General features: G+C 34.4%; 2 protein-coding genes and 1 long non-coding RNA gene across 4 annotated transcripts; 1 reads left to right on the forward strand and 2 right to left on the reverse strand.

Annotated features, from left to right (window-relative positions):
* Positions 1-30,328: 30,328 nt before the first annotated feature.
* CRD1 (dicarboxylate diiron protein, putative (Crd1)) lies at positions 30,329-32,783 on the reverse strand. Its single transcript, XM_018122210.2, has 5 exons — positions 32,284-32,783; positions 31,891-31,955; positions 31,474-31,801; positions 31,131-31,229; positions 30,329-30,725 (listed from the first exon to the last, which is right to left on the reverse strand). Exons 1-5 carry the CDS (start codon positions 32,731-32,733, stop codon positions 30,462-30,464), a joined length of 1,206 nt encoding a protein of 401 aa, XP_017977699.2. The 5' UTR covers positions 32,734-32,783; the 3' UTR covers positions 30,329-30,461.
* A 7,650-nt stretch (positions 32,784-40,433) lies between these two features.
* Positions 40,434-42,045, forward strand: LOC108662096 (uncharacterized). Its single transcript, XR_001927876.2, has 2 exons — positions 40,434-40,706; positions 41,820-42,045. It is a non-coding gene; the product is annotated as an uncharacterized LOC108662096 (long non-coding RNA).
* Positions 42,046-49,257: 7,212 nt separating this feature from the next.
* LOC108660410 (Protein kinase superfamily protein) lies at positions 49,258-55,888 on the reverse strand. Of its 2 annotated transcripts, XR_016026360.1 has the most exons (3): positions 55,727-55,888; positions 49,466-52,088; positions 49,258-49,384 (listed from the first exon to the last, which is right to left on the reverse strand). XR_016026360.1 is itself a non-coding variant. In XM_018122030.2 (2 exons), the coding sequence occupies exons 1-2, from the start codon at positions 55,731-55,733 to the stop codon at positions 49,999-50,001; spliced, it is 2,097 nt and encodes a 698-aa protein (XP_017977519.2). In that variant the 5' UTR covers positions 55,734-55,888; the 3' UTR covers positions 49,414-49,998. The 2 variants fall into 2 exon arrangements, 1 of the variants encoding a protein (XP_017977519.2); XM_018122030.2 differs by lacking the exon at positions 49,258-49,384 and having other exon boundaries at positions 49,414-52,088.
* Positions 55,889-72,089: the final 16,201 nt, after the last annotated feature.

Genomic DNA, 72,089 nt, shown 5'->3' on the forward strand with positions numbered 1-72,089 from the left:
CATGAAAATGAGAAAAAAATGCATGGGTAGTGAAAATCACAAGGAAAATCAATGAAATTTACCTTTTTAATGCTTGATTTCTTGATTTCTCTTGATTTTCCCCAAATTTTTTCAGCTAGGGTTCTTATTTCTTTTCCCCCTTTTTCTCTCCTGGTTTGGACAGCTGAAGAAGATGAGAATTCTGGAATTTTGACATTTTTAAAGGCTAAAATAATATAATATTATTTTATTCATTTTTTTTGTTTTATTAATTCCTTAAATTCTAGCCATCCATTTATTTTCAAATTTTCACCATACACTTGTCCCATATATCCATAGCTTAGATAAAATTCTCAGACTTATCCAAAGTCTTGGTGGAGTCATTTTTGAAATTTGTACTTTTACCCCCGTAAAAGTCAAAAATTACAGTTTTGCCTCAAAAACTGAAAAATTGCCCATAGACATATTTTTCATCCCTTATACTCATACCATTCTCCAATTTGTCAAATTTGATCTAAATTCTCTCAAAATCTCAAATTTTATCTGTGGGTGGAAAAATTACGATTTTGCCCCTACACTCCAGAAATCACTAGAATTAAACTTTTTCACTGCCAAACCCTCAAATTAAACTCCAATAAGTTTAATATAATCAATCTTAATCAAACGGGATTAAAAATTTCCATATTCGTCCTCAGGTGGTAAATTATCATTTTGCCCCTAGAATACTTAAAGTTCGGATTAACTCCATATCGGACCTCAAACTCTGAATCCTCATTTTAAATCAACCCATGGGTTTTAGTTTTCTCAAATTCATCCTCGATTCTCTGTTTAAACTAGTTCAGGACTTATTTGATTGAACCGCACCATTAGGGGCAATATAGTCATTTAACTTGTTTTTCGGGGCAATTCAATATACAAACATGCTATCCAAAGCATGTGAATGATATATCACAGATAATTTAGGGTCGGGTGTTACAGCACTACCCCCCTTAAAATAAAAATTTTGACCTCAAAATTTTATTTATCAATCTCAAAGAACTAATGGGGGTATTATCTTTTCATCATATCTTAAGTTTAAATCTTGAACCACCAAGAACCATTTTTCACTTGAACTGATCATAATATCAGTCCCTACACATGTGTATATGCCTCATAATCTCATTGGTGCTTCAAAAATTTATCTTGACTTGATCATTACATCATATGCAATACCACAATTTCTTAGAGTCATCATTTTGTCCTTAATCATCTTTCATGCCTCTATATTACCTTGTATCTTTCTTGCATTACGATATTGATTTCTCACTTAAGACTCAAACTCATTTGACTCATGTATACCTCAAGCATTTTCGAATTCCAATTTCCATAATGTATATGAAAAATTTCATTATCTAACTTCATTTTCAAGGTTAACTTCTATCATCCTTTGTTCTACTCTTTCATATAAATATAACATCATTCTTCCCTAACCAATTTACAAATTGTACCTAAAATTGTAAAACTTGAAATTAGATTCTCCTCAAGTATTTTTCAATATTAATATGAATATCACTTTCAGCTTACAACTTCCTTGTTATAATCACATAACTTAGTGCTTGCTTTAACGAGATCCAGAGCAAAACTTCTCTTATCAGTATCTCATACATTCATCTAACCTTTCGCTCGCTTCCTCATTAGTCTTTAATAAGACTTAATCTCTTATTTTCCTTATTTCTTAAGATTTGACTTCAGTCATCATATTATTCATCCTAACACTCCCCATGTTAATTTAGTTTTATGTAACCATCTCAAAAACTCTCTAACTTTTCTTTCTCTTACATGCCAATATACAAGGCAATAAAGAAACTTTACAATTTCACTCATCATCTTTATCTTAATACCTCCCCAATGCACTTAAGATTCCAAACAACAAAGTTTAGCATGAAAACCAATGACCATTCCTCAACTCGTAAGTTTCATCTTCATGCCACTCTCGATTTGCTCATGTTTGCTAGCCATTAGGGGTTCTTAACGCGACAGCGTTTGATAGTCAATACTGTGGTGTTGCAACTATTTGAATTTACTTTATCCCAGCAATTCTTCTACCTTTAAAGCTACTACCTCAATTATTCACAATCGTGTGGTTTCCCTCTGAGTCTATACCACAATTAGCAATAATAACTTTCTATCACAAGTACGAGATCAGAACATTGATTTAATGTCTTTATTTTTGCCACTAACATTCGTATATCTTTACCATAACATTTAGTACGAGTTTGCTTAAGCAAAGATCTCCAAATTTATTCATAGCTACATGTATCTCAGATTGCACATCACTTATCATCAGTCAATAAATCCCACTTTAGAATACTCTTTCCATATTATATAGTAACTTCACCATATAGTATCACGACACTCTGTTCCTCCATTCTACTATCATGTATACTCCACAAAATTTAATTAGAAGATTCACGTACCTTAACTAATGCTAATTCCATTTAATCATATCTTAAATACTCGAAACTTGTAAATTACAACTCCAAGTGTATATCCATATATTGATAATCCTTATATATTTCATGAAAACTACAACTTACAAACTAGCTTTCTATCATATGCACACTATTAGAAGATTAACTTCAACATGTTTAATTCTCCTTTGGTGATATGTTAAGATCATTCCTGGATACATTTTCATATTAACATTGATATGCCTTTACCATAGCATTTAGTGCAAATTTGATAAAGAAATTGTCTCCAAATAACCTTTAAATACATAATTATCAAATTGTATACCACTAAACATCAAGATCTTGACTTTATTCATCAATAATCAATCACATTTATTAAGTGAATAATTTACTTAGTTATTACACCTTGCCTTTGCAATCATAAGATCAAAGTTGTCCTAAGCTTAGGATGTAGAAGTTCTCTCTCTTAGAGTATATCCAAACATCAACATTTTCTAAATTCCTTGCTCTAGGGAGATCACCTTTAAGATTGATCATTCGTATTATAGGCCACACTTTGAACCGAATAAACTTTTAAATTGATCTTTCAAGTAATTCGTATATCAATCTCAATTATAGAACTTCATATGACACTTAGACTAGATTATACATTTTCAAGTCATTTAACCTCTAGCTACCAATTCCACATCTAGTCCTTTAATCCTTTGGCTCCTCCTTACTATGCATAACAAAGTTCAAGCTCATCCTTAGAGCAGATTTGTTTACTAACTTTTTACTTCATGACCACACATTAATTATAGTAATCATTAATATTCACTCTCGAATTAGTTCGCGTCCTTATATCCATGAACTATAATAGATCCAATCAATTTTTGAAATCTCACAATCGTTTAATTGAAATCAACACCACTTTTATATGGGCATAACACGCTCAATTAACATAGTGTTCTTATTTTCATGCACTCCACCAAATGAATTTACTCTTACCTCAATGCTTAATTTGTACACTCCACCAAATGAATAAATTATCACGGCCTATTTGTCCAATTCCAAATTTCTCCATCCATTATCGAAGGGATATATCATTTCATTAATCTTTCATTAGGAGCATTCGTTTTAAGATCTCTCCAACACTGGCTCATGGCACGGGTGGCATCTTAAACCCGAACAATGGCCCTACTTATGGCCTTTGCATGACATTAACAAAGAAGTGGATTACTAGGAACAGGAGTTCCTATAGCTCCCATAAGATCTATAAGAAAAACCAAAACAAGTCTAAACAACTCCAAATTCTATATGCAGATGCACATATTCTATTCTACCTAACCTGACTTAACTTAACTAACTTAACTTAACTTAACTTGGGCCACGCAATGTCAGTGTGGATTTCTTAAAACAACTTTAAAATCAAAAACTTTAAAATCCAAAGCTTTAAAATCAAAATCTCTGATCTTTAAACCATGCTCTGATACCATTTTGATTGTCACGACCCGGAACTCCCATCGGACCCGTGACAACTGCTGCGACGTCCCGATAGGCACTAATTACCCCGAATGCCGATTGAAACCCCGCAAGGCTTAGCATCAGCTTTCGCATCTCCCGGTGAGCGACAGTTATTAAATCTTGCGTTTCAAGAAATCATAAGTTGTTTCCAAATCAAAATAATAAAATATTATTTTCTAGCTCACAAGGGCATTTTCATCATTTTTCTTCAAAAATACTGAAACCCACCAAAAACATGGTATAAAAGCTAAATATGTTCATACATATTTTAAATCAAATAACTAAAGTATAAAATTACTTTTACAATGACACGTGGGCCCCCAACTAACCAATAAGATGCGAGTCTGTGAACCTATAATTTTGACAATGCAAGGCTAACTGAAGTCCTTGATGCAATCGGCTATCTACCGGCTATCCCGAACCTGAAATGTGGAGAATTGAGGGTGGTGAGATTATAAAATCCCAGTGAGTAAACAGACACCATCTAAACTATTTAAAGGCGAGTAAATAGAGACAATTAAAAATAATTAACTTTAGCAAATTTTTCACATCACGAATATTCATTTCAACCAAATAATCAATATGGCTCGTGAATTACTCAAAACCTGGCTCATGCCAAATCTTATACTCGGGGACACTTGGACCAGGGGTATCCGACCGAGTCTGCCAAGGCTGTTAAAAATTCATATTTCGCATAAATCATATTTTTATTTTGAAATATAGCCGTTCCTTGGCGTTGGCTGAGTCTCACTCTCACGCGGTGGTCCACGTGAAGTGCACTCAAAAAGCCCACCGTAGGAGATACCCTACGCGCCTCTACGACCGAGGTGAGAATATAAAGGAGTTTATCGTGCCCCTCTAATAGGCTGGCCCATGGAACCCCCCACCACTGCAGTAGCTAATCTTTTATCTACCACTTGATTTATAAAATCTTTTTCTGCATGACATGGCAATTTATAGCAACCTAGCCTCTCAAGGCCAAATACACAGTACAAATAATTCTAACACCAAAATCAGTTTAGCCATTCATGCTCATTTATTGTCATAAGCCATTCAATTTAAAACCATAAATTTGCAACACAAGCAAGCAATCTCCAATTACTCTATTTTCAAAACCAGTATTCGATTTTTCAGAAAATTTATAAAATTATTTTATAAAATCACAATTTCTTTTAAAACATAGCGATTTACCATTTAAACCTATTTTCCATAAAATCACACAATTGTATGAAACTACTCTAGATAATTAAGATGATAATAAGTTTACTCACAGTTTCTGAAAACTAAATTCGGGTATTCCAACTATTACTCATCGAGTGCGATTTCTTTGCCCTTGCTAGAGGATTCGCCACCTTGACAAATTGTACAATTAAGAGGTTTACTATTTTGGTACTAAACCAAAATAAACTAATTTATACTACTAATGCATGATATGAAGTGCAAAATGTCCAAATTTTGCCTAAACGAGATGTTAGCCTATTTCGATCTTTTACCCAATAAATCGATATACACGTCCGTTTAAACTCCAAATTAATTTTTTTCAATTTCTATACCTCAATTGCACCCAAATTGACTTAATGTTCCTCAGTGTGGTGCAAATTATCAGTCTCGATAGCAAATTGCGAAAATACCCCTAGTGGGTAAAAATTCATATTTTTGCTCCGAAAATTCCCATTATTTTTCTAGGCTCATAATTCATCATTATTCATCATAATTCCTCAAATAAACATCAAGATCAGCAACCAATATTCCCCTAGAAAATTCGGCATAATGGGTTTCAATGGGAGAAAATTATTTCTCTAGCTTATTTTTGCTATATTTCAATATAACCTAACTAAAATCACTTAATTCAATTAAAATCAACCAAAACTCAAGTTCAAAACTCATCCATGGAGGTTTGGCCAGCATGGGTGTCTATACCCACTTTCTAATTTTGCATGGAAATGAGAAAAAAATGCATGGGTAGTGAAAATCACAAGGAAAATCAATGAAATTTACCTTTTTAATGCTTGATTTCTTGATTTCTCTTGATTTTCCTCAAATTTTTTCAGCTAGGGTTCTTATTTCTTTTCCCCCTTTTTCTCTCTTGGTTTGGACAGCTAAAGAAGATGAGAATTCTGGAATTTTGACATTTTTAAAGGCTAAAATAATATAATATTATTTTATTCATTTTTTTTGTTTTATTAATTCCTTAAATTCTAGCCATCCATTTGTTTTCAAATTTTCACCATACACTTGTCCCACATATCCATAGCTTAGATAAAATTCTCAGACTTATCCAAAGTCTTGGTGGAGTAATTTTTAAAATTTACACTTTTACCCTCGTAAAAGTCAAAAATTACATTTTTGCCTCAGAAACTGAAAAATTGCCCATAGACATATTTTTTATCCCTTATGCTCATACCATTCTCCAATTTGTCAAATTTGATCTAAATTCTCTCAAAATCTCAAATTTTGTCTGTTGATGAAATAATTACGATTTTACCCCTACACTCCAGAAATCACAGGAATTAAACTTTTTCACTGCCAAACCTTCAAATTAAACTCCAATAAGTTTAATATAATCAATCTTAATCAAACGGGATTAAAAATTTCCATATTCGTCCTCAGGTGGCAAATTACCATTTTGCCCCTGGAATACTTAAAGTCTGGATTAACTCCATATCGGACCTCAAACTCTGAATCCTCATTTTAAATCAACCCATGGGTTTTAGTTTTCTCAAATTCATCCTCGATTCTCTGTTTAAACTAGTTCAAGACTTATTTGACTAAATCGTACCATTAGGGGCAATATAGTCATTTAACTTGTTTTCTAGGGCAATTCCATATACAAACATGTTATTCAAAGCATGTGAATGATATATCACAGATAATTTAGGATCGGGTGTTACAGTTTTAGATATCTAAACTTATTTTTGATTATGAAATATGTGTTTTCCACTCGCATACTATATTTTTAGCTGGTTTCGAGATTTTTAAGAAAAAATGATCAAAATGCCCCTGTGAGAAAAAAATTATTTTTCTATTGTTTTGATTTGAAAATAGTTTATAATCTCTCAAAACATGATACTTAACAATTGTTGCTCACAGGGGAGGTGCGAAAACTGATATTAAAGCTTTGTGAGGTTTCAGTTGGCATTCCGGGCAATGAATGTATATCGGGACGTCGAGGCGATTGTCACGGACTAGAGGGGAGTATCGGGTCATGGCAACGTAACAAGTAACTCCACTCGATTTTTGACTGGATCCGTTTCCCCGAGAAACTACTGTTTAAGAGCTTGAGGAGTCTCGCATGACTAATGCGTAATGAGATCGATTTGAGGAAAAAAGAACGCAAACATGATAGGAAAAAGGACTATAAGTAATTATCGTTCTAGGAAGGTATCTGTATCCGTTGTCCGACACTTCCCTCCTAGTTGTAGGAGAGGTGCTGCACTTGTTAGTAAGGAGGAATTTGAGAGGTAGCAACAAGCTCTGATTAAGGATAAAATGAGAAAATCCCAAGAGATGGAAGAGGACCCGAAAGAGGATCCATCGATATGCCCAAATCAAGGCGATGAGGATCCTAAAGACACTTAATATTTTCATTAAAGTTCGTATCACTTTAAGTATAAGCAAATGCGGTGTAAAGGAAATAGTAGTAGTTACCTATACAAAGGAGTTAAGAGTCAGCTTTTATTTTGTATAACTCAAATGGATTATGAAATAACTGCTTTAATGACTTGATGCGTATTGGAATCTTTCGATATGATAGAGATAGATTAGTGATATAATGATGGAGGAAGGATATTTACCCTAGTGGTGTGGTTGGTCGCTTTAGACAACCTTTAAAGGTTGATGTAGAAGGTTATCAATGGTACAAGCAACTACAAGAACTGATAATAAACATCATTTGCAGTACTATGAAATGGTTACCAATTAACATGATGGTCATTTGAGTGGTAACCCTAGTTTTTGACAAGGTATAAAATGCCATTTGAATTGATACTGTTTACCAGGAATTATTTTTTATTATGGTATGTGGGTTTGTCATGATTTCGAATACGAAAATAAGTAAGTAACTAAATAAAGCCATAGCTTATGGGGCAAGTTGAATCAAAGAAGTTGATTTTTGAGTAAACACATTGAACTAGGGGACTATGTTGTAATAAGCAGGTTCAATGTGTTGAAATTGCATAGGATATCATGAGATAGCGTGGTAAGGTCAACAATCAATCGTGGAAACATGAAATTGGGAATCTAAATTGTAGTTACAATTTGGAAGAATATGGAAGAAATCAATGAGATTACAGGTGACACTTTGAATGTTTAACGTGATTAAGTCAAGGATTGTAAACTTAAGCATGGAGAGAATTATAAAATGATGCCATAAAATTATAAAGTGATAATTTGGCACAAATATAGACTAAGGGAGGCAAATTATGGAACTTAGGAGAAGGTGAATCCTGGATTTAATAAAGATTGTGAATGTAAAATGTGGAGAAAGATGAACTATTTTCATAGTTATTTGTACTGAAAGTCCACAAAACTATTTGAGTTACAAGACAAGAAAGACAAATAATTATGAATGTTAAGGAATTGTGGAATGTCATAAATGATAAATAATCTTGTGTGTGGTATTATATGTTGAGAATTTGTTGCATAATATGGTAAGATTGTCCTGAGGTGGGACTTATTGGTTAAAGATAAATGTTAAGGGATAAAATGAGTTGGAAAATATTGACTTGGCTTAGTGCATATGATGATAAAAAAGGAAGATACATCTGGTCATGAAAATTGTGGGATAGGCCTGGAAGAGAGCCAAATGGATGAGCATGATCCCTATAGTAACTTTAAAGATGGAAGAACTTATTCGTGAAAGAAATTTCCAACAACCATAGTACTGCAACAGTAACTCTTTAGAGTTGTAGTGTTGAAACTGTCACATGTCCAGCAGCTGCAACACTATAGCACTAATTGTCCAACAGCCGTGATGCTGCAGCACTTATTGTCTAGCATCGCAGCGCTAGGGACACCTTATGTCTATGATGCATGAGCAAAATGGGAATGGCACGATAATGAGCTTACCAGTTGAATTATGGTCATTGGTCATTGAGCTTTGTTATTTAGGAGTTTTAAATGTTCCGAAGAATGTTTACATAAATGAATTGAAAGGTTTCTTTATTGCTTTATGTATTGGCATGTAAGTAAAAGAGAAGTTAGAGAGTTCTTGAGATGGCTACCTTGAGATAAATTACCGTGTGAAGTATTGAGATGAATAATAGGTTGATTAAAGCCAAATCCTATGAAATAAAGAAGACAAGAGATTAAGCCTAGTTAAAGGCTAAGGAAAAAGTGAGTGAAAAGTTAGATAAATGTATGAGACGTTGGTAAAGGATGTCAATACCAAGTGATAAAAGTGTGAATGAAAGATTATAAGCATGGCATAGAAAATGAGTTAATATAAAGTATTATTATGCGGATTTACAAATCTTGCCTTGACTTAGTTGAATGAAAAGGAGTAACAACACAAGGCCTATTACGTGGCATGCTAGAAACCCTTGAAGATAAATTGAAATAGGAATAGATGAGTATGCATTTACATATCTTGGAGAATAAGTGTACGTTCTTGGAATGATATGCTCGGGATGTTAAAGAGCAAATAAGTGATTAAGTGTTTTCAGAATGCATAAACATCCTTGAAAAGGAATTACCAATCATACATGGTAAGTATAAAATGCGGGATTTTTAAAACTTGCTGAGGAGCCTAATGGCTAAGTCACCGAGTTAAGTAATCACATGTAGTGAGACATGAGTTTAAGATAGGTATTCCCAAGGAAATACTTAAGAGGAGTTCTGCTATGGATCTTATGAAGATAAGCATTAAGTTATGTGGTTATAAAGAGGAGGCTGTAAGCTGCAAGTGATATTCGTATTGACATTGAAAAGTACTTGAGGAAGACCTTGTTTGAAGTCTTGTAGTTTCAAGTACCAACTGCAAATTGGTCCAGGGAGAATACTGTCACGTTAGTATGGAAGAACAGAACAAAGGATGGTTGAAGATAATCTAGATAATAAAGCCCGATAATGAAAACTTTCTAATGTAGTATGAAATTAAGAATTCGAAAATACTTGAGGCATGCACGATTCGAATCAGCCTAAGTTTTAAGTGACTTATTAAAGTCGAAATGCAACAAAGATATAATATATATATATATATATATATATATATATATATATGTTAGAGGTATGAAGAATAATTGAGATATAAGGATGACGTTTAGGAATTGTGGTATGGCATAAGATGTAATGATCAAGTAAAGATGAATCTTTGAAGGATTAATGAAATTATAAAGCATATACATATACTAAATTGCAATTTAATGAAAATGACAGTTGGCAAGTGAGATGTGACTAATGACATTATGATGCAAGGATATATAGTATAATGATACTTAAGCATATAATTGGAAAGGATAAGAAATGAGTATAGGCATGTACATGATGTGAAGTTATGCATAGGCATAATGAGAATTCGTATGGATTATGTAAGAGGTAACTTGTGGTAAGACGCAAGTGGAATGGTGATTTAAACATATAAAAAGGGTAATCTGAAATGGATTATACCCCAATGTTTATAGATTAAATATGAGAATTATTATAGCGAATTTTGGTTATGGATGGGAAACAAAAAAAGGGAAACTTAGTCCGAAGGCACTTGAACACAAAGATCCTTACACATAATAAGGAATGTTGACATTTAGAAGTGTGTGTACCTACGTATGTGTGGAATTGATGACGTGACCAACTAAAATGAAGAACTATTTTTAGATATTCGAGATTTGAACTTGATGTGTTTGATGAGTTGTATGGATAATATAGTGATAAGAAATTCCATCATAAGTGGAGCTATGTTGATATAAGAAATTTTGGAGGAATATCCAAGGAAATGATATCAATGACATGTAATCTATAGCGTGATTAAGCCATACAAGATGGACTAATATGATTAAGAAGATTTAAGTTGCATAAATATGAGAAAAACATGAAGTATGAGGGAATGGTTGAAAGATTCAACTCCCCAGAATGTTGGAAATAAGTATAGGAATGAATGGGGCATGTTTATGATGCCATAAGTTATGTAATGGTGTATAGGGATAAGGTGAATGAGTGTCAAGAACTTTGTCAAGGAATGGAGTAATAAGATTGTGATTAGGTATACATAAGTAAGTATAATATGTGATTGAAATCAGTATGATTGAGATGGATATTATGGTTCAAATTTAATGATAGTGATAGAGGCATGCTTAGAGTCTCAATATAAGAGATCATGATTGTGAAGACTACTGCTGATCTGATTCTAAAGGATAATGATAGACATAAGTGAAGTACTCAAGTTGAATTGGAGATAAACGAGGTGAATAGATCGAAATTCCCCATAAAAGGAGAAATGGAATAAGATCATGGAATGAGATTGATAACTCGACATCGACGTGAATTCGAGGACGAATTCTATTTAAGTGGGGGAGATTATAATACCCCGTACTTTGATATGGTGACTAATAAAGCTTATTAGATGCCAATTTAGGGTAATTATAATGTTTAGAAATGATGAAGGATGAAAGGAATAGTTTGGGATAAAATAATCTATACACGAGGAAATAATAATAAAACAATAATATTTTTATCGAAGAAGAATTTGAGAGATAAAAAGTAATTCGGAAGTCAATTGAAGCATAATAAGGTATTTTGGGTACCAAGGGGACAAGAGAAAATTTTTGAAATAAAATAATATTAAAATATTAATATTTTATTCAGTGTCAAAATTTTTCATGAAGAATGAGTATATGGTCAATCTAAGTAGGGGAGAAGAAGAATGAGAGAATTTTGGAGAAAAATGACATTAATGGGGGCCGCGTGTCTTTATTTAGTAAAGATAGCGCGATCAAATAAATATTTTAAATATTATGGGGACACCGAATTGGAGTACAAACTTCATACTTTGTTTGTACATGTGTAAAAGAAGGTAATAGAAGGAAATTAAAGTTAAATGAGTGTTAGGAGGACTAAATTAAAATGGAAGGAAACAAAAATGGTAAAATGGTCATTTTGCACCCCGAGTCAAAATTTTAAGTTTTCGTAAACTCGGGTAGTTTAGATCATTGTGGACCTTTTCCTAGTGTCAAAAGAATAAAAAGATTTCACAAAAGATTGGAGAAGAACAAGTTAACTTGCTAAAAGGCATTTTCGTAATTTCTAAGAGAATTGGATAAGTTTGAGCTATAAATATCTTCTCCTTCCAGCAGCTTTTTCAATTTCCAGCAGCTTCTTCTTCTTCCTTCTTCCATCTCATGTTTGTTTCCCCCTCCACGGAAGCATGGTATGAAAACTTCATAACTTTCTCTCTCTAGCTCCAATTTTCATGCCTTTGTGCACATTTTCATGGAATCCTTGTGCTCTTTCACTCTTTTACTTCAAAACCCTTGAAAAAATTCCACTTTCATACTTTCTCTCACTAGTTAGGTGTCTAGAGAGAGAAAGAGAAAGAAAGCTCCCATAATAGCTTGGAAAATTTATTGGAAAGAATTTCAAAGTTACAAGTTACCAAGGTGAGTAATGAATTATAATTTATTTTTGTGTTGGGAATGATTAGTAAGTAGACTTGTGAATGTTGTAGTTGAGGTTATCCACTTATTTTAGAGTGATTAGGGTATTGAAAATAGATAGCCATTTAAATGGCAATTGAAAGCTAGCTAAGAGAAAACTTTAGACTTTATAAGTATGTGAATTGACAAATTGGAGATGCTAATGTGATAATAGGTTCCAACGAAGCCCCATCATCCCATTTGGACAATTAGGGAAGTTAGGATCGGCTAAAGGCTTAAATAATACCGATAAGTGAACTTGCATTAAAATGTTTTGGGATATACACGTTTATGTTTGATTGAATCCTCTAAAACGTTTTATTGGTTTTTCTTCAAAAACTTGCACGGGAACAAGCCTTTATGAAATGTTTTTATATTATGAAATGGATAGTGTGATGAATTCATATGTTTTTGTATAATGTTGATATATATATATACTATGTCATAAATGGTACCATTGTGTGACAAATGCAACCGTGCATGTGCAGGGTGAGGTGCACTTACCGGTGATGACGGTGGTGAGGGAGATGGATGGTGATATTACCCGTGTGCGCGATGTGGGGGGATGTACACGATGGCATTATTTTGTGCACGATGTGGGGGGATGCACATGAGCTGGGTGAGATGAGATGTCCGGTTATGTGCACGATGTGGGGGGATGCACATGAGCTGGGTGAGATGGGGTGTCCGACTATGTGCACGATGTGGGGGGATGCACACGAGCTGGATCCGATGTGGTCGTATGCTAATTGATATATGCTTAAGCATATGTATATGCAATAGAAAGATCATAATTTTATTATGTGATTTTATGGCATGATGAATCTGGAAAATTTCCCATTTACTTGTAAATTGATTTTATTGTAGCGAGAAACATGCTGTTTATACTGCCTTTCTTGGATGATTGTTGGAAATTTCCTCTCTTCCCGATTTCATGCTAAATACGGTTCCTTTATTACGAAATGATTTAATAACCATGGGTTTGATGGAGGGATTTTAATAAGAACGCGGACTAAGTTGCATTGTTTTCAAAGATGTGGATCATGATTTCCAAACCTTCCTTAACGTTGCTTGTTCCCTTCCTTTGTTCACTCACTGAGTTTGTACTCACATTTTTACAATTCATGTTTTAGGTTTTTCTGAGTCAAAGGTCATTGGATCCTAGGACGAAGTGTTCCTCCCTATCCATTCTTTGGTAGGTTACCCTGGCATTAGATGTTAGCAACTGTGCCCAGAGTCACTCCGCTGACGGTCAAGGTCTAATTATGTGTATATGAATACTTGATGTGAATGTTAAGATTCATTTGTTAATATATATGTATATATAACGGTTGATGATGCTATTATGAATGCATGATTGGGTTTTATGAATTGTTTTCAAATGAACGGTAATTGAATATATCGAAATTTCAGATTCTAAAGGAATAGGGTTTAATGTATAAGATCAATTAAGTATGCTTGCTTGGGCTTAGTGGGCTGAGCCCATTGGGCCCTTACGCGGGTCATGGCCCTAAAATTGGGCTATGACACATGGCACCAAAATGGAGTCCACCTTATGCCATGGCATCCCCCACGATGGACTTTCACCTTTCACATAATCAAGCAGATGTTTAGGTAGAACCACCTTCATCAACTTTAATTTCTTATCAGATAGTGAAGGGCTTAGGTCATGGCTCAAGGCAAGTAAAATCAACTATCAATTAAGTTACGCTTCATCGTTAGATGTTATGAACTAGAACGTTTAACATATATTTTTATAATTAAAACTGTTTATAATATACTTACATAAAAGCTCGTGTCAAGAATGCATATGTTTTACTTGTACAATTGGGAATGGTACTCACGTATGCGTTTACACATGACGCTGATGCATATGTCAATGTGTTAGCTTTCCATCCACACAGTTGGCTTCTCCAAAATGTAAAAAAAATTCAGGGCCCTCCTGCTCTTCAATGTTCAAAATGTTAACCTTGGACATATAAAATACTGGCATCAAAAGGTCACTAGATTAAATAATTTCAAACCGTAAAGCCTAATATTGTGTAATGTTCTCATTTTACCTAGCTTGCTCATTTTTCATGAAAACCTCGTATTTGTCTTTCAACGCATCCTTCGTTTTGTGCAAAACTAATAATGGGTTAACATATGGGCTCCGAAAGTATTTACTAGTCATGCTCAACCATGCATCTTCAATCGAAGGTGGAGGTGGAGTCTTAGGAGAAGGTGTGCTTCAAGCATGATGGGGGGCTCAAGTGGAGTTGGACTACGAGTAAGTAAGGGGCCCTCAGGTGATGTTGGGCTAGAAGTAAGCTGAGGCCTTCGGGTGGAGTTAGGCTACGAGCAGGATGTGGGGCTGCTGTTGAAGTTAAGCTTTTAAGAGGAGTTGTGTACGAGGCAACAGGAAGTGAGCTTTGAGCCGAAACAATTGGGTAATTAATACTAGTTGGCTCATCAAGATTAACCCCAATACTAATGCCCTTTTCGTTATGTGTACCAATTTATTGACCGGTGGACCCACTCTACAAAGTGACAAAAATTAAACACATTAAAACATAAGATAATTCCTAAATGCTATAAGTTATGCAATGAAAAAAGAGAAAAAGTCATACCTCATAATGGTCGAGTAGCTGACGAACAATTCGATCCTCTAGCCTTTACATTTCTTGCTAGATCTACAGCTGCATCTTCCATTAGATTTCCAGTTGCATTGACTATATCTGCATCTGCAACTTCATTTGCATTGATTGCATCTTGATCTACATCTCCAACTGTAATGATAGAAGGTCTTTCTTCCACTATGTCCTCATCCGTTTCATTTCATGCTTTAAGCCTATATGCATTTGAGGACACAACAATGGGTTACGTGCCTAATCATCATCCCATGATTGAGTAGCAAGAGCCTCAGCAGCAATAGAAGCCTCAGGAGCAGCAAAATGGGCATTGACTTCCTCGTCCATGGTGTACCTCTGCTTAACGCCTTTTCTTACCACCCTTGTCTCCTTGCGTTCCATGGTCTTCCTCCTTTGCTTAGGACCGAATTTTGTTTGACCATCCAACTGTCATAATGGAATGTATTGCTACCCATCGAATGGATGGACATCAATGTCGGCCCAATATGCTTTCAATATCTCTTCCGCAGTCAGTTCCACGGTCTCTAATACGTGCAACTGCACCAAAACATACATTTCCATTAGGTTGAAAGCTAGTTAACATATGACAAAAAAATTTTAAATAAATTAAAAACAATATGGTTTTGTTCCTCACCCTGCCATCTCTCTCCAAAGCTGTAATCCTATTAGGGAAGCTTATGGGCATCTCATCACAATACCATTTCATCATTCTTGGATAAACATCTCCAAGTTGGCGTTGCGATCCAAACTAGCTTTGGATCTCAGGTATTGCCTCCAACACCCAAAATTGCATGTTAATTGTAAAACATTTTCATCACTTAATAAAATCTTATGCGAAAGGGAAATGGAAAACCTTATGGCACACTACTGGAAAGGCTTATACAAATCCGTATAGGTGGTAACATTTCTCTTCTTCTACTCCCACTGCTTGAGGTTGGAAGCCCTTCAACATGTAATCCACGATCAGACTTTATACATAGGTGCCCTATGGGAACGCATTCCACTAATCGATGTTCTCAACCAACGACAACAGCCACAGAATCACTACTCATCTGTAGTCTTGATCGAATAAAATATTGTTCGTGATCAATGTAGACACTAAAAAATAAATAAAATATATAAAATATATATAAATAAAAAAAAAGGAGTACTGGCAGGGCGTGAACGCCCCTGCCAATACCCGTACTACCACCACTACAGTGCCAGACGCGAAAAACTCACGTCTGGCAGGGTAGTGGAGCGTGCCCCTTCTAAAGGCCAAGAATCGGATATAAAGGAGAGGGGGCACTGTAGCAAGGACGCCACAATCTGGAACGAAAAACCAACAACTTGCAAAAATTCCTAAGTTTCTTAGCAGCCGAAAAACCACAACCAAAAAAAAAAAAAAAAGAGACCAAAAAATCATCAAATATATACACAAAAAGGGGTAGAGAGCCTTGGGGTTTTCTTTATCCCGTCGATTTTAGGGGAAAGATTTGGGGTTTTCAGGTTGTTGGTGAAAGGAAGGAGAGGGAGAAAAGAAGCTCCCAGGCCGCCAGTAGGTGAGGTTGGGGAGAAAGAGTGAAGCGGTAGAGGGAGATCTAGCACGGGGTTGGCTGATGCCGGTGAAGGAAGAGAAAGACAGAGGGAGATTCAACGTGGGGTTGGCTGACGCCGGTGAAGGGAGAGTCCTATTTGGGCATAGAAGAGGGCTGTTTAAGGGAGATCTGAACGGTCGTCGATCTTAGGAAAAGAAAGAGAGCCGACCGATCGATAATTAAAAGAGATCTGGAGATCAGACCGAGCGGCCTTAAAGGGGGAAAGAGAGAGAGATGACCTGCAGTTTGGAGGGATCCAGAGCTTTTAGTGGTCGGCGGTAGGAGGAAGAGAACTGTTTGGGAGAGAGCCGACCATTAACCAACGACACCGACGCAAGGAAGAGAAGGAGTTACCGGTGCAGGAAAGAGAGGAGAGAGAGTGGCCGACGGCTTGGGTAGAGAGAAAAGAGAGAGATTCGACGGGTAGAGAGAGAAAGTAAGAGGGGAAAATGAAAAGGGAGAAAAGAAAAGAAGTTTAAATAGCGAGGGTTGAAGCACTAAACGGCGTCGTTTTGGGCAGCAGGAGGCTGCTGGGCAGGAGACTAACATGATGCGTTTTGGGGAGCAGGATCCGCGGGCTTCTAGTAGTGGGTTGGCCATTTGGGCCGCTTTTAGCCCACCAAGGTAAATTCTTAACCTTTTTGTGGATTTATTTTTTGGCCCATTTTGTATGATTTCCATTTTAAAGAATATTAGGTAGAATTAATCCTAAATTATTATAATATAAAATTTTAATCTTTTTTATGATATTTTAAGACTTAGGAGATTAATGCAAATGGAAGAATATAAAAACAATGAAGCATAAAAAAAATAATAATTATAAAAAATATTTTTAGAGAATGTTTAGTTATACAAATAATTGAAGCTTAGGAAAATATTTACTAATAATAAATAAAACAATAATAATAAAAATAAATAAAATAAATAATACAAAAATACCATGATATTAACCACAAGCATAATCTACCGATGATGGGATGATCAGTCGGAATGCGAGAAGTCACAATCCCAGGCTCATGTTCCCTAGGTTCGAAATCCGAATCAAGGCTCCACCAGTACGATGGGAGGGCCTCGATTTCAAGATCCCGAAATATTTAGTAAATCAAGAATTTGATTATACAAAGTTATTCAATAAAAATAATAAATAAATAACAATAGATAAAAAAAGGATAAAATAATAAATAAAAATAATTCAAATATATAATAAAATAATAAACTTATAAAAATATAATATAAATAACAATTAAATAATAAAAAATGATAAAAAAGTAGATAATAATAAAAAATCTAAAACAACAACTATTTAAAACTAAGCATTAAATATCAAGTGGCACAAGCTATGAATTAATAAATATTATAAAAAAAATAAAGAAAAAGGTAAGAAAGAAAAAAGAATTAAATATAGATATATAAAATAAGATTTTAGGCTTTAGGTTTGGATAAAAGATTGTTTACGAAAAAATATAATAATAATAAAAATATAGAAATATAAAAAAAAATACAAAAATATAAAAATATATATAAAATTTTTATCACTAAAGTAACATGGAATCATAAACAATTTATCTAATCATAAAAGGAAAATAGAAGAGTAACTTAAAATAAAAAATGTAAAGTATAAAAATAATAATTAGTAATAAAAAAGGACAATTGCATTAGCATAGTATGTACATATATATTGCATCATGCATATCATTACATATAAATATTTTTGTTTTCGAATTTAAGCCCCGATGATGGGATCTTCCGAGGATCTTACGAAGGCGGGTATTTCTCGAAAAGTTTTCTAGGAGAAAATATGTCCTCGGGTCCCACCAGTATGATGGGAGATCTCGAGAAGCATCTTTAATAAAAGATTTTTACCCGAATTAGGTTCATTATGCACGAAAATGCTATTTTAGAAGAAAACGTACGATGACTCTGATGATGGGATGTATTCGTTGAATTTACGAAGGCGAGTTTCTCGGATAATTTCCTAGGTAAGAGAACACACCGGATCCCACCAGTATGATGGGCGGATTCGAGAAAACGTCTTCGATAAAAGGTCATTCGTCTGACATTTTTATCTCACGCCATGCATCTCATCTTTCTTCACATTTCCATTCCATTTTAGGTTAAATAGGAGATAAAATAAGAGAATAATGACTAAGGAAAAATAGTGAACTTAAAAAAATTAAAGCCTAATAAGATAATCTAAAAATGATACTGTTTATGGAACGGGCGTTTCAGGGATGCTAATCCTTCCCCGAGCGTAAGCATACTCCCGAGCCTAGATCTAGAAAATCGTAGACCAATTTAAGGTTCTTTTCGATGGGCTTAAAAGTAATTTAAGGCTTCATCGATTAGAATCGAGTCAATAGGTGGCCAATCGCACTTAGTAAAAACAGATTGGTGGTGACTCCTAATTTTTCCTAGCCTTTAGAGTTTTCACTCCCGTCTAGCGGTCGGGTTCCCAAATCCGCACGTTACGACAGTTGGTGACTCCACTGGGGACTTCCAAGAGTCGAACCATTAAATAATAATAGGTTGTCCAAGGCTTTAAATAATTCGATGTTTCCTTAGTGTTGATGATTTGTTCTGCATATTTTGTTTAATGCATTTGTTTATTTCGCATTTGTTACTTTATTGCTTTTAATAATTGTGGGGATTTAGGATAGAGGGATGTGAGAATGTTATTCTGAACTCGATGTTTTTCTTCACACACACAGCACATTTTGCATTCATGCATAAACCCTCCACCTGGGTTATGTCCTCTTTAGGAGGGAGTTTAGTAGTTACGCTATCGTGAGGTGATAACCTCCGCACGGGCTAGTGAAGACTCCCACTCAAATCGAACCTAGTCCGTTTAAAGCCTGTAATGAGTGAGGACCAAGGTGCCTTACTAGTCCGCGTGGACGACAATGAGGAACGATTTGGGAACCTTAGCTCTGTTTATAAACCCCGCTCAGCATATAGAATATCGAGAGTAGCTTAACCCTAGGTAGGGTCATACCCATGAGAGTATACCCTATAAATAGGTACACATGAAGGAATTTCTTCTACTCTCTCTATTTTAAATTTTGCCACGAGATAATAAAGAATCGTGGAGTAGGCAGTAATACCCATGATATTGCTTATTATTCTCTCATTATTTTTAACACTCCATTCTTTCTTTTTACCATACTAACTTAAGTTTATTTTGCTTGTCATGTTCATATCACATGTTCATTTGCATGCATCGTAATTGCATATAGGAGAAATTTTGGCTACGCAACATCCAACTTGAGAGATCCCAGTTACATCCATGGCATCATCCTCAGCAAGTCCGCTCAACATATACAAAAATGACTATGAGATACAGTTACAGATGGGGCAGATTCAACAAGAAAAAGGAGACTGTTTGACCCAAGGACATATCCCAACTTTACCCGAGAGAGTTCACTTGGACCTTCAGCAAAATGACTTCACAGAGATGATAGGAATTTGAGAACAGTGAAGACGTGCTCATCGAGACAATTTTCAAAACAAGTATGGACACATTGCATGGCTCCTATATGTACCTGTTGATGACCAGATGCTCCGAGCCATCATCCAATTTTGGGATCCTTCATACCGTTGCTTTATCTTTAACAAGGTGGACATGACCCCTACCATAGAAAAGTACTTCTCTCTACTCCCGATAGATCACATGCAGCCTAACAAGATCTATTGAAGGGCCGAGAAGATGGGACACCGGCAGAAGTTGGTTAAGTTGTTAGGAATGACTACGGTAGAAGTGGATCAACACCTGAAGAAGAAAGGAGACATAGAATGCCTTTCATTTCCCTGTATTTGAAACTTGTTCATTGCAATTGTAGTTCCATGGGACAGCTTTGTCATCTTTGTAGGGGAAAGGTTTAGGGACTTCGATGGTCATTTTGGCATGGGTTTTGTCTTCCACAAACTCTCTTCTTGGTTCATAGAAAATGGTTAAAGGTTTTATTTTCCTTGGGTGAGTGGACTCCTTGGATATCATGTTTACTGCTGGCTTTGAAGCTTCCACATAAAACTCAATCCTTGATTCGTCCATCATTCTTTGCACTTCCTTTCGAAAAGAACTACAATCCTGGATTAAATGCCCCATACATCTTTTGTGATACAAGCAATATGGTCTTTGGATATCTCCCGAGTCATTCACATCAGAACATTCCGGCCAAACCTCGAGCATATTGACCTTTACCAAGGCTTCAAACATTTTCTACATGGGGGTTTCCACTTCCCGAATGTTCCTTTTAACATACACCTCCCCTTCGATTGCATTTACCACTACCCCAACATGATTTGGCAGTGGGTTGTTGTTAACATTCTGTTTCGGCTTCTTTTCAAAATTCATGATTCTTGCCTTAATTAACCCTTGCACCTTATGTTTGAATGCTGTATAATTCTCGATCTAGTGCCCTTCGATTCCATAATGATAATCACAATGGGTGGAAGCATCATACCATCTCGGGAATGGAGGTTTTAATGACTCTATGTATAAAGGTGCCACCAGATGGTTTGTAACTAACTAAGTGAAGAGTTCAGCATATGGGATTGGGATTGGGTCAAACTGCACTTTCTCTTGCTTGTTTCACCATCCTCTTGATTCACCGACAGTATGGTTGTTTGAAGGTGTTGTTTGTTGTGTGGTTGAAGCTGTAATGGGTGTGGAAGTAGGTGGGTGGATATTTGTGGGGTAAGGTGTCGTTGGATGGGAGTATATAGGTACAGGTTAAGAAAGGCATTTGGCATGGATGGGTATAGGTATGGGCTTTGTGAAGTGTTGTTCACAGTTGGGTAATAGGGGTATGGTGGATATGGTTGGTGCAGGTTGTATATTCCTCCTTGGTGTTGTCTTGAAGTGATGGCTTGGGCTTCTCCTTCTTTCTTCTTAAAAGTTCCCCATTTCTTCGTGTTTGTCATATCACCTCCTTTTATCTTCCCTTACTTAATGGCAGTTTCTATCATCTCTCCTGAAATCACCATATCAGCGAACTTTTTTGTGGCACTACCGACCAATCGTTCATAGTAAGGGGTTCACAAGGTGTTAACGAACATCACGGTGGTCTCTTTCTCAATCAATGGTGGCTGAACTTGAGAAGCCATATTCCTCCATCTTTGAGCATATTCTTTGAAGCTTTCAGTGGGTTTCTTCTCCATGTTTTGTAAAGAAATGTGATCCGGAGCCATATCTGTAACATGCTTATACTGAGCCACAAACGCCCGAGCAAGGTCCTTCCATGTGTGGATTCGATTGCGGTCCAATTAGACGTATCACTTTGCTGCAACACCAGTGAGGCTATCTTGGAAGCAATGTATCAAGAGCTTATCATCATGGGCATATGCGGCCATCCTTCTGCAATACATGGTGATGTGTGTGATTGGGCACTTGGTTCCGTCATACTTTTCAAAGTCTGGAACTTTGAATTTTGGGGGTATAACCACATCTGGAACGAGACAGAGTTCGATTGCATCCATAGAGCAATACCAAAGAACGGATATTGTCCTATCAACAGCATGAGGATAGACGCATTCCTTGCTGGTGGTGGTGTGAATCCTGGTGGATATACGGGGTCTGTATTGGCTTCTATCTGTTAAACATCTTTTGCCACACCAGAACTCCCCGCCACTCTCTTCCCTTTATCTGTCGATATCAACTCCAAAATCTTTGACAACTGACCCATGATCTCTTCTTGCTTTTTTTTTATCTTGTCCATTCTCTCCGAGTGTTCGTCCCCCATGATATTATAACGAGCTCTTGTGTTGTATCTATGTAGGGTTTATTTCTCTAGAATTTTATTCTTTTATAGGCCAAATGGATAAGTTAGAATTTTATGTTGATGAATACATTATCATTTGTTATTATTTATATGAATCATGTAACTATGATGCAAGTGAAATGTGCTTGAAAAGAAAAGAAAAATAGGAAAAATATTGGCCATCCAACATTATCCATAAGAAAATCCACATCCATAGAACTGAAATATCCAATTACATCATTGTTCTAAAACCATTACATAACTATCAAAAAGAAAAGCCAACTTTGTCATATTGGTCCCTAACCATCCTGAGGTGATCGATCAACCACTCACTCAACTCATCCCTTGAAAGAATCTCTCGCCTGAGTTCTTCGATCTTGTCTGCCATTACTCGCGCTCTAAATGCCACTTCTCTCATCTGTCTCAGTATCCATCGCATTTCAACTTCTTTCCTTTGAAGGCCTTGTGTGCACGAATCATTTCTTTCCCTCATTTGGAAATACTCTTGCCTTACTGCTTCATACTGTGCCTTGTAGCCCTCCATGGCAGTTTCCAACAAGCCGCAGTCATTTCTCAACTCTTGGATGGTTTGTTCTTGTCTTCGTACCTCGTGCTGCAAAACATTGTTGGCACTTTGGAGTTCTTGCATTTTGGCTATCAAAGAAGAATTTGCCACGTTCACTTCCTCAAACTTGCTTTGCCACTCATCCCGCTCTTCCAAAGCCATCCGTACCTTTTTTGCCATCTTTTTCTTCACTTCTTCTAGCTCATCCTCATGTCTTCGCTTCATATTCATCATCTCCTTTTCAAGTCTCTTTCTTGTCAACTCACTCTCTAGCAAGACATCTTGAGGTTCTGGGTTTATGGGACATTTGATGGATTTTTTGGGGGGCACACAACATCTTTCACCCTTTGGCCGTGCCAAGTATGATATCCTGTGGTGACTTCATCAATAACCCTTCCCTGATCCACTCGGCAAGTTTTCTTCCAATCTTGTGCAATTTTCTCAATTTTCTTTCGCGTTTTCGGCTCTCCATATGTAAACTCTAATTGGTTGAGCTGGTGAGTCATGGGCACGAATTACTCATATCTGAACTGTCTCTGTACCATTATCGATGCATAGTTAATGGCTCCCCATGGTCCCATCAGCGGCACCTAAGGCTTGTCTTCACATTTATACATCACTTGCATTCGTGGCATCCATGGAGCTCTCCAAGTTACTTCAACGCTCATTAACCTCCGGAGATTCGTGAGCCACTCTTCTTTTCTCTTGCAGTCGGGCCATACACTTTCGTAAAACTCAAGGATAGGGCAACTTACAAACAGATAAGGCTTTCGAAATTTGCTCTCTTTGCATTTGAAATGGCTTTTGACCCATATGGTTAAGAGTTGGGCACATCCGATGAATCGTCCCTCGCCTTTGTGCCGACAGAAATTCAAAGATTTGAAGATTTCAGCTAAGATAGATGAGGCTGGGTTGATGCTCCTTGTCACCTGATCGGAATAAGTCTATGACTGATACCTCCACATGACCTAGAACCTTCGGGAAGACCACTAAGCCATAGATTGCCATTGCGAAAGCTATGAGACCTTGTTCATCCTTCATGTGCTTTTTAATATATCCGTTCAAGAAACTCCACGAAAGGCATTATGTGTCTCCTTTCTTCTTCAGGTGCTGATCCACTTCTACCGTAGTCATCCCTAGCAACTTGGCCAACTTTCGTCGGTGTTCCGTCTTCTTGGCCCTCCAATAGATCTTATCAGGCTGCATGTGATCTATCCGGAGTAGAGAGGAGTACTCTTCTATGGTAGGGGTCATATCCACCTTGTTAAAGACAAAGCAACGGTATGAAGGATCCCAAAACTGGATGATGGCTAGGAGCATCTGGTCATCAACAGGTACATATAGGAGCCATGCAATGTGTCCATACTTGCTTTGAAAATTGTCTTGGTGAGCACGTCTCCATTGTTCCCAAATTCCTATCATCTCTGTGAAGTCATTTTGCTGAAAGTCCAAGTGAACTCTCTCGGGTAAAGTTGGGATATGTCCTTGGGTCAAACAATCTCCTTTTTCTTGTTGAATCTGCCCCATCTGTAACTCTATTTCATAGTCATTTCTGTATATGTTGAGCGGACCTGCTGAGGACGATGCCATGGATGTAACCGGGATCTCTCAGGTTGGATGTTGCGTAGCCAATATTTCTCCTATATGCAATTACGATGCATGCAAATGAACATGTGATATGCACATGACAAGCAAAATAAACTTAAGTTAGTATGGTAAAAAGAAAGAATGAAGTGTTAAAAATAATGAGAGAATAATAAGCAATATCATGGGTATTACTACCTACTCCACGATTCTTTATTACCTCGTGGCAAAATTTAAAATAGAGGGAGTAGAAGAAATTCCTTCATGTGTACCTATTTATAGGGTATACTCTCACGGGTATGGCTCTACCTAGGGTTAAACTGCTCTCGGTATTCTATATGCTGAGCGGGGTTTATAAACAAAGCAAAGGTTTCCAAATCGTTCCTCACTGTCATCCACGCAGACTAGTAAGGTGCCCCGATCCTCACCCATTACAGGCTTCAAACGGACTAGGTTCGATTTGAATGGGAGTCTTCATTAGCTCGTGCGGAGGTTATCACCTCACGAGAGTGTAGCTACTAAACTCCCTCCTAAAGAGGACATAACCCAGGTGGAGGGTTTATGCATGAATGCAAAATGTGCTGTGTGTGTGAAGGAAAACATCGAGTTCGGAATAACATTCTCACATCCCTCTATCCTAAATCCCCACAATTATTAAAAGCAATAAAGTAACAAATGCGAAATAAACAAATGCACTAAACAAAATATGCAGAACAAATCATCAACACTAAAGAAACATCGAATTATTTAAAGTCTTGGACAACCTATTATTATTTAATGGTTCGACTCTCGAAAGTCCCTAATGGAGTCGCTAGCTGTCGTAACGTGCAGGTCCAAGAACCCGACCGTCAGACGCGAATGAAAACTCTAAAGTCTAGGAAAAATTAGGAGTCACCACCAATCTTTTTTTACTAGGTGCGATTGGCCACCTATTGACTCGATTCTAATCGATGAAGCCTTAAATTACTTTTAAGCCCACCGAAAAGAACCTTAAACTAGTCTACGATTTTCTAGATCTAGGCTCGGGAGTACGGTTATGCTCGGGGAAGGATTAGCACCCCCGAAACGCCCATTCCATGAATGGTACCATTTTTAGATTATCCTATTAGGCTTTAATTTTTTTAAGTTCACTATTTTTCCTTAGTCATTATTCTCTTATTTTATCTCCTATTTAACCTAAAATGGAATGAAAATGTGAGAAAAGATGAGATGCATGGCGTGAGATAAAAATGTCAGATGAATGACCTTTTATCGAGGACGTTTTCTCGAATCCGCCCATCATACTGGTGGGATCCGGGGTGTTCTCTCACCTAGGAAATTATCCGAGAAACTCGCCTTCGTAAATTTGACGAATACATCCCATCATCGGAGTCATCGTACGTTTTCTTTTAAAATAGTATTTTCGTGCATAATGAACCTAATTCGGGCAAAAGCCTTTTATTAAAGATGCTTCTCGAAACCTCTCATCATACTGATGGGACCCGAGGACATCTTTTCACCTAGAAAACTTTTCGAGAAATACCCGTCTTCACACGATCCTCAGAAGATCTCACCATCGGGGCTTAAATTCGAAAACAGAAATATTTATATGCAATGATATGCATGATGCAATATATATGTACATACTATGCTAATGGAATTGTCCATTTTTAATACTAATTATTATTTTTTATACTTTACATTTTTTATTTTAAGTTACTCTTCTATTTTCCTTTTATGATTACATAAATTGTTTATGATTCCATGTTACTTTAGTGACAAAAATTTTATATATATTTTTTTATTTTATATTTTTATATTTTTGTATATTTTTTTATATTTCTATATTATTATTATTATTATATTTTTTTGTAAACAATCTTTTATCCAAGCGTAAAGCCTAAAATCTTATTTTGTATATCTATATTTAATTCTTTTTTCTTTCTTACCTTTGTCTTCATATTTTTTATAATATTTATTAATTCATAACTTGTGCCACTTGATATTTAATGCTTAGTTTTAAATTAGTCGTTGTTTTAGATTTTTTATTATTATCTGTTTTTATCATTTATTATTATTTAATTGTTATTTATATTGCACTTTTATAAGTTTATTATTTTATTATATATTTGAATTATTTTTATTTATTATTTTTATCCTTTTTTTATCTATTGTTATTTATTTATTATTTTTATTGAATAACTTTGTATAATCAAATTCTTTATTTATTAAAAATTTCAGGATCTTGAAATCGAGGCCCTCCCATCGTACTGGTGGAGTCTTGATTCGGATTTCGAACCTAGGGAACATGAGCCCGGGATTGCGACTTCTCACGTCTCGACCGATCATCCCATCATCGGTAGATTATGCTTGTGGTTAATATCATGGTATTTTTGTATTTTTGTATTTATTATTTATTTTATTTATTTTTATTATTATTATTTTATTTATTATTAGTAAATATTTTCCTAAGCTTCAATTATTTGTATAACTAAACATTCTCTAAAAATATTTTTTATTATTATTTTTTTTTATGCTTCATTGTTTCTATATTCTTCCATTTGCATTAATCTCCTAAGTCTTAAAATATCATAAAAAAGATTAAAATTTTATACTATAATAATTTAGGATTAATTCTACCTAATATTCTTTAAAATGGAAATCATACAAAATGGGCCAAAAAACAAATCCACAAAAGGGTTAGGGATTTACCTTGGTGGGCTAAAAGCGGCCCAAATGGCCAACCCACTACTAGAAGCCCGCGGATCCTGCTCCCTAAAACTCACTGTGTTAGTCTCCTGCCCAACAGCATCCTGCTGCCCAAAACGACATCGTTTAGTGCTTCAGCCATAGCTATTTAAACTTCTTTTCTTTTCTCCCTTTTCATTTTCCCCTCTTACTTTCTCTCTTTACCTGACGAATCTCTCTCCCTTCTCTTTACCCAAGCCGCCAGCCACTCTCTCTCCTCTCTTTCTTGCACCGACAACTCCTTCTCTTCCTTGCGTCGGCGTTGTCAGTTAACGGTTGACTCTCTCCCAAACAATTCTCTTCCTCCTACCGCCGACCACCCAAAGCTTCGGGTCCCTCCAAATTGCTTATCATCTCTCTCTCTTTCCCCCCTTAATGCCCCTCGGTTTGATCTCCAGATCTCTCTTAATCGCCGACCAGTCGGCTCTCTCTCTTTTCTTAAGATCGACGACGGTTCAGATCTCCCCTAAACAGCCCTCTTCTATGCCCAAATCGAACTCTCCTTTCACAGGCGCCAGCTAACCCCGCGTCGGATCTCCCTCTGCCTTTCTCTTCCTTTGCCCAAATCGGACTCTCCCTTTACCGGAGTCAGCCAACCTCGCGTCGGATCTGCCTCTGCCGCTTCACTCTTTCTCCCCAACCTCACTTACGGGTGGCTTGGGAGCTTCTTTTCTCCCTCTCTTTCCTTTCACCAACAACCCGAAAACCCCAAATCTTTCCCCTAAAATCGACGGGAAAAAGAAAACCCTAAGGCTCTCTACCCTTTTTTGTGCATATATTTGATGATTTTTTGGTCTCTCTTTTTTTGATTTTGGTTATGGTTTTTCGGCTGCTAGGAAACTTAGGAATTTTTGCAGGTTGTTGGTTTTTCGTTCCTGATTGTGGCCTCCTTGCTACAGTGCCCCCTCCCCTTTATATCCGGTTCTTGGCCTCTTGAGGGGGCACGCTCCACTACCTTGCCAGACGTGAGTTTTTCTTGTCTGGCACTGTAGTGGTGGTAGTACGAGTACTGGCAGGGGCGTTCACACCCTGCCAGTACTCCTCTTTTTTATTTATTTATATATATATTATATATTCTATTTATTTTTTAGTGTCTACATACTCATCTGTGGTCTTGATCGAATAAAATATTGTTCGTGATCAAAACGAAGGCCATCTTTGTTGCGTCTCCATCCTGCTGAAACTGCCTTTTCTTGAACATATTAACACATGTTGTAGCTCTAGCTCATTGCCTGCTCCCTAATATAACTCATGAATTCCTTTGAAGACGACCTCGTAGGGACTAAAAAAAATGGTCAGCATGGTGCCAACACTTGAGTCCTGTCACCAAGCAAAGCTCACACTTCAAGAACTAGGCATGGGTATTGCCTATGGCAAACCATAACGCACCCTCAATGGCATCGAGTTGATTAATTCTGCACAGCAGTAGGCTATGCATGAGACTAGTACAAAATAAATTCTTTTTTGATTCGATGTCCATCAGATTCCCGAAGCATGTTTTTCTTCATTACATCCAACTCATTTTCTTTTCACAGAACCTCATGTATGACATGCAGCTACGCCCACTTACAGTGGATGTTAATGCCAGCATTGATGCCCCACTAGTCCCTTGGCATACAAAGCAAAGCTTCCACGTTCTCCTACTCTGTTCTTATTCTCGCCATCTACAACAGAAAACAGATAACATTTCCATTTTAATAAATATGATCAATGAAGATTAAAAAAAATAATTACTAGTTCTTACTATCTTTGCATATATAAAAAATGTAATTGAAGCACATGTGAAGCATGGATTATTAAGTAAATAAACAAACACATATTAAAGCATTAAAGTTAAGCAAAAAAAAAAAACAAAATCCATGCAATGATAGTCACGTAATAAAATATAAATAACATTCATGCAATGCCGTACAAATAACAGTTGCACAATGCATACATATAACAGTTACACATTGTCATACATATAACAGTCACGCATTGCCATATAGATAATAGTCACGCAATGCCCTACAGATAACAATCATGCAATGACCTACATATAATGATCATGCAATGCCATACAGATAATAGTAACGCAATGCCCTATCAAGCAGTCACACAATGACTTACACTCAATCACGCAATAACCTATCAACAAGTCACGCAATGACTACAAACTAATAAAACAATGACCTATCAACCAGTCACGCAATGCCAAAAACCCTTAAATGTAATACCTAAACCAATCATGCACACCCTAAGTGACGCCATACCTAAAACTAATCATGCATAAGGTGTCAACCACTCACACAAACCTTAAGTCACGCAATACCTAAACCCTTAAACCCAATTATTATCAACCAGTCACGCATGCCCTATTACCGTTCGAGCCAAAAACCACCAATAATACCAAATTCAAATTTATATTCAACAATTTCAAACAACAAGAATATCAATATGAACAATATGCTTACATTTATGCTCAAAATGTGAACTCCCTTTATGTGAAAAACCACTTCATAATACTTCTATCACTGCTCAAAATGCTCAACAATTGACCCGGTGAGAAATGCTTTCGCGAGAATGCTTTGGAAGGAGATGTATGGTCTATCAATGAGAACTGAGGAGTTATTGAGGAATTACAAAGCTTGTCAACTTATTTGACCCAAACATATGAATCGGTTTCATTAAGGGTAATTTTGTCCAAATTTTATTTCTCTTGGTTAAAAATAGTTAAAATTATGAAAAAGTCTATTTTCAAAAACACCTTATGCATAAGGCTTATTTTTTAAAAGAACTCTATTTTATATATATATATATATATATATATATATCGCCTTAAATATAATAATTAAACGTGCCTCAAAGCCATATTTTTTATTTACCAAGTATAGCCAATGAAAGTAAGCATGAGAGGGGAAAAAATAGAAATGGTCAGACAGCAAATGACAAAGTTTTTATGTCACACTGGACATTGAAGTGTATCTCAGTTTCATTTACTAAAATTTGCGATGACATAATTTGACAGTACAGAACTCAAGCTGAAAAAAGGTCCCAGATAAATGGAACTCGTAAAAAAAATACATATTAGTAAACGACTTGCGGTTCAAACTCGGCAAAATCAACAGATCCAGACTCGATTGGTGGCATCAGATATGTAGCCAGGAGCTCAGAAGCCAATGCTGCAATTAGTGGAATCCTCTTCAAGTTCTTTACCAAGGGAATATCCTGGCTCTCCCCAGCAGCAATCAAGTTTTGGTTGATCTCAACCATTCTGTCCAACCTCCTCTTGAACTCTGGATTCTCAACATCCAGCACTGCAGGGAAAATCCTGGCTGTTGTGCGGTTTGTCTGCATCCAAGGGATTTCAGATTAACAACTTGCAAATGACAGCCAAAACTCTAAAGTTGAACATATGTTGTTTGAACTAGGCCTTATGGAACTCTTGTGCTGAAACATATATATGATTAGCTGCTAACTAGTAACTTGTACCACGCTCGGGTCCTACATGGTTTGGAAATTTGAATCCTTATACAATCATCTAGGGCATCTCAGTTTGAGAGAAATGAATCCTCAGTTTCATGGCTCAAAAATATTGAAAACATTAACAAATGCAAGATATGAGAGTGGGATTTTTTTAGCTATTAATTAACCATGCTGTATAACAATAATATTCAAGGTAGAGCTCAAATTTTAGCATAAGCATCTGGCATATTTTAACTTTCAACAAAAATGACATTGTAACCAGAAACTAACCTCAATGATGACATGCATGTCAAATTCTTTGGTGTCAAGTCCAATGCCCTCGTAGAAAGCAGTGCGCTGACAGTCGTTCAGGTACATTGTAACATACACCTGCAGGACGAAATTTAACACCATCATATGAGGTAAGCTTGCAGGTGCATGATTAAAGCTTTATGTATGTCTTTTGAGGTTTGAATTGTCTATCCAAAATAGGAATATGAAGGCTGCCTTGCCCCTGAAGTGCATTGGACTAGTTCCTAAATTAATGTTTTACTCTGTTAGAAGCTTGCTTCAAAATCTTAACCCAGTGTAGTATGAGGATATTATCAGAGAATACATATCAATGGAAGATTACCGAGAGGCAGAAAAATCTGGACCACAGCTTTGCCTTCCAATCATTAAGGAATTGGGGCTGTGCCTTGAGCAATGCAGAGAAGAAGTCACCATGACGGTTTTCATCCTGGCACCAGTTCTCAAAATACTTGAAAATAGGATAGCATTGGTACTCAGGATTAGCTTTGAGATGTCTGTAGATTGTAATGTATCTCCAATATCCTATTTTCTCTGATAAATACGTAGCATAGAATATGAACTTTGGCTTGAAAAATGTGTACTTCCTAGCCTTTGTCAAGAATCCGAGGTCTAATGCCAAATTGAAATCAGACAAGCCCTTGTTTAGAAACCTGCAACCAATAAAATGGTAAACTTATCTGGATGAGGAGCTGTGATATTTGCTAATGTCCACAGACAGGAGAAGCAACAATGTGCTTACCCGGCATGCCTGGCTTCATCCCTTGACATGAGAGAGAAAATCTCAGCGACAACTGGATTAGTTTTCTGCAAAATCAATTCGTGAAACCCTGTTAGTTGAATGAACATTTTGTTGATTAAGAAAGAAAATTGCTCCAAGAGAATGTAGATAGAACAGTAAATAAAATGTCGTCTAGATATGCAGCTCTGGAAATGTAAGGGAAAGGAAACTATGCTAGGCAACCGATTTCAGTTAGCACTAAATAAATAACAGGCCTCAACTGGATGGCTCAATCCGTTCACAGATGAAATGAATTGAAGATTAATGCGTCGAATTTCCTGATAATGACTGAAATAGCTTCATTACTAGTATATAGGCAGCAACAGAAACAAATTCATGAGAAAAAGGGGTCACCTTGAGCCTCCTCCCGAGTTCTTTGTAGAGGAGAAAGCCAGAGAACTCAGCAGTGCAGGACCTCTCCAAGAACTCAACAAAGATCTGTCTCAAAGGACCTTGCATCTTATCAGCGGCCTCCTTGAACTCCTTGTTCCTCACAAAGTGAGTCTGATTGTAATCAGTCTTGAACTCTTGCAGCAGTGCCTCAAACTCGGACTGGTTGAGGTTCTTGTTAATCTCAGTGTTGAAAAGGGTCTCCATCTCATCAAAATCAGTGGTGTAAAACCTTGGCGTCAAAAGGGTCTCTTTGATTGCGGTTTTGGCTGCTTTCTTGCTGGGTTTTGTTGTTGGCTGGGAAGTAGCTGACATCTTGACGCTGCTGAACTTGGCATATCTTGGATTGCTGAACTTTGGGCTGCTGCTACTGAATTTGGAGATAGGCTTTACAAGGGCCATCTCCGCTGCCATTTTTATGTGGTTTTCCTGCACAAACTTGGTAAACAGAGAGTGAAGGCTGTGGGATAAGCTGTCTGATTTATAGTTGGTTGACAGTTGATTGAATCTCATCCAATGAAATCTGTCTCTAAATTGAACTTGACACGTGTGATTCTTGTATAGGTGTTTCTTGATTTCCCTGTTTGTTTCTGATAATGTTTCCTCACTCCCCATGGCCATGGCCATGGCCTATGCCCTATGGGTAACCAACTCAAGGATTTTGTGGTGTACATTTGACGGGTCTGGATCTTGATTCAAAGTCCTTCAGACTTTGTTTTGTTATTTTCTGGAGGTGGATTTTAAGCGCTGGATCTGATATTCCTTTGCAAGCTTGGGGAACAACTCGAGCGTTGCTACACAGCGATTTTCACTTTTGTATATTTATTAACAAAGGAATTTCAAATATTAAGCTGTCAATGATGGTATTTTCTTTCTATGTAATATCATATATGACCCTTTAAAGACCAGCATGTCCCCTTTTGTTGCTTCACTCAGTACATTTAAGCTTCCACTCCCTTTTCATGTGTAAGCTTCTTCACTCTTTTTTAATTTGTTTCAGGCAAAGAGGGATTCTCTGTAACAAGAGTACTAAATGAATCTAAGTTTTATTTGATTTATTTTAATGTTCTCCAAAAATCTTATACTAGTAACGGTTTAGATGAATATGGGTTAATTTAGATGTCAACATCATGTCGGCAACAACAACGATGAGCTTGGATAGCGTTAGAGAGAGGGACTCGATTGCACAAAATCTCATAATAAAAAGACTAAATTAATCAGTTTTGGGATAGAGAGACTAAATTGATAAAAATCTCATAGTACATGGACGTATAGAGTACTTTGACCAATTTAATTTAAGGAACTCTTTGATTGCGTGCGAAAGACACTACAAAATAATAGACCCTTACCAAATTTTTGTTGCTATTTTTTCAACAATACCATGGTTGATAATGGTCATTCCATTGGTAGATGAAAATTTTATCAATATTTTTCAATAGAATATTTCGTCGACATATTCAGTTGGTAAAGCATCCAAACCATCGAAAGCTTTACTGTTGGTATCTGGTAACATCCGTCGATAAATTTCGTCGAAAGTAAACTAATGGATTTTTCGACGAAATTGAGTGTTTTGAAATGTGGTGAATTTCAATGGTGATGTCCTCTACTCCATCAGTAATTAGGTTGATTCCATCGGTAATACTAAGGCTAATTCAGTCGGTAATGATGTGAAATACAAAAAAAAAAATTATGAAAACTCAAATTGATTGGTTTCTATTGTCATTTCAAATGAAAAATACAAATACAGATAATTAATAATTTTAACTATTATAAATATTTTTAAAAAATATTTTTTATTAACAAAAAAGAATATAAATTTATATTATTTTTATTACAATCAATAAAAAAATACAAATAAAAAACCTACAATCTATCCACTACCATTGTCTCTTAGTCGTGCGCCCTCATTATTAGAAGGGCCTGGTTGCTCTAATGAAAACTTGGAGTGGGATGTCGGCATCATGTAACAAAGGATCTACATGATGCTTAACTCCAAGTTTATTATACGGTTCTTCATACTAGAGACATCTTCCTTCAGTGCCTTGTAGCCCTCGAGATTCATGGAAGAGCAACCGCAATATTGGCAGATGGTGTCGGACCATAAACAAACTCTATCATCTAAGCTACATCAAGTACTGATGTAGCTAACACCCTGGTGCCAAATCCGTAGATGGTGGTCAACATGCTCTTCACCCTTCCAAAATCGTCCAACCACGCTTACGAACTGACCTTCAACTAGGACTATGGCAAGGGACTATACTTCTATGATAATGCAAAAGTATATGTTTCTTACAAAAAATGGATTAGTAATTAAATTTGTAAATAACATATAACGAACAATGAAATTATAGAATACTTCATTTTTATAATTACTTACAATTAATGGTCTTGGACTTGTTGTCCACATACTATTCGTTATCTTTATTTTGCTTGTGGGTACAGTCGAATAGCTCAAAAAATGTCACTAGTCTCTGTATTACCTTTGATTGTAAGACAATTACAACATCATCTATATTGTAACATAATATATACAAACATATTAATGCAAATTAAGAACACGTACCATTCTCTTAGCATGTATGGCAAATGGTAAAGAATCGGTTGTGTGTTTCGTTATGCTACCTTCTCTATTAAGTAGTTCTCCTTGGGCTTCTAGGTCGACTCTACCACTCATCAATGCCATAGACATTGTCAATGAGAGCATCCCAAACTTCTATAATGATCTAGGCGCAAGACATCCCTTTGGCGTGGATGATGCTTGAAACCTTGACTTCCTTTTAAGCTTCGAGGCGTTTGTCCCCTAATAGATCCCTCAACCAGTCTTTGCAAATTTTTTCCCATATCTGTTGGACCATCAAAGCATTTTATAAGAGCCCACGCAAAAGACTCCTACATAACAAATAGTAATATATTAGTGTTGAAATGAAAAAAAAAATATTTTTTCTATAAAAATTAATATTTTAGTGAAAAGACATATGGTATCTCAATTTTTCTTTAGATTCGATCCTTCACTTTGACTTGAATAGCCTTCCATGTAAGTCAAGCACCACTAAAATGACTCTTATTATTCTTGTGATTGTCGAAATCACTCCAGTCTTAGCAAAAGCACTATAACGTGATTAGAACGCATTAATAAAATTCATATTCATCATTTAAGTAATGCATTAATAAAATTTATATTCATTATTTTAGAGTCGAAATTACCTCACTCTAGTAAGAGTCAAATGAATATGTCATTTTGAATCAATGGGAGTGGGTAGGCCTACACTAAGCCCTCGACCCCTTAATTGCGATGCCAAACTAGAGCCACCCTCACTTTGATTAGTAATAGTAGATGTACCAGTAATGGGCATCAAAGAAGATGGAGGAAGCACCTCCGCTAGTGAAGGGATTGAAGTAGCCGATGTTGTAGTCGATAATGGTACAAGAGACGCCACCGCCTCAATCGATGAAAACATCATGACGATGATTGTGGATGCTACTAAGCTAAAGCAGCAACAACCTTCAACCATCCTTGGCCATTGGAATGCTTGTACTTAACAGTAGCTAGTTGAATGATCTATCAAAAAAGGAAAACAATTCATTAATTCTTTAAGATTTATTTTACCACACTTAAAAGAAAATCTTTTATCAATAAGGAATAACAAATTTGCTCAAGTTATGAGAATTTAGAATTGCAATAGTTCACGATCATCTTGCTGTAATATCTCAAGTAATATTCTATATGCATATTTAATCCAACATTTCAACAAGAACCATAAGATCATATATAATTTTATAAGAGATGAGTACCCATGAGCAATAAGGTTCAAATCACCAAGCAATAACAAGATTTAAACTCAAAGTGGTATGTGTTATATCTCACAAACTGATTTAATTCAAGTACATCAAAAGACATGTATAAGAATTTCAAGGCATAAGATCATAATCCAACAAATACAAGAAATTCTTATTAAAGGATAAGATCATGAATTTCATGGCCAAACTACATAGAGCCTATCAATACTATGTAGCTTACAATTTTCACAAGATTAGCTTCCCATTATCTCCTATTTTGTTGTAAATCTTCATATCAATCAAAATATTAAACAATATTTTCCTTTTGGTGAATGTTAAAAATAACTTCATGAACAAGTATTGTGAAGGCAATGATACATACTGATATAGACTTGACTACAATCTTCTTTTGTTAGCAGTGGTATATTGCCATAATCAAACCATCATATTTGAAGTCTTAAATATTTTTTTATTTAAGACTAGAAACTTGTTGTCATGGTTAGAAACAATAACTTGCCGCATGCAACTAAATGAACACTAAGCACCTCTGGTATTAGGGATGTAAATGGATAGTTAATAATCGAGTACCCGATAACATAAAATCGGATTCAGGTACTTCATAATAGGTTACGATGAGAGTTTGGGTATTACTTTTAATACCCGACTGAGGTTCGAGTAAGGTTCAAGTATGTCACGACCCAAATTTTGGGCCATGATCGGCGCATGGGCCCAATAGACGTAATCCATTGGCCCAAGCAAGCCTATTAATCTAACATAATTATCATTCCATCATAAACGGTTAAGTCACATTTCATAACTTAGAATCAAAATAATACTACACATTGCCATCTCATACTGGCATACCAAACAAGTGTATATACATTGTCTACAACATGTATCTTAACAATTTACATTAGGTTCGTCTATACACAACAAAATAATACTCGACTTCCAACGGAAGGACTCGGGCGAATGTACAGCTACTGAATGCTGAGACACCTACCAAAAGATAGATACAAGTCTATGAGGACACCTCGTCCTAGTTACTTGCTGCCTCATGATCTGAAAACATTAAGTTGAAAACGGTGAGTATAAACTTAGTGAGTGAACAAGAAAGGGAACAAGCATACCATAAGGAATGTTTAACGAAATCATGATGCATTCTTTTTCAAAACAACGCAATTTGTTTTTGAACTTATTAAACCCCTCATGTAAACCCCACATGAGAAAAATCACTTATTAGAAGAAGTCCATGCTCAACAAAGGATTTGGAGAGTGAAAACTTTAATAGCATTAATGCGAATCAAGTCAATAAACGATGAGTCCTCGCTGCCGCGGAAAGGCATTCTCGCTGTAGCGACACTTGATTTAATTATCAACTAACCGAGGGTTTCTTGACTAGCTGAGGGTTTCTCACCAAACCTCCTCATATTAAGCTTAATTCACTCATTCCTTAATGTTGGAAATCCATGCTAAAATATGGTAGCAAAGGAATGGAAAATAAGGCAACAATTGATCAAAATAAGGTGAAAAACAGAGAGTGTTTCGCTGCAATGAGAAGCTACTGTACCTTCCTCGCTGCAGCGAAAATGGATTCTCGCTGCAACAAGTTTTCGGCCAACCTACCCTTTTAAAACCTGAGAGTTTCTCATTGCAACGAGAATGAATCTCGCTACAACGAGAACGAATCTCGCTACAACGAGAATCAAAACATAAAGAAAAAAGGTTCCCTTTTCCCTTAAAACAAGGCTATCCTGCTAAATAACAAAAGCAACATGTAACACATGCAAACTCTCAAATTTCAACAAAGTCAAATGCTCACATTTTTGCATTTAGATGACTCCAATTCCCTAATTGTCCAAATGGGATGATGGGGCTTCCTTGAAACCTACCGTCACATTAACATCACCATTATGTTAATTCATATACTATAAACCCTAAAAGCTATCTCTTAGCCAGCCTTCAATTACCACTTTAAATGGCTATCTATGTTCACTATCTAAATCACTATAAAATGAATGAACATCCTCAACAATAAAACAGCTCATAATCTAAATTACTAGCCATTATCCACAGCTAAAAACCAAGCTTAGTGCATCACTCACCCTAGGGTTCCTTTGTAGTTGAATTCTCTTCCAATAGTTTCCACACAAATGGGGTAATTCTTTCTTTCTCTCTCTAGAACACCTAGTTAGTGAGAGAAAGGATGAAAATAAGATTTTTCGAGGGTTTTAAGGAGAGAGAGTGGAAGAATACAAAGGTTCTAGTCAAAAGGGCTCAAAGGTATGAAAATTTAGAGTTAGAGAGGGAAAATTATACAAGCTCCACATCAAGCTTCCATGGAGGTTGGAAGCAACGTGAAAGAGAAGAAGAAGAAGAAGACAAGCTGCTGGAAAATGGGAGAAGAAGCTACTAGAAACAAGATATTTATAGGCCAAACTTATCCATTCCCTTAAAATTACGAAAATGCCCTTGACTAGTTAGCTTGTTCTCATGCAACCCTTTATGCAATCTTTTTACTCCTTTGACATCGGGACAAGGTCCATAATGGTCTAGACATACTCGGATTCATGAAAACTTAAAATTTTAACTTGATGTGAAAAATGACCATTTTGCCCCTACCGTGAAAATTATCGAAATTTTGGTTTCATTTCCATTTTACCCCTAATTTCACCATCCATTTATGCCTTAGGCCTACTTAGACCATAATATTATTTAAAAATCTTACTTTTATGGGTTTACTAAGGAAATGACGAAATTACCCTTGATCAAGGATATAACGTATACTTCCCTTTACGAGTCTATAAAGGTCAAGGTCTCACAAGGTATCACCCTTAGGTTATTCAAAACTCGAATCCGATTATATTTATTTCAAGTTTCAGGTACTCGATACCCATATAGAAGTCGATAATACTTATATTACTTATAAATTTTTTTATAATAGTTAAATTTGTAAACTAATAGTTGTAAAATTAATTTATATTACTTATGATGCAAACTTAAATATATAAAATTTTTATATCAATTGAACTAGTAAACTAACAAATGTAAAATTAATTTATATTGCCTAAACTATAATGCAAACTTAAATATATAAAATTTTTATATTAATTTAACTTGTAAACTAACAAATGTAAAATTAATTTATAGTACTTATGAGGCAAACTTAAATATATAAAATTTTTATATTAGTTGAATTTAAACTAACAAATGTTAAATTAATTTATATTACTTATGATGCAAATTTAAATATATAAAATTTTTATATTAGTTGAAATTGTAAAGTAACAAATGTAAAATTATGTTATAACACTTAAATTATGATGCAAACTTAAATATATAAAATTTTTATATCAGTTGAATTTGTAAACTAATAAATGTAAAATTAATTTATATTACTTATGATGCAAACTTAAATATATAAAATTTTTATATTAGTTGAACCTCTAAGCTAACAGATGTAAAATTAATTTATATTATTTCAACTATAATGCAAACTTAAATATATAATTTTTTTATATTAGTTGAACTTGTAAACTAACAAATGCACAATTAATTTATATTACTTATGATGCAAACTTAAATATATAAAATTTTTATATTAGTTGAACTTCTAAGCTAACAGATGTAAAATTAATTTATATTATTTCAACTATAATGCAAACTTAAATATATAATTTTTTTTATATTAGTTGAACTTGTAAACTAACAAATGCAAAATTAATTTATATTACTTGTACTGTGATAGAAATTTAAATATGTAAAATTTTTATATTGATTGAACTTGTAAACTAACAAATGTAAAATTATTTGATATTACTTGAACTATGATGTAAACTTAAATATATGAAATTTTTATATTAGTTGAACTTGTAAACTAATAAATGTAAAATTAATTTATATTAGTTGAACTATATATGATGTAAACTTCAATATATAAAATTTTTATATTAGTTGAACTTGTAAATTAACAAATGTAAAATTAATATATATTAATTGAACTATGATGCAAACTTAATAACATATCATTGTTTTGTTAAATAAACACTTTAACTTTTCAGAAGCTATATATAATATTTTTTTCTTAATTTAAGTTTAATTTTTCTTGAAGTAACCTTAATTATCTTTTCAATTAATTTAATTTGATTTGGTATCTTATATCTATTTCATTCCTTCTTATGATTTATCTACCATATATAAATAAAGACTAGATAATTATATAAGATATAAAAATTTTACATTATATCTATTTTCTTAATATTTCATTTAAGATAACACTAAAAATAGATATAAGAGAACATAATAATGTAATAAAGATTGAATGATCCCTCATTTCAAGTTCAAAAACAACATATTCTCTTTCTTCAAAACAGCACTGTTTCACTCCTCTTAACCCTAGGAATAAAATCTTTTTTTTTTCTAAAGTTTTTTTTACCTCATTTCCTCCCTCTTCTAGCGGCTGCTCTCTAAAAAATTTCTCCTTTTCCAATCGTACTCTTCTCCCTTAGCCAAATCAACCACCATTTTCCTTTTCCTTTCCTTTCTCTCTCTTAAAGAGTCGTTGGCATATTGGCAAGCAAATCTACTTTTTTGAGCCTATTCAGTTCGAGGTAATTTCTCGACGAATTTGATTTAGGAATGTTTAACATTTGTTTTTGGCATTCTTTGAGAATTTGATTCGGTTTAAGGTAATAATTGTTCCTTAAACATGTTAAGAACAATTTATCTACTGAAACTTGGAGTAAAAATGGGCAAGATAACTATTGCAAAGCCAAATGATCATCAGTTCATCTAGGCAGATGTTTGTGAGTACAAAATGGTGAGACTGTGCAGTAAGTTAAGGATATTAGTGAACTTAAGATCTCTTGAGATTGTTGTATCTCCTTTTCTCAATTGGCTTCAATTTTTCATGTATCTGAGCTGCACCTTATCATTTGAAAATCAATCTGCAATCCTATACAGTGCTTTTATGATATTTTTAAGATAGAGTCAAAGTACATCGAGGAAAAGGACAAAGTTTCTTGGATTGTTCTCTCTGCTTCTATCCTTTCTTAGACAAAAGTCTAGGTTGCTCACTTAAGTTGTCTTTTCAAAGCACTTACCTTGAATCTTGGAATACACAATTAAATTTAAAACAAATAATCTTTAAGCTACTTGTTAAAAGGGTTCAATTTCTATTCTATCTTCGCATGTCATATTTTGCTTTGATGATGAATTTAGTTGTGTGGAAGAAAGCAATGTTGTATTGCTGGTGGAATGCTTGTTAATATTGTATCATGCTACTAGCAACATAGTTAATTGTTCTCTTGCCTAGATGTAAAGTGTCAAGCTTCTTGACTTTTGATATTATTCTTACTTGCATCTACCTCTTTGGTTTTTGATATAAATTGAATCATTAATCCTAATTCCAATCACATGTCTACACCAAACTTGTATTTCTGTATATTTGCAAGTATACCATTTGTTGTTATCTTCTTGGATGGGAATACGTCTCACTCCTTGTTTAATTACATAGCACCTAACAATTAACTAAATATTAGGGTGAATTCTACAATAAAACTCACTTTACTAGAGTTAGCTAGCTAGACAAGAATGTGCACCCAAAATTGGTTTAGGAATGAAATGGAAGGTAAATAATATACTAGTAATTTTTTTCATTTGTTTTATAAAAATATTTATTATATTTCAAGTTACATAATTTTTCATCATTTTAATTTATGTAGGATCTTCAATTGGAGGTGAACTTTGCACAATTGATGTTGAGGAAGAAGAGGGATTCAAATGAAATTTATGATGTATTCATGTTGTTGTATGTTTAGGGTTGAATATGATGTTTGATGCTACACTTGTGTTATTTTTATGTTGTATTGTCGTTGATTGTAATTACGGAATAGTTTTTAATTGTTAGTTAATATTATATGAATTAATGTAGAACATTTTTTATTTGAATTTTGGGTTTCAGGGTCAAGTTATTAAACGGTATCTAAATACTAAAAATTTGCTTAGAATAATCGGGTAATTAACGGATTCGGATAATTAATGGGTAGTGTTATTCTAATAAGGTTCAGTTTTGGGTAATTTTTTTTAATTTTATTCGATTTTTTATTGGGTTCGGTTATTTTAATATTTAAACAGTTTCAGGGTTGGGTGGGTACCTTACATGTTTATATCCCTATCTGCTATCCTCCAATATGAGTAGTGTAGGAAATGAATTCAATGAATAAATAAATCATATGATTATTTATACTTTCTTCGTCATCGATTTTTTTGTAATTCCACTTTTTCAATAAACAAAACTAAATGCAGAACATATTAATTTTTATTCAACAACAACAAAACTAAGCAATGCATTCAAGTTTATTCATTTTAGAAAAAAACAAAGACTAATGACTTACCAAACAAAACAATCTTTTTAAGCACATATTACTTATCTTGATAACATTTGAATTTCTTTATACTAACAATTAATTGCAAAATTAATTACAAAAATGATATTTGAAATATATATAATATTCAATCTGGTTAATTTCAGCTTTTTGAACTTTTTCAAATGATTTATACATGATACGTGCTATATACATTATTGGATTATGATCTAATAAAGAAGTTGGAAGACATTTTTGCACCACCTCCAAGAACATCTCCAAAATCTCCCCTACTATCAAAAATAAATCTAACCTACTAAAAACTGGCCCACTACGATTACTGCACCCCCCTAAACCCATTGCCTATCATAGGTAAATTTGTAAGCTCTACTGCCTCAATAAAATCCCTAAAATCCTCCATTGCTTTATAATTTACTAAGAGCTTAATTCTTTTACCATAATACTCTACCACATCATTAAATCTCCTTTCAATACCCATGAAATATTATGCTGTCCAATGATACCCACTAGCTCCTCCCATAAACATTATCTCTCCCCATCCTTATTAGGTGCATAAATATTCCCAAAACCACATAAAGGCCCCCCGTTATTCACCCTACTGATCAACAAAATATAATGATGCCCTGTAATGCATTACTCTGTTACAAAAAAATTATCATCAACCTTCTTGGAGTCCCCACAGATTCTGGAGAAGCACCAAACCCATACCACAACTAACCTCATAAAGAACCTTTGACTCTGTTAAGTTATTCCCATGTCTCTCCTGTCCCTCACCATAATTATCCCACCTCAAACTAGCAATCAAATTAACTTCCATGTCTTTCTCCTTATCTACATTGTTCACCCTACTCAAACCTCCCGTCTTCATCTGTATCACAAATTGCATCTTATTCGTTGTAACTGAGTCACTATTTTTCCTAAGCTGCCCACACCTCTTCTTTTGAGTAATAAGAGTCATACATTGTGCACTCAGTGTCGTATCCACATACTGCTCACAAATCACCAATTCATTTTCCTTTTCCATAACAAGACAAGATCTCTCTTCCATGTGCCCTTCCACCCTCTCTTTGGGTTCTACTACCTCTAACACTCCCACCCGTTCCTTGAGCCCACCTAACTCTCTAATGTCCCTATTCATTCCGATCTCCATTGATATTAAGTCATTACTCCTCGTTACCCATAAACTCATTAACATCTCATCCACATTATTTGTATCATCCTCATGCCCTTTTGCACATTTTTTACAACATTATCTCCCCTAACTCCACCACAGACTTTTACTCTCTAAATTCCCACTACCACTAACACCGTATTGCACTATCTCCCCTAAATCTTGTCTTATATACTCAACCCTTTACTCCTCATCCTTCCGTGTCAAAAATGGGTCACTATCCTTCCCTACATCAACCACTGCATTCCCAATATACTCCATATGTTGCCAAGAGTTATCACTACCTAAAACTACACTCTCACCTTGCCTACCCCACAAACTTCCTTGCTCTCTATAATCCTCCAAAGACATATACACTGACTGGATAGAAACCAATGATCCAGACCTCTCATTTTCTGTGGCAACCAATTTCTCCACATCCAAATCCGATATCACCTGCATATTCAGCTTGAAAAAATCAGCATCTACTTTCATTTCAATATCATTTGAAACATTCGCCTTCCAAAACACTTCCTCTTCAATAAGCACATGATCAAAGCACTTTATTTCCGTAGTTTGTGTATCCACCATCATAAATCTTCCCCAACTATTGCTGGAAAACAAAAAAAATTCCAAATGCCACAATTGGAGTGGAATATTCTCCACTCTTACCCAAACCAATAACCATCTCTTCTGCGGGATTTGTGTAACCAGATATAGCTCCTTAAATCACTTTAAAAAGGACTCCTTGTAATCAGTTAACAATGTCTCAATCTCCCTTTTATCACAAAATATGAGTGCTACATGTAGTTCTCCAACTGGTCATACTTTGACATGAATGCCATTCTTTATATTGAATGTGTCCAGAAGCATTTCAAGACTTTAAAATCCTATATGAGACTACATCAATCGATTAAAGAACTTCTTTCATGTGATTAACAAGAAGCACGAAGTCAAGTATTTAATTGGTTACTTGAACAATGAAAATCCTCAAATGATTAACGTAGTATGTTAGATAGTTCAGTGTTCACATGAATATACAATCTATTGAAAAAATTTACACCACCAATGAACAAATTTATGTCAAATGGTCGCAATTTTTAAATATACTATATAAGGAAGAAAAGAAAGACTTTAAACTATTTAGAGAGATAAAAAAATAAGTAGAATTGGGCTTGCAAATGTGAAAAAGTTATCTCTAACTCATCTTGGTTTCTTTGTACTTTACTCCAATCTTTTAATGTGAAAATTTTTGTGATGTAAAAGATGTATTCAAAATAGTTAGTTATCAAGTTACACATTAGTAAAGTTGTAGGCTTTGGTTAGAGTGTGTGTGATCAATCATTAGTTGCAAATTAAGTGTTGGAAGCATTTTTTGTGTTTGTAAACTTGGTATTTGAGCTTGGTATAACTCCCCTTATAAAAGCTTGGTTGAAGTTAATTATACTAATTCTGCAAAGTTAGAATTCAAAACCCCAACAAGGGTTCTAAAGCTAGTGGATGCAGGTTAGGGAGGATTGAATCACAATAAATTGCTTTCTAATATCAACTCTCTTTACCTTTCCTTATTGGGTGATCTATTCTTTAAGCTCCTTCCTTTATTAATTTTGTTAAGCACTATCTTCTAACATTAGGAGCAACAAGTGGTATCAAATGTTTGTTTTTGATTTTATAATACGTGGTATCAAAATTTGTTTTTTGATTTTTTAAGACTAACATCCCTAGGAGTGATCTAGGATGGCAAGAACAAGTACAAATGAGATTTAGGGGCAATTTACTAATAGACCTCTTTTATTTGGTGGAAGAAGCATGAGATTATGAGATGTGAAATGTGATAACAGAAGGATGTTAATATATAATGCATATGATACTTTAGAAGGAATATACGAAATTTGCTTTTACAAGATTTGATTTGTGAAAATGCATAAATACAGCTTTAGTATAATTTAAGATAATTTGAAAATACGTTTTGAATTATCTCTTAATATGTTCCGACCCTACTAATACGGGTTAAATTGTCACGATCCAAATTTCGGGCCATGATCGGCACATGGGCCCAATGGACGTAGTCCACTAAGCCCAAGCAAGCCTATTTATATGACCTGTTCACCATTCCATCAAACGTTACTAAGTACATTCCATAACTTTGAATCAAAATAATACTAAGTATTGCCAACCCATAGTGGCATACCAATAAAAATGTATATATATTGTCTAAACGTGCAATCTAATAATTTACATCACTTGTACATATTTACAACAAAATGAGTCTGGGTTTCCAACAGAGTGACCATAGTGAATGTGTAGCTACTGAATGCCATTGATGCCTACCAAAGATACAAATCTACAAGGACACCTTGACCTAGCTACCGGCTACCTCTTGATCTGAAAGCATGAAGTTAAAAACGGTGAGTATAAACCCAATGAGTGAACAAGAAGGGAACAAGCAAACAATAAGGAATGTTTACGAAATCATGATGCATTCATTTCTTTAAAACAATGCAATTTGCTTTAGTTTTTATTAAAACCCCTCATGTAAACCCCACATGAGTAAATCACTTTATAAAAAGGGTCTATGCTCAACAAAGGATTTGGAGAGTGAAAACTTTAATAGCATTCATGCGAATCAAGTCAAATAAACGACGGGTGCTGCAGTGAGAATGAATTTTCGCTGCAACGAAGTTAGGATTCAAGTTATTAGCCGAACGAGGGTTTCCCAACTAATTGAGGGTTTCTCACCAAACCTCCTCATTTCAAACTTAACTAATAAATTTCTTAATGTTAGAAGTCCATGCTCAACTATGGTACCAAAAAAGTGAAAAATAAGATAGCAACAGAACAAAATAAAGAGCACAACAGAAAGTTTTTTGCTGCAGCGAGAATGATTCTCGCTGTAGTGAAATTTTTACCATAAAACAGAAAGTTTTTCGCTACAACGAGAATCATTCTCGCTGCAGCAAGATTCCGGCCAGCGTTACCCCTCCAAACTCGAGAGTTTCTCGCTGCAGTGAGAATGAATCTCGCTACAGCGAGAATCAGAGCACCAAGAAAAAAGTTTCCATTCCCCTCAAGAAAAAGCCATCCTGCTGAAATAACAAAATCAACATGAAATACATAAAGATTTCCAAAGTTCAACATGCCAAATTCATATGCATTTCAACCATAAACCATATTTATGAGTTTTCATTTTCTAAACATATAAACATATACATACATGGATAAATATTAATACCACTATCATCTCATCCAGCTCATGTGCATCCCCCCACATCGTGCACATAACCGGAGTCATCGTGTGCATCCCCCCACATCGTGCATACGGGCACTTTCATCATCCAACACCCTCACCACCATCATGTGCATCCCCCCACATCGTGCACATGCACGATTATCATTATCACACCATGTCAACCACCAATGCACAACATATATGTATATCAACACAATGACATAAAACAAGAATCCATAACAGCCACGTGTCATATATAAAGACAATAATCAAAAGCTTGTTCCCAAGGTACCCATTTTTAAGAAAAGTTGAATAAACTGATTCAAAGGCATTGTACAAATACATTCACATTCCCGAAATAATTTTGAAATGTAAGTTCACTCACCGATATTTTGTTGAGCCTTTAGCCGACTCTAACTCCCCTAATGGTCCAATTGAGGCTGTGGGACTTCGTTGGGACCTATCATGCACAACAACATCACCATTACCCCAACTTGGCCTTAATACTATTTCAAAACTATTTTCTAAATTGGGTTATACTAGTCATTCTTAACTAGTTTCCAACTACCATTAAATGGCTATTGTTTGCAATACTCTAATCACACTTAAATGAATAACAATCCCAACAAATAAACTCTCACAAATCTAATTACTAGATATTCTTAACACTTTAAACTCAATTCCAATTTACTACTCACCTTGATAGCTTTGTGCTTGAAATTCTTTCCAAAAACTTTTAAGCTATAATTGAAGCTTCCTCTTTCTCTCTCCAAAACACCTAATTAGAGAGAGAGTATGAAAATAAGATTTTCTTCAAGGTTTTTAAAGAGAGAGTGAAAGAGCACAAGGGTTTATGAAAGGGAGCACCAAAAGCATGAAAAGTGGAGCTATTTTGAGGGAGGTTATGGAGGTTCATATCAAGCTTCCATGGAGGTTGGAAGCAACGTGAAAGAGAAGAAGGAAGAAGAAGAAGAAGCTGCTGGAAGATGGAGATATTTATAGCCCAAGCTTATCCACTCCACTTAAATTACCAAAATGCCTTCACAAGGTAACTTGTTCTTCTCTAATCCTTTATGCAATCTTTTTACTCTTTTGACACTGGGACAAGGTTCATAATGGTTTAGAAATTCTCGGGTTCATGAAAACTTAAAAATTTTGACCCGATGTGAAAAATGACCATTTTACCCTTACTGTGGAAATCATCATCATTTTCATTTTCTTCGTCATTTTACCCATATTTTCACCATTCATTTATGCCTTAGGCCTTAATATTGTTTAAAACTTACTTTTAGGAGCTTACTAAAGAAATGACGAAATTACCTCTGATTAGGGATATCGCATCTACTTCTATCTACGAGTCTTTAAAGGTCAAGGTCTCACATAAATGTTGACTATATTAACATGTATTTTGTGGTTAGAAACCGATTTCACATAATGTCACCAATTTCAAAATAATGATATTCTTGATATATGTTCTATGCAACTATTGCTTGTTTTTTATTTTATTTTGACCCGTACCACTTGGGGAAATTGTGATCTTTGTTTTGATTCTAGCATGTTAGAGTAGACTTATGAAATTTATTTGAGAATATGATTTTAACGCAAACACGTTTATAGGCATTAGAGTACCCAATTTTGATTTCAAATAATTGTAGTTGATAATCTGACCTAAATTTTCTGAAAGCATGCTTGATCTATTTAAGGAGATGTTGAGTACATGTTGAGCTGCACCCATTCCTTTCATTTTCCCTGCTTTTTTTTTTCTTTTCGAATTTCAATATTTGCATTTTTTGAGGATTAGATGAGTGAGAGCTTATGTTACCAAGATTAGCCTTTGTCTTTAGACTTCTATAAGTTTTGATACGAGTATTTTGGTAATGGTTTGTAAAATTATTAATCTATTGGAATTTTGGTTTCTTGTTTTGTTGGTAATTTGTATTTTTTAAGTTTAGAGACATGTAAAATGTAATTTATGAAAACACTTTAAAATTTTAATTTTCAACTTAGCATGATGTCTGTCACTTTACATGTTTAGGAGATTCCTTTCATAACTATATGATTTTATCATTTCCCTAAATACTTGAATTTGGGTCATGACACAACAAAATTGTTTCACTCTAAGACGAAAGACAGAAAAATAAGAGGAAAGAATGCACAGCTTTTATCAGTCAACCAACAGGAAATGATTTGGTGATTTCAATAGGTCCGGAACCAAAAACCACCATGGCTGATGGGTTCTCAAGATATTTATTTTGGTGACTCGTGAGAGTTGAGTTTTAAGGTGATAGGATTGAGGAGCTTCGTTTTGTTTTGTTTTGTTTTGGGTACAAGGTTCATCGTCTAGCTGCAGGCGGAAAAGAAATAGCAAAAACAAAAGAAAGAAAAAGATAATGAAGTAAAGTTGAAATAAGGAGTAGACTGGAGGTTATATACTAACCATTTAAACAGGTGTCAGAATCCTATTTTCAGCTATGCATCTCTCAAGACCTCGGAGGTCATAAATTGGCCAAGAAAAGCAGAGAACTGAAGAGTTATACAGAGAAACAGTAAGATTTGCAAAAGAAAAGACTTGGACAATCAAAATCAGAAACCCCATAGCACTACCTCACGATTCATTTACAGGAAAGGATGATGCCCTGACTACTTCTCGATCATCATGTCCAACATCAGACCTGTTACAAGGACAATATAAATATCTCCAGATTGCTTGTATCTTTACAAGGGAATTACAACAGTAAAACCAAAAAAAAAAAAATGAAACCAAGAAATGACCCTTCATATCCTCTACACAATGTGGAAAGCCCGTCCAAACAAATCCAGATAATTCCTCCAAACCCAGTCCATAAGCACGATACATTCTAGCTAATGCTCATCAGCGTGCCTCTTTTTTCCAGAAACCTATAAGCTTCGGAGACAACTGAAGAGTATTGAGCTGCTCCATAGGCGACAATTGCAACCATTGCCAAAATTTTGAATAGTCCTGTTCCAGGAGATGACACTCAAAGCATCACATGAGTTCAACAATGGCCTTCAAGGGTCAGAGATTTCCAGCAAAACACTTTGGCAGTTAGCAAGCAATAATCATCAAGATGATCAAGATGGTTAATACAAACCAGATTGGCTTTTACAACATAGTTCTAGGTAGATGTGTCAATTTCCTTCCCGTGATCATCCTCACGAATACTTCTCTTCAACCTTCTTAACCATATGTCATAATCCATAGGATAGGGCGTTCCACACAAACTGTCAACATAATCAGCAAATGCCTTCAATACTGTTGAGACATCACCCAGTTTCTGCTGAATCAATCTCCTCGACCAAGAGGTCTCTCTCCACTGCAATGCCCCTTCAACGGAATCAAGATCAGGCAAAGCACCTCCACATGCAAAGTAAAGCATGTAAACCAGGCTCTCTGCATCCGATGCTGAGCACAACTTTCCCTCCTGTAGAGCATAAGTAGATGAAAAATGAAGGTTCATTGCAGGGCGGTCCCTATCTTCCAAAATAGCATGTCCCCAACCAATTAGGACAAAATAAGGATGCCTTTCAGCAGACCTTACACAAATCACATTCTCAGGCCGAATGTCTCCATGCCTAATGCCATCTGAAGAGGCGGTAGAAAGTGCAGATAAACAGTCATGACAACACCTTATAGCCTCATCCACACCAAATTGACCTTCACTGACCATATCAGCAACTGTTTCACCAACCGGGCTGGTCACAAGAATTGGGGTGCCACACCAAGGGTGATCACAGTTTCCACCTGAACTGGGTCTCTGACACTGACCAGGATGAATAATCCTTCCAGATGCACTCAACTGAGGCAGATACTTGCTAGATAGGCCTTTCTGTTTCATAATAGTCAACACTTTGGTTTGTCTCTGAACTTGATACCACATATTCATATCTTCCCATGCCGGTTCCAGCTGAGAAGGATGGGATCCCAAATACAGAAAGAGGGACTTTCCTGGTTCTTCAACTGGTGATGCAATGTAGTAAGGAAGCTCACCATTACTCTCGACTTGGTTAATCTGATAACCTCTTTGCCAGTTTGAATCCTCCAACCACAATACAGATCCTACTTCCAGCTTTAGCAACTCCTCAGACTTGATTTTGACAGATTCATCCTGAACTTCAACAATTTCAGGAGAAACACCATGCTGCTGGAACCTAAATAGACCACCCCCATTCACTCTAGTATCCCCCAATTGCCTCTCCACTCTCCTTGTTTGGAGGCGAGAACCATGGTCAGCGGCTAAATCTTCAATGGAGTGCTTAGGCGGGCCAGCAAATTGCATAATGCAGTGAAAAGTTGCAAAAGTTACCTGTAAAGCACCAATATCTCCCCAATTGGCATTTCCAAGCTTGTTCCAGATCCTATCAACTGGAGATACTGCAATTTTGGCATGCCTTTTTATCCAATCAGCAGCACACTCATAGACATTATTCACATCAAAATCCATTTTATTTACATCTCCTTCAACTTTCACAACCCCACCATATTGAGAATCAACAAGAAGAACAAAGACAGAATTTGAACCCTGGGGAAACTTCTGTCTGCTTAAGCTTCTTGATAAAAGCATGCGCAAAGCATAGAAAAGAGCCTCCCCTAGAACACGCAGAGGAGGCTGTTGCTCGCTTTCCAGAGCAATGCTTCGGATATCAGGCCTCAAAAGAGCCAGTTCAAGAAGATCATCCCACTTTCCATGAGGATGTCTTGGGTTCTTATGCAATACACCTGTAGCACATAAACTTCCAAGCTTCCCATTAGCTATTGCCTTCTCAGCTTGGTAAAATTTTAGATTTTCTTTGTAAAGACAGGCAACAGAGAAAGGCAAGGGTTCATCCTGACTCCAAAATGCCTCCCACAAGCCTTTCACAGTTGCATGGAGAAAATCATCAACGGCGAGATAAGCAGTTGCTTCAGCGGCATCAGATGTTGAAGCATAAACGGCATTTGGCATCCGAATAAGCTGTTGGAATGAAACGCCTTCCAAAGCATAGTCAAATTTTTGAAGCTCTATCAACTCAAATGGTACATCAAAGGCAGGCTTCTTTGGTGCTGACTTCTCAGATATTGATTGAAACCAGTCTTCAATATTTTCAGTAAAAATTTCACAGTCGATAAATCTGTAGAAAACTTCCTTGCGAGTGCGAGATTTACTTCCAGACGATACAGTGGACCTTTTTGTCCCAGACCCAACTGATTCCTGGTCTGGGGACCCACCTGTCAAACATCATGTGTATTTGAGATATGCTGACAGTTGAGACAATTACAATAAAATACAAACAAAAGTGTTGAATAAAATAGAATAATACTCATAATTACTTTTAATACAAATGGAATAGGGTCTAGTGAAGGGCTCACAATCTTTTGATTCTAATCCTTATTTTAAATGCTATGCACTTGATTAGAGACTGAATATGTACAGAGAAATTTAAGCATTTCATGCTGAGGTCAAGAAGACATGATATTAATTCTAGAAATCACTAATCTCAATCATCAAAAGCAACCTAAAAACTATGGAAGAAATAAATCTATTTACATGAGCTTCACAAACTTTACATTAAGCCAACATAAATCAGACAAAGTCCATAAAATAGAAGAAAATAAAATCCAAACAAAATAAGCCCAAACAACACAGGTCATTTCTTCTAAATGATCATCCAAATTTAGTACTCCTCAAAGACAATGGTCCTCATTGCTCCAACAAGTTAATGAATTTATATAGGAAGGGAAAATGCAAGAAAAAGAAAAGGGTAACTCATATTCTATTAGTTAGTTTTGGTTTCAGCTTGTTAAAATTTTAGAAGCTGCCTTATTACTGTCTTAGTAATCATTTTTATTTCGCTTAAAATTTATCACATTTTTATATTGGAAACAGAGTTTCATCCAAGGTACACATCCAAGGTTTCGTTGAAATAAACATGACAAAGCATTACTATGATAAATGTGCATTTTAGATGCTTGTGACTGTCATTATCTGCCTTCACAATTCTATTTACTTAATTCAATTACATATTACTTTACTATATAACTTTTCTATTGAATGAAAAGACAACAATTACTTACATATTTGGTACTGAACCATACTGAAATTGTCAAATTGGTATCTAAATAAAAAATTTTGTAATTAAGTACTCGAACTATGCTTTTGTTCATCAGATCGCACATTTGACTAATAGAATCAGTCAAATTTGTGATGTGTCCAAACACAACCACTAAGAATGCACCATATGTCTTAAAAAAAACCTGCTCTAAGGAAGATGGGCACCAATTTGACTTGCATCGACCAGCACTTCCTTTCCCTCCCTTTTTATTTTTAATTTTTAAAGTTTTTGGGTTTTTTTTTGTTTTTTGGACCATTTTAATTCTAAAAGTACAAAAAATTACAAAAAAGAAAAATGACATGACTTTTTTAGATATGTGGCACATTCTGATTAGCTTTTCTGGACATATCACCCATTTCATTAACAAAATTAGAGGTATGCAATCTGCCTAACAGAATTAAAGTTGGAGTACTTAATGGCGATTTTTTTCTTCAAATACCAAATTGACAATTTCATTATAGTTTGGGCACCAAATGTGTAACTAACCCAAAAATAAATACCAAAAAAGGTGAGCAAGATGCTACACAAGTTTCTAACGAAGACCTAAGCCATGAGGTTTACAAACACCCTTGTAACATTGCAAACAAATCCATTCAGGTTTTTGATTAACAAAATCCTCATACAAGATATATTGTATGATAAGAATATGGCCATGCAAAAGCACTACTTAAGAAGGTATGTTTACCAAACAACGAATATGCTACCCAACTATAGGGAATACCACACAGAATCCTGATGATGTGTTATGCTAATTGAGGGATTAATTATCTAAGGCTTCATTTTATACTTTTAAGAGTTTGATTGCAAATTTTTCATATAATTAGGCCATTTTATATTATTTGGGTTATTTTATATTAATTAGTATTTTAATTATTTTCCAACTATTAGGTTATATTTGGTATTTTGCATTTCCACTAGGGTTTAGGGTTTAGTGATATATACCTATGTTATTTTAGTTTCCCATAGGCTTGGATTATGAAATATTTGAGATATTGATATTTTCTAGATACAAGTATTTGGCTATCGATATTTGACAATTTTTTGGTTAGAATGCGGATTGTTTCTGTGAGAGATTTTATTTTAGAATACTTGTTGTACATCATATCCTCTCAAGCTGACCATTTTAAATAAAACCGGATGAAATAACACCAAAAAAATTTGTTCTTATGGTAGTTAAGTAAAGCGCAAATGAACCTGAGAACAAGCAAATCCAACAAGTAAAGAGAAATCCTACAATTGAATATTTTTCCAAGAACCAGCATTCTTGCCTATATAGTTATTATTATAATAATTTTTAAAAAGAAACAAGAACAGCTCACCCTACGTACAATGTTGACCATCAACAAGGATTCTGTGTCCTTGGTCTAAGAACAAAAATTCCAGCCTTTAAAGTGACAAGTATGAACAACGAATTACACTACTGATGGAGTCCACCATCCTCAGTTTGCAACTACATTTTTAAACATCATGTTTTAAATCTTAGCTCAGTTCACTTCATACTGCAAAAATCTTTCCAAGTTTCAAGCCAAAATAATGGCTTCACCATCCATAGAAGCCAAAGCAATGGTGCTCAGGAAAAGGAACAAAGGAAGATGAAACGGGACAATTTTTTATCATACAGAAACAAAAAGATGAAAGATAAAACAGCATCTAAGCAGTGAGATTATTCGGTTTTTCATGTATACTTGTAAGCAATTCTTAGGTCTTTAGATGTGTCACGTGTAGTTGTGTACACCAGATCCAGTAAAAGAAAAACAAGCTACCTCATTTTCCCAGGAGAAAATAATGCATTGAAACACTGACATAGTGACACATTTAAGTAAAATTGCATTACATGTTCTCCTAAGAAGCATGCTCATTACATAGATTACAAAAAGAATGGAGAAACAGGAAAACCCCTTGTACAGCATCTAGTTGCACACAACTTCTTTGCACACAAAAGTCAGTTAACATAAACACTGTTGGACCAAGAACCAAGAACCAAGACATTAAGAGAAGCCATAGTCCTAAAAATTCCATGTCAAGGCACAGGCAAGAAGTGCAGCAAAATCACGTTTGAACACAAAGAGATACCATCAGTGTTATCCTCTTGGTGCTAATGTCACAGAGCAGCTCCAGACTAACCATGAACATCCAGCAAACAAGACCATAGGGTACTACAGTAAACTTGATTTAGAAAGAACTGAACCCTTTGTGGCAATTATCAATTCATATGCAAAAGATTAAAACTGGCGATCAAAGAAGAGAAAATTAATTTTTATCATATGCAATGAATACAACTCAGTTTTTGTCATCTTCAGTGGATTAAACTCAATCGCCTTTCCTATCCTACCATTCCCAATTTTCTTTTTCTTTTTTTTTTCATTTTAAAGAAGACGGAAAAAGTAAAGGGACAAATAGCATAAGATCACGGTTGAACCAAGCTGAGTTGCATAGAAACTAATATTAAAAGCAACTCTTTCTCCTCAAACTACAAGCGCTTATGATTGATGTAATAATTCCAATAGAATTTATTATAAATTTTTAACAAAAAAAGAAAGAAATACAAAATTCAACTAATTCAGATGATAAGAAAGCAGATTATGTTTACGGAAATGAGGAAATGAAGGGTAGAAGAACGATTAAAGCATATCCATAACTAATCAATTAGTGGAGAGAAGGAAGACAAAATCAAAGACAAGCGAGAGTCCACAGAGAGAGAGAGAGTTTAGGGTTTAAACTTTTGACGAAGAAAGAGAAACGAAGAGAACATACCTTCCATTACCACAGACAGCGGCTTCCTTGCAGATCTCTCTCTCTCCCTAATTTCAATGCCGTCCTTTCTTCTTCAGTCCAATGGGACGACCCGTGTGTTTCTCTGTTTTTTTTTTTTTAATTTACAATTTACGAATATTATTAGCTATTACAATAAAATCACGCCAAACGTGAGAGACAATAATATTATTAGTTTATATCTTTTTTTTTTTCTTCTGGCTAGTTTGTTTTAACTTGGAGTGTTTCTTCTTTCGTGATATAATGGCATAGTATTTAAAAAAATTAAAATTATTTAAAAATTTAAATAAAATTTTATATTTTTATTATGTTTAATTAAATTTTTTTATTTTTATTTAAATTAAATATTTTTTTGTGACAAACTATTAATTAAGTATCGTCAAAATACTACTTGTTATTTTTTATCATATAATGCTGATGTAATAGTAATAAAACATGCTGGCATGGTACGGTGGTATTTTTCACCTTTCATCTCAACATTACGTTAACACTATACGGTAATAAAGTGACAAGTGAAGTTTTAACAAAATAACTTTTAAAGATTATGCCTACATAATTTTTGAGCATTTTTACAATTTTGATTGATAAAACTTTTCAAATTTTAAAACTAACAAAAAATATCATTAGTTTTAATGGTAATTTGAACATACAAATAAATTAATCTTTATAGTTTCAAATTACATCTTCTTAACTTTGTGTCTTTTTTAAAAAACTATGAATTATTCTTACACACTATCATTATATATCATCTCGTCATATCTTATTTTGTAAAAAATATTCAATATATATAAGTAAAGAACTAAATTGTTTGATAATAAAATAAAGAACTACATAGGAAGCTATTTGTAATAACCAACTAAATCTAAACTTACTTGGTATGCAAATAACATAAATGGCAAATAAAAAAGTATTCTAACCTTAGACTTCGTTACAATACAAGTAAAGGAAAAAGAAAATAAGGAAAGATTCTCCTTTAGATATTACAATTCCCCTCAAGTTGGAGCATAGATATCAATCATACCCAACTTGTTGATTATATCATGGAACACCTTCCCTGAAACTACTTTTATGAGAATATTAGCCAATTGACCTTCAAACAAGGAAAACAGAAATTGTACAATTTTTTGGTCAAGGTTCTCCTTGATAAAATGTCTATCAACTTCAACATGTTTGGTGTGGTCATGTTGTATAGGATTTTGTGCAATTTCAATGGTTGTTTATTATCGAAATAAAGATTAATAAGTTTTGCATATTCAATTCTTAACTATTTAAGAACACTTTTAATCCACAATAATTTGCATACACCATGAGCCATACCTTAAAATTCAATTTCTACACTTGATCATACCACAACTTTTGGTTTTTGCTTTTCCAAGTGATAAGATTACTTTCTATGAAAGTAAAATAACCAAATGTGGATCTTTTGACTGTTTGATCACCTATCCAGTCAAAATTTATAAATCCTTTAATGTCAGAGACACCATTTTTTTGAGAATAATAAACCTTTGCCTAGAACACTCTTCAAGAATCTTTAGATTCGATATATTGTATTCATATGTTCTTCACTTGGTGCATGCATAAACTGACTTAGAACACTTATAACATAAGCTATATCCTATCCGGTCTTGTGTGTAACAAATAAATTAATCTCCCAACCAACCGTTGATAACGACCTTTGTCTGTTGAAACGTGATCTAAAAAAATTCCAAGCTTATGATTCATCTCTATGTGTGTGTCTGTTGGTTTGCAAGCAAGCATTCTAATTCCAGTTAACAAATCTAGCACATATTTTCATTGCGAAAAGAAAATCCTATGTTTCAATCTTGCAACCTCAATCCTTAAGAAATATTTAAGTTGTCCTAAATCCTTCATTTCAAATTTAGCAACCAAATATTCTCGTAATGCTTTCATTTTGCATGGGTCATCTCCCATCAAGACCATATCATCGACATATACGATTAAAGCTGTTACCTTTCCCTCCTTATGTTTTATAAACAAAGTATGGTTTGAGTTACTTTGCTTATAATCAAATGCTTACATTATAGAAAAAAAAAAAAAAAAAGCCTATCAAACCAAGCTCTAGGTGACTGTTTCAGCCTATATAATGATGTTTTCAATTTACAAACTTTCCTTCTACACAAAAAACTATGTTTAATTCTTAGTGGTAACTTCACGTAGACTTTTTCCTTTAAGTCTTCATTGAGGAAAGCATTTTTAACATCAAATTATTATAAAGGCCAATCCTGATTTGCTGCTATAGATATGAGAATGCAAATTGTATTGATCTTGGCTACTAGTGCAAAAATCTCTTGTTAATCCACCTTATACCTTTACACACACCCTTTTGCAACTAACCCTACTTTATATCTATCAATGTTGACGTCTACTTTGAGTTTCACTGTGAATACCCTTTTTCATCCAACATCTTCATTCTTTCGAGTAAAGGAATCGGGTTCTAAGTGGCATTCTTTTGCATAGCCTCCATTTCTTCGTTCATCGCCTTGATTCATTTTGGATCTTTTAATGCATCCTGCAAACTATTAGGAATAGATATAATGGATAATTGATTAATAATGAGTGCATATGATTCATTCAGTCTATGAAAGGACACATAATTGCTAATTGGGTATTTGACCTTGACTTTAAGATCAGGTTTATATTGTTTCTTTAGGACTCCCTTATTCGATCTTTGTGGATATTTAAAATCTATATTTTTCTACAGGAAATTATGTTTCATGGGACTCATCAGATATGGGATTTGGGCTTACTTGAGGGAGAACATTCTGGGTTGAATCTTCAGTTAATGGCATAGTAAGCATGGGCGATATTGAGGACTCTATGATTGAAACATCTAATTCACTTGCAAGAAAACCTAACAACTCATTTTCAATTTCAAGAATATTATCACAACATTGCTGAACTCTTTTCCTAAAACATTCATCACTTCTTCTAAGGGTCCGTTTGGTAACTAGAAAATGATTTGCTAAAGAAAATTTTTTCTGTGTAAAATGTTTTACAAGAAAATTTAATGTTTTCTGTTGTTTGGATAAACTGTCCAAAATATTTTTTATTTTTTGGATCATTTTATGAAAAATATTTTTCATCATAGTGGAGTTATTTAGGTATTGAAATAATAAATAGGAGTTGATTATAAAACAATATTGATATTTGATTTTCACTAATTTTGGATCAAAAATGGAAATGAAAATGGACAAAATCAATAATGATATCTCTCAAAGCATTTAACCACTATCTGTAATGAAAATAAACTCTAATTTTTTTAAAAATTTCATCTTATCACTTTTTTATCATAACTATAAAAATATAAATATTTAGCACTTGTGTAAGATATCAAAAACCTATACTTATAAATATATATTAATTAAATGACGATCATTAAAATATCTTTTATTATAATTATTAGTAAGATTTTAAATTTATTATAAATGTGTATTCATCAAATAATGATCATTGAAATATTTTTTATTATAATTATTAGTAAGATTTATTCCATTTATAAATAAAAAATTTAATTGTATTGAATGGTTTCATTAAAAACTATTTTTTTAATTCTAATAGTATTGTATAATTTAAATATTAATATTTTAAATTATATTTTTAAAAGTTAAATATTAATATTTTAATTTAAATATTAATATTCATTAAAATATACTCATAAACTTAATATAAAAGTGTTTTTATTGTTTTCTAGAAAATGTCTTACACCTTTCAAGGGCGTAAGACATTTTTCGTGGTTAAACTTGTTGACTCATAAAATGTTTTACATCTGGAATTAATTTTTTGACTTCTAAACAGGCATAAGTTCTAAAAACGTTTTCCAAAAAATATTTTATTGCAAAACAAACAGACCTTAACTCTATAAACTTTTAACCTTCACCAACTTTTGAAACACATTCTCTTTATTAGAGTTCTTCCCCTGAAAAGAAGGTTTAAAGACGCCCCTTGAATAATAAAGCTCTAATTCAAGAAAAGAAACATCCAATGTTACATATAATTTATGGGCTTGAGGGTCATAGCACTTATATCCTTTTTGAATATTAGAATAGCCAACAAATACACATTGTTTTACATGTGTCAAGTTTATTTCGCAAGTTTTGGAGAATGTGAACATATACAATACAACCAAAAACTCATGGTTCAAGATTAAGGAGGTGGGGAATTGAAAGTAAAGATTGCATTCTTTGTTGACAGGTTTGAAAGCTATTACTTGAGAAGGTATTCGATTACAAAGGTAGGTAGTAGATTTTTCAATTTCTCTCTAATAAATCGAGATGTGTTGATGCTAAAGAGAGAAGCACGAACTACTTCCAATAGTTGTCTATTCTTTGTCTCTCCTAATCCATTTTGTTGTAGATTATAGATACAAGAAGTTTGATGACGAATCCCATGGTGGCACAGAAATTCACCAAAAAATCCATCATTCTCAATACGATTATATGTCTTTGTTGGTATTCTCTCCAGACATATGCGTACATGCTTTCCAAATCAAGTTTTGGATCTTTTCATAAGATTTCTCCACAAACTTGATCAAATTCATAATCAAATCCACTTAGAAAAATATAGACTCGAAGCTTAGCCATTGTGGAATGTAATTGGACTACACCTTCAACTATTCCTTCCTATGAGATAATCTTGTGATTAATTTCTTGAAAAATAATCAAAAGTTCATTATAGTATGTTGATAATGGTCAACCATTTTGTTTGTTAGAGAAAGATCTTTAGTTCAATTCAAAAACACATGTTTCGTCTGATCCATCATAAAAGGTTTTCGAGCAGCTTGTCATATCTCTTGTGGGAAGATGAATAAATCACTACATCAGCGACGAACTCATTAAGTCAATAAGCTAATTTTTCACTTTATGATCTTCAATAATCCATGTTCCAAAATTAGGATCTCTAAGTGCAAGTTTTTTTACTTCTCTAATGAGATACCTAACTTTGTTGCAAGTGCCAATACGCATCTCTATGAGTAATTTATCTAATCTAAAGTCCTATTGGTAGGAAACACATAATTGTCTTGGCGAACAATAATTGGTGGTATTGGGTTCCTTGGTACAGTTGGAACAATGGAATTGCTTGGTCCGGTTGGAACAATGGAATTAGTTTCTACCATTCTTGTTATTCTTATCAAAGAACACAGCAGTTGAATTGTCATAATACAACCTCAATGGCTTAGAGATAGGTTCAACAACTTGAAACCCAGAGATGAAACTCCTCAACCAAATACCTTATAATGTAGCCTCAAAACAAGAAACAAACTCAATGGTAAAAGTAACAACTAAACATTGTTTTGCACTTCTCCAAGTATAACTCCTCTAACAAGTATGAAGATATATCTAAATATTCACTTTCAAGAATCAACATAACCAATAAAGTTTGAATCTGAATATCTAACAACTTTCAAGATGTCGGATCGTCTATATGTAAATGAAATCTTTAGTCCCTTGAAGGTACCTCATGAACTTTTTTTGCAACTCTCCAATGATCTATGCCTGGATTACTTTAATATCTTCCCAACATTCCAACTACAAATGCAAAATCTAGTTTAGTACAGACTTAAGCATACATTTAGATTCCAAAGTTGAAGCATATGGAATGTTTTCGATTTTTTTCCTCTCAAGTTCATTCTTGGAACTTTGGTTCAAATTTAACTTGTCACCCTTTATAATAGTTGCAGCATTAGGTGAACAATCTTTCATCCAAAATCTCTTTAAAATCTTATTGATATAGGCCTTTTAAGATAAACCCAAGATACCTTGAGATCTGTCTCTATTAATCTTGATGCTAGTGACATAAAACACTTCACTCATAACTTTCATGTCAAAATGTTGAGAAAGAAATTGTTTTACCTCATGTAGCAATCCCATATCATTGGTTGCATGCAAAATATCATCAACATATAAAACCAGAAAGATGATATTGCTCCCACTAACCTTGTGGTATATACATTGATCCATAACATCCTTTACAAAATCAAATGAAAAGATAACATTGTGGAACTTTAAATACCATTTACGGGGGGTTTGTTTTAGTCCATATATGGACTTTCTAAACTCGCAAACCAAATGCTCACTTTTTATTCAAAATGAATCCTTAAGGTTATTTCATATAAACTTCTTTTTCTAAATCTCTATTGAGGAATGCCTTTTTCACATCCATTTGATGTAAATCTAAATCAAAATGTGCAACTAACGCCATGATGATATAGAAAGAATCCTTTTTTGAAATAGGAAAGAATGTCTCTCAATAATCAATTCTTTCTTTTTGTGAGAATCCTTTACCAACAAGTTTGGCCTTATGTCTCTTAATGTTGCCTAATGAGTCTTTCTTGGTTTTATAAACCTATTCACAACCAATGACCTTCACCCTATTAGGCAACTTCACAAGATCCCAAACTCAATTATTTGCCATAGAACTTATCTCATCCTCCATAGTATCATACCAAAATTTAGACTTATCACCTTCCATTGCTTATGAAAACGTCTCTAGGTCATTTTCGATACTGATGTCATAGTCAGATTCTTGTAGATATACGATATAGTCAATAGAAATTTATGATTTTCTTACTTTAGTAGATTTTCTTAATGTTGTGTCAACAAACTCTTATGGAGATTGTTGCATAATAAATTGTTCCTCTTGTGGTAATTGCTTAATAAGATCTTCTAAAACATTTTCAATAGGACATGGAGCTTGAATAAATAGTTCTTTAATGTCCATCATATTTGGATGAACAACCATTTTGCTACTTCATGCGAGAGGTATATCAAGAACACAATCTTCCTCAAAGACCAAGTTAATAAGTTGATTACTCCCATTAACCATGCCATTCTCAAGAAACTTAGCATTTCTTGATTCAACAATTCTACTTGTATGATTTGGACGATAAAACTAGTAACCTTTGGACTTTTCAATGTATCCAATAAAATATCCACTAATCCTTAGGTCTAACTTCTTTTCTTTTGGATTGTAAACACTAACTTCAACTGGACAATCCTAAATGCGTACATGTCTCAAACTTGGTTTCCAACCTTTTCATAATTCAAATGGTGTCTTGGGAATTGTCTTACTTGGAACCTTATTTAATATATACATTGCTGCTTTAAGGGATTCACTCCATAAACATAAAGGAATTTTGGAGTTGCTAAGCATACTTCTTACCATATCAGTTAACATTCAATTTCTTCTTTTTATTACACCATTCTTAGATGGTGAGCTAGGCAAAGTGTATTAAGCTACAATACCTTGCTTTTGAAGAAAATCATCAACAAATGAATAGGCGCTTGTCCAGTTCTTATGTACCTACCATAGTATTCATCATCTTTGTCTGACCTGACAATTTTAATTTGTTTTGCACGTTGTTTCTTTACCTCTGCTTTAAATATTTTAGAACCATCTAATGCTTCGTTCTTGTTATGAAGCAAGTAAAGATGTATAAATCATGAATAATCATCAATGAAAGTGATTAAATATTACTGACCATTTAAGCACATATCAGGGTAGCAAATGTTAGTGTGTATGATTTTTAAAATTTCATAACTCTTTTTGGAACCTTTCTTATTCTTGTTATTTTGCATTCTTTTATTGCAATCCACACAAATATCAAAATTCGTAAAGTTAAGAATTTTTAAAACTCCAACCTTTTAGTTCTCTCAATGGAGATATGTCTCAATCTCTAATGCCACAACATGGAAAACTTCTCATAACACAATGTTTAATGCCAGTATTATCACATGAAGCCATCAAACTATAAAGAACACTATCATTAAATGAATTTTGAACAAACCATTATCCATTGTACCATTTCCCACAACATTTTCATTTTTCCAATAAATTAAAAGATGTTCCAAAAAAGTTGAAGGAAAAATCCAAAGGTACAAGTCTTGAAACAGAAATTAAATTTTTAGAAAAAATTGGAATATAAAAGGTTCATTTTAAATCCAAAACAAAACCAGTTCTTAAAATGAGTCTATATGTTCCAACCACTTCGACACGTGAAGGCATCTGATTTCCAAAATAAATGCTACATTCACTTTTTGTTGGTTTCCTTAGGTTTTGAAAACCTTGCATGGTATTAGAAATATGGATTGTAAAACTAAAATTAGTCCACCAAGTGTTATGAGAAACATATACCCTATTAAATTCATAACACACATAAGATATGAGATTGCCTTTCTTTTCAAGCCAAACCTTCCTTTTAGGACAATCTTTCCTCATGTGTCCTTTCTTTTTACAAAAGAAATAACTGGATTTGTTTTTTAATCCAACATGGTTAGGTCCATTCAACTTGCCTGCTGCATTTGATTTTCCCTTCCTTTTCTTATTAAACGCTTGCTTATTGTCTCTTGCTACAAAATGTCTACTTTCACCCATTTCCTAAATCAATCTTACTTGCTTTTGAACACACATGGTCAAAAGGTCATTGATTAACCATTTATCCTTATATGTGTTATAGGAGATTTTGAAAGCATTATATTGAGATGGAAGAGAATTCAGAATAAAGTGCACCAAGAAATCATAAAAAATCTCCATCTTTAAAGACTTTAATTGAGTAACGATATCCCTCATTTACATAATGTGCTCTCAAATGCCTTTAACGCCAATGAGCTTCATCAATTTCAACTTGCTTATTGGGGTGCTAGCAAATGCTTTATCGAAAGACTCAAATTGCTCATCAATAGCCTTCATTAGTTCTGTAACATTCTTACAATCAAGTATCAACTCACGAATACTAGTCATAATGTGAGATTTGATAAAAATCATACTCAAACAATTTGATCAATCCCACCACTCATACAATGCTATCTCAACTAGAGTACTAGTACTCATAGGTACAGTCGACTCATCCTTAAGAAGAGCATAGTCAAGGTCTAAGCATCATAAATGATAAATCTATTATATAGAGTTATTTTTGACACATTTTGGGAGCTTACATAGCTAGATCTTTGAGATTTTATGTTCGATTGTAGTATTTTAGGTGTTTTTTTAGTTAAAGTTTGATTACATGTTTAGTAGTTAATTTAAGTATTTTAGTTAAATTTTATGTTATTTTGTTTTAAATTACTTTAAAAGTAGTTATTGTTGGTTTCTCTCATTGTTTTTGTAGAAAATTTGATGAAAATCCGTGCAAGTATGGTGATGGCTTCATTTGTATATATTTCATTATTTTACCCATATCTCTTTATACGGAACTCCAAATGAAGTGATTCTTATACCACTAGATCGCTACAAAGAAGGGCTACAACTTTGATTTTATCTAGTTCTGATCGGATCGTGGTCAAAATATTTTTCTAAGTCAAAGCAATGTAGTAGTATGCATGGATTGAGCATGATATGGTATTTAGAGCATATCTTTCACTCCGGAAGTCCAATTGATGTTATTCTTGAGCCATTGGAAACTTAAGAGACAGGTTAAAACTTTCATATTTACTTATGTTAGACAATGCTTGATAGATGCAATTCTGCACAAGGCAACAAGGTGATTGAGGCCGTAACGTTGAGCTACTCTTGGCTGCGGCATTGAAGAAACCACCACAATAGTGCTAGAAATTTATGGTTGTGATGCTGAGCTTAAGAGGGATATCATTCAAAACCCCAAGAGCACAGCATAGCGGGGTTGAAGAAGTAGCGCCACTGTGCTACCAAAGTCTGTCACAGCACCGCGACGTTACCTTGATTTTCCAAAAATAAATATTTAACGAGATTTTGAAAATAAGGTTACTTGGAGTCTATTTAAGGGACCTTTGTTAGAGGATTTAAAAAGGAGGCAGCAAGCAACTATTTTGAAAATTTGGAGCCAAGAACAAAGCAAGAAAACAAGAGAATTTAGGAGAGAATTGAGATTGCAGAGCTTCAATAATTAGTTTATTTCTCTACTTTTATGTTTTTCTTATATTCTTTCACTTGGATTTATAACTTAATTTCTTTGGATATTGTTTTTACTAGATATTATGAGCTAAATTATTTTTCTAGGATTATAGTGGATTTCAACATGTAGTTTGAATATCAGTTTCTCTTTTATTTATCATGAATGTGTATTGTTTTACTTATTCAAATCTGTTCTTAATGCTTTTGATTGCTTGGCCAACAATTAACTAATTTGTGAATCTAATTGAAACTTGACAAAGAGATTTTAGATTAGACTAAGATTTAAATAGAGTATATTCATGTCACTTAGGTGATCTGATTCGCGATTTGGATAGACATATGCCAATTGCCATATATAGCCAAATTAGAACACTAGCTTAATGAACCTTATTTAATTGATTACTACAGACATATAGTGACCCAATTAAGTTAGGTATTTGTGGAAGCATCTCGATGAAGACTTGTACATAGCTTTGGATTCTATGTTAGTAAAACCACCCATGAATATAAATAATAAGAGAAGTTGATATCAGATGAAATGTTGAATGAACCCATAATCCTACGTCTTTAGTCTATTGCTTTCTCAATATATTTAATTTTTGTTGATTAATTTAGTGTTTATTTTAATTTTATTTTAATTAGTTTTTCTTCAATTTTTGAATTACTTAAATAGGATTAATTGGTTCTATAAATTTAGTACTTAATGAAACTTTAGAAACAAATCCTTGTGGGAACGATAATCTGGACTTACTGTCTATATTACTTGTTCGATATGTATACTTGTGTGGGCAAATTCGATAACAATAAATGGAGAAGAATACTCTCCTTCCACCCTTTATAGTTGTCACCATTCAAGTAGGGAACTTTATCATTAGAAACCATCAATGTTTGATCAATTGCAAACAAATAAATAAACATGTTTACTTAATAATATATGAGGCACAAACCATCAAACATAAAGATAAGCTTACCAATGTAAGACAAATAAAAAATATACATGAATCGACATGTTATCAAAATCTACCTGTGGGCAAAAGATTCTAACACATAATGATTCATAACTTTTATGATGAAACTAAAAACTATTAATATTTCCTAATATCTGTGGACTAATTAAGGAAATAAAATAATTTCTATTTCTTCCTAATTAATCGTGAAAATATAATAGTTTCCTTATAGGGTAAAAATAATTATACTAATATGTTTAATTAGAAAATTGATGTCATTTAAACTTGATGTGATTAAAATAAAATATTATGAATTTACTTAATGTATATTTTATCATAATTAAGATGCTGTGACTAATTTCAATTATTCAAATATATACTATTAAATGACATCATAATAATAATCAAGACATACATAAATTAGATATTAATTAATTTATTATATAGATAATGCCTTGATCAAAAATTAAATGGGCTTAATTTGGACTAAATAAACTCCTTCCATGATCAAAATAGTTAAACTAATTAGATCTAGAAAACACAATTAGATCCAAGATTAGTTTCATTTAAATGAGTTTACCTTTTCTAATTTTATTGGTCCAAAATTTTAGACACATTATAACCCATTCAACTTAACAACCAATAAGCCTAAACAAATAACATAAATAAGCTATGCCCAATATTGTTATTCTGGCCTAGACAAATAGCATAAATATACTAAGCACTATATTGTTTGTTTTGGCCTAGACTAATATCATAAAAAAACTAAGCCCAGTATTGTTTATTTTGACCCAAACTATAATAGCATAAATAAACTAACTCTAATATTGTTTATTCTGGCCTAGACTAATAGTATAAAAAGACTAATCCCAATATTGTTTATTTTGGCCTAGACAAACAACATAAAAGACTAAGCCCAATATTGTTTATTCTAACCCAGACTCTTTCATCAAACAAGTCCAAAAATCTTTAATACATTGAGCCTAAATAACATAAATGGTTCACGTATGAGGTAGGCAGTAACTTGATTAAATAACAGTATAATACTTAAGCATATAAATAAAAATATATGTGTTTGATCAAACCAAATACTCATGGGCATATGTCATATAAAATTCAAACAATTTTGAAACTCAACAAAATAATATTAAAAATGTATCCATTTCATTATTTCTCTAAAAAATTTTCTAAAACAATATTTTAGAAATATACAAAAAATTGCAAAAATACAATTAGAATGACACGTTAAATATGCTAGGCAAAGATTGTTCTTAATCTGATACCACATGTTAAAATTCACACCCACACACATGCATATATATATACACACACACACACACATATATAAAAATAATAAAGTACAACAGAAGCAAAAACAAATAAGTGTTGGGATATATCAACTAGTTTTAACAATAGTAGTATATTTTGTTAGTTGGCGAAAAGGATTTGATAGCCAATATTTGACTTTTTTGTAAAGATTGGAACTTTCTACCATTATAAACAAGAATTCTAGACAAGAATAATCATGATAGATAAACCTACCAAATACTCATTAGGATCATGACATGAACCTCCAACCATAGCAAATATCAAGTTTTTCTTTTTTGAGGTCCAAGCTTTTCCTTCATGAGTGCTTCAAGTTTTTCCTTTTATGGGTTCTTCCAACCCAAGAGCAATTTCTACTGATGGTAACATGGCGTTTATTGTTCTAAAATTGCCTAGATTAGGGACCTATACGTTTTTCCTTTTATAAGCAAAACTACTCCCATAAAAGAGATAATGCTCTCTTAAAATTACAAAAGTTTCAAATAATGGATAATTATCACACTCCCATTAAAACTATAACACCTATCACATTAATATTGTCGAATCTAAAAGTTAGGACCATTTAAGATATAAGATATTTGAATTTTAAAATCCCAATAAATGAATATTCTATTAATCCTTGACTTAACTTCATGTTTCATACTATCCCTATTATCCATCTCTTTTAAAGCATCCTTGGTTAAGACCACTTTAAACAGCATTAAAGAAAAGCACTACATGCATAAGGTAACTTAATGACCTCAAGTCTAAGGATCACTCACACAAACACAATTGTCATATGAGAATTTTTCTATAAACACTTGAATGAAACACTAAATGAAATTCTCATAGAAAGGCATTTTCAATGAACTTGTTCTTGTAACAAGCATTCACATGTTAATTCAAGTATTGCCATATTGCAATCTATGAGATCTATTGCCCACTTCATAAATGAAGAACATAACCATGTGTCATTCTATATGTTTTATCAATATCTATTTTTCTTGATAAAAGTTCGACTAGGAACTATTTTAAGAATATTGCTTTGATATAACAAGGTTCTAATAATTATAACCTTTTATAATACCTTTTGCAAAGTATATAATATTCCATGGGTTTAATTTCATTTAATCGAAACATGCAGTCATTTTTTTTAATGGCAGTATTTATTATTCACAAGTGATCTCGCAAGAGGAGATTACAAAAGGCACTTCAGGAATGCCATGCAAAAGAGTAGCAGATTACAAAAAAAAAAAAAGAGGTCTGCTATTTCCAGCACTGAGGTACAGAGCATGACAAACAAAGGATGAAGTGAGAAATCATATTCAAATGAAAAGACATAAGGGTAGTTGAAAGTTAACCAATTTAATAAAGCCCATGCATTGAAAGAAGTGTTCATGTACTCTTCCCCTACTGGTTTTGAAAGTAAGCTTTGAAGTTTGAGTCTCTTAATACCCCTGCTTTGGCCAATCCATCTGCAATGTTATTGGCTTCCCTCATTATCTGCTTGAAGGTGAATCTTGTGCTTCTACGCAAGAAAGTTTCAATAGAATTCGAAGTATTTTTCATCCGCCAAAGGACTTTGCAGTGGTGTTGCACCCAATTGATAGCATTGGCAGAGTCATTCTCCACAACTACAGAATGAGTGGTAACCCAAGGAGATGAAAAGAATAAGCTGATTCCTTCTCGTATGGCATAAAATTTGACAAAATTGGAGTCCTGAATACCAATGTTTTCAGAGAAAGTTTCCCGAATGAAGCCATGGTGGTCCCTGATCACTCCTTCATTACCAGCAAGTCTAGGTTTGCCTTTTGCTACACCATCAGTGTTGAGTTTGAGGGTTCTGGGTGGTGGAGTTGACCAATTGGTAGCCATTCTTTGGTTCTTCCTTTTGGTGTTGAAGTTGATGCTAAAAGGCTCTATAAGACACAGGTCAGTGAGAATATGGTCAAGTTTTCATTTCCCTCGACACCGAAGCATGTGGCGTAAAAGAGTGATGTCTATCATTTAGTTCGGACTGAAGCTTTTTCTTCTAAAAATAACCTCATTTTTATATAGCCAAAGGGTCCAAAATGTTGAAAAGAAGAGTATTCTCCATGTATCTCTCTTGCCCGTAGGTATGGGAAGTTCAAACCATGTCTTAAAAAAAGACAAAGCATCACCAAGTTGAACCCAAGTGATACCCAATAAGCAACAACAAGAAGACCATGTTCTTTAGGCAATGGTGCAATCAAAAAGTACATGAAAGAGAGTCTCGAGCTCAAAGTTGCAGAATAAGCAATTTGCGTCATCAACCGCAAGAATACCCCGATGCATCAAAATAGATTTGGTAAATATTTTGCCATGGAGGGTTTGCCAACAGAAAGTTTCGACTTTCTGGGGAGCGTAACCAATCCAAACATTTTGTCAAAAGCTTGTAGAGTTAAGGGGTACCATAGCTTGCTTTAATAAAAGAGGAAGGAGTGTAAAGATCACTAGTGATTTTCTTCCACACCACCATATCTTTGTCAGTGGGGTGAGGTTAAAAGTTATTAATGAAGGTAGCGAAATCTCTCCATTGATTTTGCTCTCAACTTAGAGGTTGCCTTCTTAACTTAACATCCCACCTCCAATTGCCTTTGACCCAGCTTCCCATTTTAGCAATCGTGGCTTTCTTACTTATTGCCAATGCATGAATATGTGGAAATTTGGTGGCCAATGTGGAGTCATCAGCCCGCAAGTCTTCCCAAAAGCTGATAGTGGTGCCTTTACCAAGAGAGTGAGCAAAACCCTTGGTTACAAGATCATGATATTTGTTAGCTGGGTCCATTGGCCTCATGATGTGATTCCATAGGGGGAAGGCTTGTAAGGTTTATCAATAGGAATCATACAGTCTGGTTTCAACTTGTTTTTGACAGAGACAATTTGTCTTCATATCCTATCATGTTCATTTGCATACCTCCAAAGCCATTTGTTAAGAAGAGCTCGATTTTTTAACTCTAAATCTATGATTCCCAATCCTCCTTGAGTTTTTGGATTATTAACAGTGGACTAGTTGACATAATGAATTTTCCTTTTCTCAAAAGAACCAGACCAGAGAAAGTTTCTTTGAATAGCTTCAAGCTTTTGTTTGACCATGGCTGGAAGATGGAAAATGGAGAGGTAATAGAGGGGAGGCTTGAGAGTACTGAGTTGATAAGTGTAAGCCTGCATCCCATAGAGAGAAATTGTCCTTTTTAGCCAACTAATCTTGAATTAAATTTTTCAATGATAGGCTGTCAAGTACCCATTGATTGAAGATTAGCTCTTAACGATAACCAGAGATAAGTTATGGGGAGGGCTCCCACCTTGCAGTTGATCATTGAGGCCCAAGAACTCAACAAAGAATCATCAACACCAATGCCCAATAGACAACTTTTAGAGAAATTGATTTTGAGCCCTGAAATTGATTGAAAAATTCATAAAATTCTTATAATATTTGTAATCTGATCAGAGTGGGGTCCATAAAAAAGTAAGGTGTCATCTGCAAATTGTAAATGAAAAATAACAATGTCGGAGCTCCCAAATTTGATTCCTTCGAAGATTCCCAAATTATTTGCCTTGTTAAGAAGGATGCTCAGAGATTCGACAACAATATTGAAGAGAAAGAGGGAAAGAGGGCATCCTTGCTTGAGTCCTCTTTGAGCAAAAAATTGAGCAGTAGGGGTGCCATTCAGAAGGATTGAAATGTTGGCAGTAGTAACACATTGCCTGATCCAACCTCACCATCTTGGACCAAAATCCATGAGCTGCATGATTAAATCCAAGTAGTCCCATTCAACATTATCAAAAGCCTTTTCAAAATCAGCTTTGAATAGAAGATCGCTTCTTTTGTTTTTTTTTTTTTTTATAAAATCAATGAGCTCGTTAGCTATTAAATAACAGTCGAGAATTTACTTTCCTTTGAAAAAAGCAAATTGGTTTTCACCAATGACAGATCCGATCACTGCTTTGAGTCTGTTAGCAAGAACTTTTGCTAAAATTTTGTAGATGCAACCAACAAGGCTTATGGGCCTAAAGTGAGAGATCAAAGTAGGACAACTTATTTTTAGAACCAAGGTAATAAAAGAAGAGTTTATATTTTTGTTGAATTTCCCAGTGCTGTAGAAATTTTCCATAAAAGCAAAGATTTCCTCTTTGAAAAGTGGCCACTACTTCTTAAATATCTCCATGTTGAAGCTGTCCGGGCT

This window comes from Theobroma cacao, chromosome 5, assembly GCF_053813885.1.
Source record: "Theobroma cacao isolate CCN51 chromosome 5, ASM5381388v1, whole genome shotgun sequence".
In the NCBI taxonomy this organism is placed as follows: Eukaryota; Viridiplantae; Streptophyta; class Magnoliopsida; order Malvales; family Malvaceae; genus Theobroma; species Theobroma cacao.

Coding starts and splice junctions, on each gene's coding strand:
- CRD1 (XM_018122210.2), bottom strand. CDS start 32,733: ATGGCAGCGGAGATGGCCCTTGTAAAGCCTATCTCCAAATTCAGTAGC. Junction 31,230..31,473: donor CCAGATTTTTCTGCCTCTCG/GTAATCTTCCAT, acceptor TTCGTCCTGCAG/GTGTATGTTACAATGTACCT. Junction 30,726..31,130: donor ACATGCATGTCATCATTGAG/GTTAGTTTCTGG, acceptor CCTTGGATGCAG/ACAAACCGCACAACAGCCAG.